The sequence below is a fragment of the Bufo bufo genome, chromosome 5 (assembly GCF_905171765.1).
Source record: "Bufo bufo chromosome 5, aBufBuf1.1, whole genome shotgun sequence".
In the NCBI taxonomy this organism is placed as follows: domain Eukaryota; kingdom Metazoa; phylum Chordata; class Amphibia; order Anura; family Bufonidae; genus Bufo; species Bufo bufo.
The window spans coordinates 219,729,712-219,801,800 of NC_053393.1; positions in this window are offsets into that span (position 1 = coordinate 219,729,712).

Below are 72,089 nucleotides of genomic sequence, written 5' to 3' on the forward strand. Positions count from 1 at the left end.
AAGTCACCCACCAATGGAGAAGGTCACTTACTATTATTTTGACCACAGCACCCAGACAAAGGAGAGAGGTCCCACAGCAGAGAACCAGGCATCATATCACCCACCACAGGAGTAGGCCACCATTTAGTTACTTTGACCCCTACACCCAGACGGAGGAGAGAGGTTACACAGCAGAGAATCAGGCATTTAGATCACCCACCACAGGAGTAGGCCACCATTGAATCAGACCCCGGCAACCATGTCAGATGGCACAAGCATAAGCTTTATATCAATCAGCACAGGAGAAGGCGACTTTGACAGACTTTGACCCCTACACCCGGACGGAGGAGAGAGGTTTCAAAGCAGAGAATCAGGCATTTAGATCACCCACCACAGGAGTAGGCCCCAATTTAATGGGACCCCGGCAACCATGTCAGATGGCACAACCATCAGCTTCATATCAATCAGCACAGGAGAAGGCGACTTTGAAAGACTTTGACCCCTACACCCAGACGGAGGAGAGAGGTTTCACAGCAGAGAATCAGGCATTTAGATCACCCACCACAGGAGTAGGCCCCCATTGAATCAGACCCTGGCAACCATGTCAGATGGCACAACCATCAGCTTTATATCAATCAGCACAGGAGAAGGCGACTTTGAAAGACTTTGACCCCTACACCCAGATGGAGGAGAGAGGTTTCACAGCAGAGAATCAGGCATCATATCAACCACCACAGGAGAAGCCACCATTTAGTTACTTTGACCCCTGCACCCAGGAAGAGGAGAGAGGCACCATAGCACATATTCTGGCATCATATCAGCCACCACAGGAGAAGCCACCATTGAGTTACTTTGACCCCCGCACCCAGGAAGAGGAGAGAGGCACCACAGCACATATTCTGGCATCATATCAGCCACCACAGGAGAAGCCACCATTGAGTTACTTTGACCCCCGCACCCAGGAAGAGGAGAGAGGCACCACAGCACATATTCTGGCATCATATCAGCCACCACAGGAGAAGCCACCATTGAGTTACTTTGACCCCCGCACCCAGGAAGAGGAGAGAGGCACCACAGCACATATTCAGGCATCATATCACACACCACAGGAGAAGGCCTCTTTCAGTGATTTAGGCCTTTCGACCCAGACAGAGGAGAGAGGCACCACAGCACATATTCTGGCATCATATCAGCCACCACAGGAGAAGCCACCATTGAGTTACTTTGACCCCTGCACCCAGGAAGAGGAGAGAGGCCCCACAGCACATATTCTGGCATCATATCAGCCACCACAGGAGAAGCCACCATTTAGTTACTTTGACCCCTGCACCCAGGAAGAGGAGAGAGGCACCAGAGCACATATTCTGGCATCATATCAGCCACCACAGGAGAAGCCACCATTGAGTTACTTTGACCCCCGCACCCAGGAAGAGGAGAGAGGCACCACAGCACATATTCTGGCATCATATCAGCCACCACAGGAGAAGCCACGATTGAGTTACTTTGACCCCTGCACCCAGGAAGAGGAGAGAGGCCCCACAGCACATATTCAGGCATCATATCACACACCACAGGAGAAGGCCTCTTTCAGTGATTTAGGCCTTTGGACCCAGACAGAGGAGAGAGGCACCACAGCACATATTCTGGCATCATATCAGCCACCACAGGAGAAGCCACCATTGAGTTACTTTGACCCCTGCACCCAGGAAGAGGAGAGAGGCCCCACAGCACATATTCTGGCATCATATCAGCCACCACAGGAGAAGCCACCATTTAGTTACTTTGACCCCTGCACCCAGGAAGAGGAGAGAGGCACCACAGCACATATTCTGGCATCATATCAGCCACCACAGGAGTAGGCCACAATTTAGTTTATTTGACCCCTGCACCCAGGAAGAGGAGAGAGGCCCCACAGCACATATTCTGGCATCATATCACACACCACAGGAGAAGGCCTCTTTCAGTGATTTAGGCCTTTGGACCCAGACAGAGGAGAGAGGTCAGAGATTAGCTTCATATCCCCCAGCACAGCAGAAGACCGCTTTATTTGACTTAGGCCTCAGCACCCAGACAGAAGACAGAGGTAGCATGGCAGAGGTTATGGCTTCATGTCACCCGTTAGTTTAACCGGCCACTTTCATCTGGTTAGGCCCCGGCGCCCAGACAGAGAAGAGTTTCATTCAACTGTGGGTTTCATAAAATTTGTATCAAATGATAGAAAACAGAGGGTGGCTCAGTGATAGAAAACAGAGGGTGGTTATTAACAGTACATACTCAGATTGGGTCACTGTCACTAGTGGAGTACCTCAGGGGTCAGTATTGGGCCCTATTCTCTTCAATATATTTATTAATGATCTTGTAGAAGGCTTGCATAGTAAAATATCAATTTTCGCAGATGACACTAAACTGTGTAAAGTAATTAACACTGAAGAGGACAGTATACTACTACAGAGGGATCTGGATAGATTGGAGGCTTGGGCAGATAAGTGGCAGATGAGGTTTAACACTGAGAAATGTAAAGTTATGCACATGGGAAGGAATAATGCAAGTCACCCGTACATACTAAATGGTAAAACACTCGGTAACACTGACATGGAAAAGGATCTAGGAATTTTAATAAACAGCAAACTAAGCTGCAAAAAACAGTGTCAGGCAGCGGCTGCCAAGGCCAATAAGATAATGGGTTGCATCAAAAGGGGCATAGATGCCCGTGATGAGAACATATTCCTACTACTTTACAAATCACTGGTCAGACCACACATGGAGTACTGTGTACAGTTCTGGGCTCCTGTAAACAAGGCAGACATAGCAGAGCTGGAGAGGGTCCAGAGGAGGGCAACTAAAGTAATAACTGGAATGGGGCAACTACAGTACCCTGAAAGATTATCAAAATTAGGGTTATTCACGTTAGAAAAAAGACGACTGAGGGGAGATCTAATTACTATGTATAAATATATCAGGGGGCAGTACAGAGATCTATCCCATCATCTATTTATCCCCAGGACTGTGACTGTGACGAGGGGACATCCTCTGCGTTTGGAGGAAAGAAGGTTTGTACACAAACATAGAAAAGGGTTCTTTACGGTAAGAGCAGTGAGACTATGGAACTCTCTGCCTGAGGAGGTGGTGATGGTGAGTACAATAAAGGAATTCAAGAGGGGCCTGGATGTATTTCTGGAGTGTAATAATATTACAGGCTATAGCTACTAGAGAGGGGTCGTTGATCCAGGGAGTTATTCTGATTGCCTGATTGGAGTCGGGAAGGAATTTTTTATTCCCCTAAAGTGAGGAAAATTGGCTTCTACCTCACAGGGTTTTTTTGCCTTCCTCTGGATCAACTTGTAGGATGACAGGCCGAACTGGATGGACAAATGTCTTTTTTCGGCCTTATGTACTATGTTACTATGTACTATGTAAATAAAGAAGTGGCCCGTAGCACAACAAGACATGTTTTAGGCAGTTAATAAGGACTACTCTGCACAAGGGAGGGACAGGTCCTGTGGGATCCATGCCTGGTTCATCTTTATGAAGGTCAGCTTGTCCACGTTGGCTGTGGACAGGCGGCTGCGCTTGTCAGTAATGACGCCCCCTGCCGTGCTGAATACGCGTTCAGATAAAACGCTGGCCGCCGGGCAGGAAAGCACCTCCAAGGCATAACATGCTAACTCTGGCCACGTGGACAATTTCGAAACCCAGTAGTTGAATGGGGCCGAACCATCCGTCAGGATGTGGAGGGGTGTGCAGACATACTGTTCAACCATGTTAGTGAAATGCTGCCTCCTGCTAACACGTTCCGTATCAGGTGTCGGTGCAGATAGCTGTGGCGTGGAGACAAAACTTTTCCACATTTCTGCCATGCTAACCCTGCCCTCAGATGAGCTGGCCGTGACACAGCTGCGTTGGCGACCTCTTGCCACTCCTCTGCCTTCACCTTCCACCTGTTCCCCTGTGACATGTGGGAATGCTCTCAAGAGCGCCTCTATCAGCGTGCGCTTGTACTTGCGCATCTTACGGTCGCGCTCCAGTTCAGGAATTAAAGTGGGCACATTGTCTTTATACCGGGGATCCAGCAGGGTGGCCACCCAGTAGTCTGCACACGTTAAAACGTGGGCAACTCTGCTGTCGTTGCGCAGGCATTGGAGCATATATTCGCTCATGTGGGCCAGGCTACCCATGGGTAAGGACAAGCTGTCCTCTGTGGGAGGCGTATCGTCATCGTCCACCGTATCCCCCCAGCCACGCACCAGTGATGGGCCTGGGCTGCCACCCCGCTGTGAACTTGCGTCATCCTCGTCCCCCTCCACCTCCTCCTCCTCATCCTCCTCGTCCTCCAGTACAGTGCCTTGGCTGGCGACTTGTGAACCTGTCCTCTGCTGCTTAAACAAACCTCCCTCTGAGCCACTTCGAACAGACTGGCCCGAAAGTGTTAGAAACGAGCCCTCATCCTCCTCCACCTGGGCCACCTCCTCTAACATCATTGCCCTAAGTGTTTTCTCAAGGAGACATAGAAGTGGTATTGTAACGCTGATAACAGTGTCATCGCCACTGGCCATGTTGGTGGAGTACTCGAAACAGCGCAGCAGGGCACACAGGTCTCGCATGGAGGCCCAATCATTGGTGGTGAAGTGGTGCTGTTCGGCAGTACGACTGACGCGAGCGTGCTGCAGCTGAAACTCCACTATGGCCTGCTGCTGCTCGCACAGTCTCTCCAGCATGTGCAAGGTGGAGTTCCACCGGGTGGGCACGTCGCATATGAGGCGGTGAGCGGGAAGGCCGAAGTTCCGCTGTAGCGCAGACAGGCGAGCAGCGGCAGGATGTGAACGGCGGAAGCGCGCACAGACGGCCCGCACTTTATGCAGCAGCTCTGACATGTTGGGGTAGTGGTGAATGAACCTCTGCACCACCAAGTTCAGCACATGCGCCAGGCAAGGGATGTGCGTCAAACCGGCTAGTCCCAGAGCTGCCACGAGATTTCGCCCATTATCGCATACCACCAGGCCTGGCTTGAGGCCCACCGGCAGAAACCACTCGTCGGTCTGTTGTTCAATACCCCGCCACAACTCCTGTGCGGTGTGGGGCCTGTCCCCCAAACATATGAGTTTCAGAATGGCCTGCTGACGTTTACCCCGGGCTGTGCTGAAGTTGGTGGTGAAGGTGTGTGGCTGACCGGATGAGCTGGTGGAAGCAGTGGAGGAGGAAGCCGAGTAGGAGGAGGAGGCTACAGGAGGCAGAGAATGATGCCCTGCGGTCCTAGGGGGCGGAAGGACGTGCGCCAAGGAACTGTCCGCCGGGGGCCCAGCCGCCACTACATTCATCCAGTGTGCAGTTAGTGAGATATAGCGTCCCTGGCCGTGCTTACTGGTCCACGTATCTGTGGTTAGGTGGACCTTGCCACAAATGGCGTTGCGCAGTGCACACTTGATTTTATCGGACACTTGCATGTGCAGGGAAGGCACGGCTGTCTTGGAGAAGTAGTGGCGGCTGGGAACCACATACTGCGGGACAGCCATGGCCATCAGCTTTTTGAAGCTGTCTGTGTCCACCAGCCGGAATGACAGCATTTCAAAGGCCAGCAGTTTAGAAATGCTGGCGTTCAGGCCAAGGGCTCGAGGGTGACTCGGGGGGAATTTGCGCTTCCTCTCTAAGGTTTGAGATATTGAGAGCTGAACGCTGCTGTGTGATATAGTGGAGACGCTAGTTGACGGTGGCGGTGGTGGTGGTGTCGGTGGCACATCCTCTGTTTGCTGCTCGGCAGGTGGCAACATTCCTCTCGAGGCGGAAGCCGAGGCAGCAGCGGTAGAGGGAGCAGGGGGAGCCTCAGCGAGTGCCTGGTTTTTAAGGTGTGTACCCCACTGCAGTTCATGCTTTGCATGTAGATGCCTGGTCATGCAGGTTGTGCTGAGGTTCAGAACGTTAATGCCTCGCCTCCGGCTCTGATGGCAGAGCGTGCAAGTCACTCGGGTCTTGTCGGTAGGACATTGTTTAAAGAAGTGCCATGCCAGGGAACTCTTTGAAGCTGCCTTTGTGGGGCTGGGTCCCTGTTGGCGATGTCCAGTAGCAGGCGAACTCTGGGGGCGGCGGCTCGTCTGCTTTGGCCCCCTGCTCCCTCTTTGGCTTCGCTGTTGTCTCGGTCTCACCACTACCTCTTCCTCTGAACTGTGAAAGTCATCGCCACGACCTTCAGTCCATGTGGGGTCTAAGACCTCATCGTCCTCTGCATCGTCTTCCACCCAGTCTCCCTCCCTGACCTCCTCCTGTTCAGTCTGCACACTGCAAAAAGACGCGGCAGTGGGCACCTGTGTTTCGTCATCATCAGAGAGTCGGTGACTCTGCTGTGGTGGTATTCCCATGTCCTCTTCATCTGGAGACATAAGTGGTTGTGCGTCAGTGCATGGTATGTCTTCCTCCACTGGGGAAGGGCTAGGTGGACGCCCCTGGGAAACCCTGGAAGCAGAGTCTTCAAACAGAAGAAGAGACTGCTGCATAACTTGTGGCTCAGACCGTTTCCCTGATATGCTTGGGGGTGATGTGACAGACTGATGGGCTTGGTTTTCAGGTGCCACCTGTGCGCTTTCCGCAGAAGACTGGGTGGAAGACCATGTGGTGAACGTGCTGGAAGCACTGTCGGCCACCCAATCGATTAATGCCTGTACCTGCTCAGGCCTTACCATCCTAAGAGCGGCATTGTGCCCCACGAGATATTGCGGTACATTCTGCCGGCTAGTTGAGGGAGTTCGTTCCCTACTGTGTGCGCCTGGGGCCGAACGGCCACGTCCTCTACCAGCAACAGAGGCTCCACGGACACCACCACGACCGCGTCCTCGTCCCTTAATAGTATTTTTCTTCATTGTTGCGATTCAACTCGCACCACAATGAAATATATTATTTTTTATAAGCAAAATCCCCTCACTGGAATACTTTCAGTTTTTTGACTGTATGGATTACAGATGGAATGACTGTTATATGTGAGTACCGCTTTCTTTGACAGATTCTAGTATGGGTACATATATGTTTTCCCAACCCCAGCACATTAGTTTGCTAATTCCAGATGTATGAAACGCAGGCCTAACTGTATCTAGTATATTGAACGCCAGATAAACTAACTTGGCCTTTTTTAAATAAAAAAAATTCCCTCACTGGAATACTTTCAGTCTTTTTACTGTATGGATTACAGATGGAATGACTGTTATATGTGAGTACCGCTTTCTTTGACAGATTCTAGTATGGGTACATATATGTTTTCCCAACCCCAGCAAATTAGTTTGCTAATTCCAGATGTATGAAACGCAGGCCTAACTGTATCTAGTATATTGAACGCCAGATAAACTAACTTGGCCTTTTTTAAATAAAAAAAATTCCCTCACTGGAATACTTTCAGTCTTTTGACTGTATGGATTACAGATGGAATGACTGTTATATGTGAGTACCGCTTTCTTTGACAGATTCTAGTATGGGTACATATATGTTTTCCCAACCCCAGCAAATTAGTTTGCTAATTCCAGATGTATGAAACGCAGGCCTAACTGTATCTAGTATATTGAACGCCAGATAAACTAACTTGGCCTTTTTTAAATAAAAAAAATTCCCTCACTGGAATACTTTCAGTCTTTTGACTGTATGGATTACAGATGGAATGACTGTTATATGTGAGTACCGCTTTCTTTGACAGATTCTAGTATGGGTACATATATGTTTTCCCAACCCCAGCAAATTAGTTTGCTAATTCCAGATGTATGAAACGCAGGCCTAACTGTATCTAGTATATTGAACGCCAGATAAACTAACTTGGCCTTTTTTAAATAAAAAAAATTCCCTCACTGGAATACTTTCAGTCTTTTGACTGTATGGATTACAGATGGAATGACTGTTATATGTGAGTACCGCTTTCTTTGACAGATTCTAGTATGGGTACATATATGTTTTCCCAACCCCAGCACATTAGTTTGCTAATTCCAGATGTATGAAACGCAGGCCTAACTGTATCTAGTATATTGAACGCCAGATAAACTAACTTGGCCTTTTTTAAATAAAAAAAATTCCCTCACTGGAATACTTTCAGTCTTTTGACTGTATGGATTACAGATGGAATGACTGTTATATGTGAGTACCGCTTTCTTTGACAGATTCTAGTATGGGTACATATATGTTTTCCCAACCCCAGCACATTAGTTTGCTAATTCCAGATGTATGAAACGCAGGCCTAACTGTATCTAGTATATTGAACGCCAGATAAACTAACTTGGCCTTTTTTAAATAAAAAAAATTCCCTCACTGGAATACTTTCAGTCTTTTGACTGTATGGATTACAGATGGAATGACTGTTATATGTGAGTACCGCTTTCTTTGACAGATTCTAGTATGGGTACATATATGTTTTCCCAACCCCAGCACATTAGTTTGCTAATTCCAGATGTATGAAACGCAGGCCTAACTGTATCTAGTATATTGAACGCCAGATAAACTAACTTGGCCTTTTTTAAATAAAAAAAATTCCCTCACTGGAATACTTTCAGTCTTTTGACTGTATGGATTACAGATGGAATGACTGTTATATGTGAGTACCGCTTTCTTTGACAGATTCTAGTATGGGTACATATATGTTTTCCCAACCCCAGCACATTAGTTTGCTAATTCCAGATGTATGAAACGCAGGCCTAACTGTATCTAGTATATTGAACGCCAGATAAACTAACTTGGCCTTTTTTAAATAAAAAAAATTCCCTCACTGGAATACTTTCAGTCTTTTGACTGTATGGATTACAGATGGAATGACTGTTATATGTGAGTACCGCTTTCTTTGACAGATTCTAGTATGGGTACATATATGTTTTCCCAACCCCAGCACATTAGATTGCTAATTCCAGATGTATGAAACGCAGGCCTAACTGTATCTAGTATATTGAACGCCAGATAAACTAACTTGGCCTTTTTTAAATAAAAAAAATTCCCTCACTGGAATACTTTCAGTCTTTTGACTGTATGGATTACAGATGGAATGACTGTTATATGTGAGTACCGCTTTCTTTGACAGATTCTAGTATGGGTACATATATGTTTTCCCAACCCCAGCACATTAGTTTGCTAATTCCAGATGTATGAAACGCAGGCCTAACTGTATCTAGTATATTGAACGCCAGATAAACTAACTTGGCCTTTTTTAAATAAAAAAAAAATTCCCTCACTGGAATACTTTATGGCTTTTCACTGTATGGATTACAGGTGGACTGGTATTAGTAGGGGTGACACAAGCACACCCAAGTCCCTGATGTAGGATTTCTATGGCACAGACCACTATTACAAGTGATTAATGGACGTTGGGAGAGATTGTGCTGCAGCACTAGTCCCAAGATAGCCGCCGCCTATCAGCCCAGTAACATGTGCCACAAAATGGTCTGCACAACCTTTAAAAAAAATAGCCTTGGACTGTGCTGCTAAATCGCTATTGGTCTGAATCCCAGGTGTAGATGTCTGACTTGTTTGGAGCTTTGGAATGCACACTGTGGCAGCTTCTGCTGCAGCACTACAAGTCGCAAAATGGCGGCCGGCGGTCAGCCCGGGTACATGTGGATGGAAAAATCACTCTGGCCACTCTAAAAATAGCCAATCCCTATCAAAAAAGCAGCTCAGCTGCAGTTGTTCAGATGAATCACAGGTGGAGGAGAGAAATTTGCTTCCAGTTATTCAATTATCCCTGCCTATTCTCGCCCTAGCATCAGCTGCGTCTAACCCTGTTCTATTCACATCGGGAGTGAGCACGTCCCGACGTGCGCACAAGCTTATAAAGAGGCTGAGTCACATGCTGCACTTGGCCAATCACAGCCTTGCCAATAGTAGGCATGGCTGCGATGGCATCTTAGGGCAAGTAGTATGATGCATGTTGATTGGCTGCTTTGCAGCCTTTCAAAATGCGCCAAAATACATGCCGAACGACGAACCCGAACCCGAACCCAAACTTTTACGAAAAAGTTCGGGTTCGGGTCCGTGTCACGAACACCCCAAAATTCGGTACGGACCCGAACTATGCTCGAACTGTTCGCTCAACACTAATAATGAACCTTATTTTTTTTTTAGTATAAGATAATCAATAGGACATATGTATTGTTTTATATTGTTAAATATTATTAAGGACGTTAATATTATCTTATATATTTCTCACTAGGAACGCATGTACTCCTAAAATATGATAAGAATGTTTAGTATAGACTTTGTTAATGAGTCTCCATTCAGGGAAGGCGGTGTTATTTTAACTAACAATCAATCACCTGTTGAAGTGACAGGGGAGACATACATATCTGTGAGAGTACAAGGTCTATTATATTCTTATCAATACCATCAATTTGATAGTTTGGAAAATGTCTAAACTGGTACCTAAATGTATATGCTTTAACCGCCTCCGGACCGCCTAACACAGGATCGCGTTCCGGAGGCGGCAGCCCTGCGCACAGTCACGCATATATGCGTCATCTCACGAGACGCGAGATTTCGCTCAAAGCCGGCCCGCATTAAAGAAGTATTTCGTCACCAGCCTGCCAGCCAATGATCGTGGCTGGCAGGCTGGCGATTTTCAAAAAATCAAATTAAAAGCCAGATAACACATTATATTTGTAAATATGATGTGTTAAATGGCTTGTCTGCTCCTCTGCTGGTCCTTTTCGTCGGTTGGTTCCAGCAGAGGAGCAGACATCACAGTGAGTAGCCACAAAACACCACACTTAGCCCCACATCACCCCCCATCACCCAAATTAACCCCTTGATCACCCCTTGATCACCCCTGTCAATCACCTAGTGAAAGGAAAAAAGTGATCAGTGTAAACTGTCACTTTTTTTTTTCCACTGGTATTGACTGATAGGTTTTAGGATAGTTTAGGCCCCTTGGTTAGGTAGTTTAGCGTCAGTTAGCGCCCAGCCCACCGCACCGCAGTCACTGATTCGCTGATTAGCGTATCGCTAATCAGCATTTGTACTTTTATAGTATCTGTAAGTGATCAAAACTGATCACAGTCAGATCTATAATTGTATTAGTGTCACCTTAGCTCGCCCTCCACCCAAAACACAGTGTTTGCCCGATCAGGCCTGATCGGTCGCCCACACGTGCGTTCACCCACACCCGCCCCGCCGCAGTGACAAAAAATATATATTTTTTTGATCACTGCACAATCACTTTCCAAGCGCTGCGGCAATAAAAAAATCAGTTTTGATATTTTTTATCAATCGCAGCGGCCTTTGGTACTTCGCTAGCCTCCCCTTTGTAAGACAGGCTTGCTTTTTTTCTTGGGTAGTCTCAGGGAATACCCCTAAATTTAGTAGTCCAAATGTCAAACAGGGGGTATTCTTCTGAAGATTCCTACAGGATTCTGACCCAGTCGGATGAGGAATGGGAACCCTCATCTGACGAATCTAGCGGGTCAGAATATGAACCTGTAGAAAGCAGTGGCAGTCTGACACAAAGTTCGGACGAGGAGGTCGAGGTCCCTGATAGAACCAGGCGTACCCGGCCCCGTGTCGCTAGACCACAGGTTGCGCAGGATCCGCTTCAAGAGCAGCAGAGTGGGGCTGGCGCTGTCGGATCACGTGGTGAGGCATACACCAGCAGCGCAGCCCTCCCTGGACCTAGTACCAGCACTGCCGTACAACATGGTGAAGTGGCGAGCACCAGAAGGGCAGTTGAAGCTGGTACGGTGGCACGTGTAGTAGTTACCCTGTCGCAGCCACCGCACAGACAGGCCCGTAGACCCCCTAGAGTCCCTGAGGTGCTGGCAAATCCTGATTGGCAGTCACCAACTTCAGCCGCACCATTAGTTCCCCCTTTCACCGCCCAGTCTGGAGTTCGGGTTGAGACAGCTCAGATCGGTTCGGCCCTGGGATTTTTTGAGCTGTTCTTGACTGCGGAGCTCTTGGACTTAGTCGTGGCAGAAACAAATCGGTATGCCACTGAATTTATATCTGCCAACCCGGGAAGCTTTTATGCCCAGCCTTTCCGGTGGAAACCAGTCCAAGTTTCCGAAATGAAAATTTTTCTGGGCCTTCTCCTCAACATGGGTCTAACCAAAAAGCATGAATTGCGGTCATATTGGTCCACGAACCCGATTCATCACATGCCCATGTTCTCTGCTGCTATGTCCAGGGCACGATTTGAGGCCATCCTGCGTTTCCTGCACTTTAGCGACAACACCACCTCCCGTCCCAGAGGCCACCCAGCTTTTGACCGGCTCCACAAAATTCGGCCCCTCATAGACCACTTCAACCAGAAATTTGCAGATTTGTATACCCCAGAGCAAAACATCTGCGTAGACGAGTCCCTAATACATTTTACCGGGCGCCTTGGCTTCGAACAATACATCCCAAGCAAGCGCGCCCGGTATGGGGTCAAATTGTATAAGCTCTGTGAAAGGGCCACAGGCTATACCCACAAATTTCGGATCTATGAGGGAAAAGATCAGACCCTGGAGCCGGTCGGTTGCCCTGACTATCTGGGGAACAGTGGGAAGACAGTCTGGGACTTGGTGTCATCCTTATTTGGCAAGGGGTACCATCTTTATGTGGACAATTTCTACACAAGTGTGCCCCTCTTCAGGCATTTGTTCCTAGAACAGATTGGCTGCTGTGGCACCGCGCGAACTAGTCGCGTGGGCTTCCCCCAACGGCTCGTTACCACTCGTCTTGCAAGGGGGGAGAGGGCTGCCTTGTGTAACGAAGAACTGCTTGCGGTGAAATGGAGAGACAAGCGTGACGTTTACATGCTCTCCTCCATTCACGCAGACACGACAATACAAATTGAGCGAGCAACCCGTGTCATTGAAAAGCCCCTCTCAGTCCACGACTATAACCTTCACATGGGAGGGGTGGACTTCAATGACCAGATGTTGTCTCCGTATTTAGTTTCCCGACGCACCAGACGCTGGTATAAGAAGGTGTCTGTATATTTAATTCAATTGGCTGCATATAATAGTTTTGTTCTCTACAGTACGGCTGGGAGAACACGATCCTTCCTCAAATTTCAGGAAGAGATCATCGAGAACCTCCTGTATCCAGAAGGTTCCGTGGCCCCATCCACCAGTGTAGTTAGCCGTCTACACGAGCGACATTTCCCCAGTGTCGTTCCTGGTACCTCAACCCAACCGTCACCCCGAAAAAGATGTTGTGTCTGTAGCAGGAGTGGAATAAGGCGTGACACCCGCTATTTCTGTCCTGACTGTCCTGACCACCCTGCCCTCTGCTTTGGAGAGTGTTTCCGGAAGTACCAAACACAGGTACACTTAGCATAGGGATTGCATCTCACAGGACAGGCACACAGGGCTATTAGGGCCCTTTTACTCACAGCTGCTGCAAACCTCTCCTTTCACCTGGGATAAAGTGCATAATGTACTTCGCCACATTTTAAAAGGTAAAAAAAAAAAAAAAACACCAGTAAGCAAAAAAGTTAACTTTCAGTTCAAAAAGTTAAAAAAAAGTTTATATGTTCTGTTCAAAAGTTATTATAAAGTTAATAAAATTTATTGCGTTGCGGCCTTGTTTTTTCTTTTTTGTTTTGTTTTTTTTACCTTCCAGGTGGACCAACCGATCGACTAGCTGCAGCACTGATGTGCATTCTGACAGAAGCATTGCGCTGCTGTCAGATTACACACAAGTCGGTGTATGCGGCGCTGCAAGACGAGATATCTTCTGTGCAGTAAAAGATACGTTTGCCGAGGCATATGAGCTGAGGAGGCGGCGGTGTTCATATGCTTTGGCAAACACTTTGTATATACAGTTGCAAGAAAAAGTATGTGAACCCTTTGTAATGATATGGATTTCTGCACAAATTGGTCATAAAATGTGATCTGATCTTCATCTAAGTCACAACAATAGACAATCACAGTCTGCTTAAACTAATAACACACAAATAATTAAATGGCACCATGTTTTTATTGAACACACCATGTAATCATTCACAGTGCAGATGTAAAAAGTATGTGAACCCCTAGAATAATGACATCTCCAAGAGGTAATTGGAGTGAGGTGTCAGCCAACTGGAGTTCAATCAATGAGATGAGATTGGAGGTGTTGGTTACAGCTGCCCTGCCCTATAAAAAAACACACACACCAGTTCTGGGTTTGCTTTTCACAAGAAGCATTGCCTGATATGAATGATGCCTAGCACAAAAGAGCTCTCAGAAGACCTACGATTAAGAATTGTTGACTTACATAAAGCTGGAAGGGGTTATAAAAGTATCTCCAAAAGCCTTGCTGTTCATCAGTCCACGGTAAGACAAATTATCTATAAATGGAGAAAGTTCAGCTCTGCTGCTACTCTCCCTAGGAGTGGCCGTCCTGTAAAGATGACTGCAAGAGCACAGCGCAGACTGCTCAATGAGGTGAAGAAGAATCATAGAGTGTCAGCTAAAGACTTACAAAAGTCTCTGGCATATGCTAACATCCCTGTTAGCGAATCTACGATACGTAAAAAACTAAACAAAAATGGATTTCATGGGAGGATACCACAGAGGAAGCCACTGCTGTCCAAAAAAAAACATTGCTGCACGTTTACAGTTTGCACAAGAGCACCTGGATTCCACAGCAGTACTGGCAAAATATTCTGTGGACAGATGAAACCAAAGTTGAGTTGTTTGGAAGAAACACACAACACTATTTGTGGAAAAAAGAGGCACAGCACACCAAGATCAAAACCTCATCCCAACTGTGAAGTATGGTGGTGGGGGCATCATGGTTTGGGGCTGCTTTGCTGCGTCAGGGCCTGGATGGATTGCTATTATCGAAGGAAAAATGAATTCCCAAGTTTATCAAGACATTTTGCAGGAGAACTTAAGGCCATCTGTCCACCAGCTGAAGCTCAACAGAAGATGGGTGTTGCAACAGGACAACGACCCAAAGCATAGAAGTAAATCAACAACAGAATGGCTTAAATAGAAGAAAATACGCCTTCTGGAGTGGCCCAGTCAGAGTCCTGACCTCAACCCGATTGAGATGCTGTGGCATGACCACAAGAAAGCGATTCACACCTGACATCCCAAGAATATTGCTGAACGGAAACAGTTCTGTAAAGAGGAATGGTCAAGAATTACTCCTGACCGTTGTGCACGTCTGATCTGCAACTACAGGAAACGTTTGGTTGAAGTTATTGCTGCCAAAGGAGGTTCAACCAGTTATTAAATCCAAGGGTTCACATACTTTTTCAACCTGCACTGTGAATGTTTACATGGTGTATTCAATAAAAACATGGTAACATTTAATTATTTGTGTGTTATTAGTTTAAGCAGACTGTGATTGTCTATTGTTTTGACTTAGATGAAGATCAGATCACATTTTATGACCAATTTGTGCAGAAATCCATATCATTCCAAAGGGTTCACATACTTTTTCTTGCAACTGTATATATAAAAAAAAATAAAAAATCCCGGCAATGATTTATTCATCCACATCGATTGATGTGAATGGATAAATCTGGTTTGCCAGGGCATACGGGCTAAGTGGGTATGGATGTTGGGCGGAGCTCCTATGTCCTGGCAGACGCCTTCCCCCTCCTTTTTTTTTTTTGGCAGAGATTTTTTCATCCACATTGATCGATGCGAATGAAGAAATCTGTGCCATTCATTTCTTCTTTCAGCCCAGAGGCTGAACGGAAAAAAAAAATCTCATTACCCGTATGCTCAATATAAGGAGAATAGCAGAAACTCCTAATGCTGGCCATACATGTAATGATTGCGGAGACCCTCAAATGCCAGGGCAGTACAAACACCCCACAAATAACACCATTTTGGAAAGAAGACATAGAAACATAGAAACATAGAATGTGTCGGCAGATAAGAACCATTTGGCCCATCTAGTCTGCCCAATATATCTGAATCCTATTAATAGTCCCTGGCCCTATCTTATATGAAGGATAGCCTTATGCCTATCCCATGCATGCTTAAACTCCTTCACTGTATTTGCAGCTACCACTTCTGCAGGAAGGCTATTCCATGCATCCACTACTCTCTCAGTAAAGTAATACTTCCTTATATTACTTTTAAACCTATGCCCCTCTAATTTAAAACTGTGTCCTCTTGTGGTAGTTTTTCTTCTTTTAAATATGCTCTCCTCCTTTACCGAGTTGATTCCCTTTATGTATTTAAAAGTTTCTATCATATCCCCTCTGTCTCTTCTTTCTTCCAAGCTATACATATTAAGGTCCTTTAACCTTTCCTGGTAAGTTTTATCCTGCAATCCATGTACTAGTTTAGTAGCTCTTCTCTGAACTCTCTCTAGAGTATCTATATCCTTCTGGAGATATGGCCTCCAGTACTGCGCACAATACTCCAAGTGAGGTCTCACCAGTGTTCTGTACAGCGGCATAAGCACTTCACTCTTTTTACTGCTTATACCTCTCCCTATACATCCAAGCATTCTGCTGGCATTTCGTGCTGCCCTATTACATTGTCTTCCCACCTTTAAGTCTTCTGAAATAATTACTCCTAAATCCCTTTCCTCAGATACTGAGGTCAGGACTGTGTCAAATATTCTATATTCTGCCCTTGGGTTTTTACGCCCCAGGTGCATTATCTTGCACTTATCCACATTAAATTTCAGTTGCCAGAGTTCTGACCATTCTTCTAGTTTTCCTAAATCCTTTTCCATTTGGCGTTTCCCTCCAGGAACATCAACCCTGTTACATATCTTTGTCATCAGCAAAAGACACCCCAAGGTATTCGCTGAGGGGCATATTGAGTCCATGAAAGATTGAAATTTTTGTCTCAAGTTAGCGGAAAGGGAGACTTTGTGAGAAAAAAAACCAAAAAATCAATTTCTGCTAACTTGTGCCCAAAATTTTTTTTTCTAGGAACTCGCCATGCCCCTCATTGAATACCTTGGGGTGTCTTCTTTCCAAAATGGGGTCACATGTGGGGTATTTATACTGCCCTGACTTTTTAGGGGCCCTAAAGCGTGAGAAGAAGTCTGGGATCCAAATGTCTAAAAATGCCCTCCTAAAAGGAATTTGGGCACCTTTGCGCATCTAGGCTGCAAAAAAGTGTCACACATGTGGTATCGCCGTACTCAGGAGAAGTTAGGGAATGTGTTTTGGGGTGTCATTTTACATATACCCATGCTGGGTGAGAGAAATATCTTGGTCAAATGCCAACTTTGTATAAAAAAATGGGAAAAGTTTTCTTTTGCCGAGATATTTCTCTCACCCAGCATGGGTATATGTAAAATGACACCCCAAAACACATTGCCCAACTTCTCCTGAGTACGGAGATACCACATGTGTTACACTTTTTTGCAGCCTAGGTGGGCCACATTCCAAAGAGCACCTTAGGATTTCACCGGCCATTTTTTACAGATTCTGATTTCAAACTACTTACCACGCATTAGGGCCCCTAGAATGCCAGGGCAGTATAACTACCCCACAAGTGACCCCATTTTGGAAAGAAGAAACCCCAAGGTATTCCGTGAGGGGCATGGCGAGTTCCTAGAATTTTTTATTTTTTGTCACAAGTTAGCGGAAAATGATGATTTTTTTTTTTCTTACAAAGTCTCATATTCCACTAACTTGTGACAAAAAATAAAAACTTCCATGAACTCACTATGCCCATCAGCGAATACCTTGGGGTGTCTTCTTTCCAAAATGGGGTCACTTGTGGGGTAGTTATACTGCCCTGACATTCTAGGGGCCCTAATGTGTGGTAAGTAGTTTGAAATCAAAATCTGTAAAAAATGGCCGGTGAAATCCGAAAGGTGCTCTTTGGAATGTGGGCCCCTTTGCCCACCTAGGCTGCAAAAAAGTGTCACACATGTGGTATCTCCGTACTCAGGAGAAGTTGGGCAATGTGTTTTGGGGTGTCATTTTACATATACCCATGCTGGGTGAGATAAATATCTTGGTCAAATGCCAACTTTGTATAAAAAAATGGGAAAAGTTGTCTTTTGCCAAGATATTTCTCTCACCCAGCATGGGTATATGTAAAATGACACCCCAAAACACTTTGCCCAACTTCTCCTGAGTACGGCGATACCACATGTGTGACACTTTTTTGCAGCCTAGGTGGGCAAAGGGGCCCACATTCCAAAGAGCACCTTTCGGATTTCACCGGCCATTTTTTACAGATTTTGATTTCAAACTACTTACCACACATTAGAGCCCCTAGAATGTCAGGGCAGTATAACTACCCGACAAGTGACCCCATTTTGGAAAGAAGACACCCCAAGGTATTCGCTGATGGGCATAGTGAGTTCATAGAAGTTTTTATTTTTTGTCACAAGTTAGTGGAATATGAGACTTTGTAAGAATAAAAAAATCATAATTTTCCGCTAACTTGTGACAAAAAATAAAAAGTTCTATGAACTCACTATGCCCATCAGCGAATACCTTAGGGTGTCTACTTTCCGAAATGGGATCATTTGTGGGGTGTTTGTACTGTCTGGCCATTGTAGAACCTCAGGAAACATGACAGGTGCTCAGAAAGTCAGAGCTGCTTCAAAAAGCGGAAATTCACATTTTTGTACCATAGTTTGTAAAAGCTATAACTTTTACCCAAACCATTTTTTTTACCCAAACATTTTTTTTTTTATCAAAGACATGTAGAACAATAAATTTTGAGAAAAATTTATATATGGATGTATTTTTTTTTGCAAAATTTTACAACTTAAAGTGAAAAATTTCATTTTTTTGCAAAAAAAATCGTTAAATTTCGATTAATAACAAAAAAAGTAAAAATGTCAGCAGCAATGAAATACCACAAAATGAAAGCTCTATTAGTGTGAAGAAAAGGAGGTAAAATTCATTTGGGTGGTAAGTTGCATGACCGAGCAATAAACGGTGAAAGTATTGTAGGTCAGAAGTGTAAAAAGTGGCCTGGTCATTAAGGGTGTTTAAGCTAGGGGGGCTGAGGTGGTTAATTGGTACATGTGTCAAAGTTAATTCCTGTAGCTCTAATTTAGAATTCCATATGTTATGTGTATGGAATGTAAGATAAAGTAAGATCTGGAATTTAACTCTTACTGGTAATGCTAATAGCTTATGCAATAGTGCCACCTAGGTATAAATAAGTAACATTACACCAACAGCAGAAATGCATTCTGGGTGATACAGTGACATCACAGTCATTATCATATGTACACGTCTAACCGACAATGATTGGAAAACTCCAAGTTGGGAAGGTGTGTCTAACTGATAAGTTTTTGATAATAAACCACACACAAGAAAGAGAAGGAAGAAGAAAGAAAGGAGAGACCCCATGAGAAAAATCCCAATGATCAGAACGGACTTTAGAGCTGACTTCCTTTAGACTCTGCATGTCATCTGCATCCTCGGGTAATGTATAGCTTTATTATGTGTAGTATTGATTGAATGAATTTGTTTGATATTTAGTAACTCCCCGCTTTAGTGAGGATGTATAATGTTAAAAGTGCTACATCAATATTATCACTATTTAGTAAAGATGCATATTACTGAATAAAAGATCTAATATTGATATCGGAAAAACTCTCTGATTGGAATATTCACATTCCATAGTCAATATCAAGCCCGATAATTTAAAAGTTGTATCTCAATACTACCCAAAATCCGAGATTGGTCATAGTTTGAGCAGAGCAAGGGTTCGTATGTACCCTAATCACTATTGAGTTTACTGTGTCAACTGATAGTATATCTCAAAATTGTGGTCGAGACGGTTGTGTTACATTTTACGTTTGAGAGGTAATAAGGAACAATGGTATTTGTGTTAGAAACATCTAGTGGCAAATTTAGGGTACTACATATTACTGCGTGTTATTGCATATTATTGAATTTTATATTGAATAAGCTTTGATTGTTTTCTAAGTTATTGTATAATAAATCATTTATATTTTTGCATAGATGCTTGTACCATGTTTTACTGATTGCACAATATAATTAAATTAACGACAAACTCTTTTCGAGGTATTTTATATGTCCACCTCTAGGATTAATTCCCTTTGAAATTTTTCATTTGATCCTTTCTTTTATATAAAGCATTTGCTTTATATCCCTGACAAAGTACGTTTTCCTTTACACCAGTTTTGATAAATGTCCCCCAATGTGCTTTAGGTGCTCACTACCCTCAATCTGTTTGGACTGTGAACAATTGCCCCTCTTTAGTAATCTTATTGCACAAGATGCTATTTCTTTTCATAACAGCCGTGCCAATAATGCCCCAGTGCAATTCAGAATCTCAATATATCAATCATAACCATAATACCCAAAGTGACCCCATTGCCAGTCACAAGACAATTATAGTGTCTCAGGTCCCAGTGTTAGTTACAGTGTCTAAATTCCCAGCCACAGTGCGCCAAAAATTTTCTCAGCCTGCCTCTCATCTCTCTGCATGAACTATTCTGTTTTACACAGCAGACACCCGGATAAAGTCTGTGACAGACGATAACGCTGATCATGGACTTTTAACCCACGTTCCTGGGGCCCAAATGGCTCCTCATGCTGAGTTTGGCGAGACCGTTCATTTGCTGTGGCAGTCTAGGGCCATCTGCAGGATCCAATGCTTGTCACAGCGATGTTCCAATGGAGCCCTGCCATAGGAACATAGTAAATCTCCCATAGACTGCATGGTAATTTATCGCCATCTATGGAAGCAATCTGACGATCACATGTTCAAGTCCCCTTGAAAAAATTTAAGTTTTAAAAATATAAAATAATATAAATGAGCAACTTTTCCCCATAATAAAAATAAACTGTTAAATAAAACTGAAAATAACGATCATAGGCATTGCTATGTCCCAAAACACCATACTAATAAATATACACTCACCTAAAGAATTATTAGGAACACTATAATAATACAGTGTTGGACCCCCTTTTGCCTTCAGAACTGCCTTAATTCTACGTGGCATTGATTCAACAAGGTGCTGATAGAATTCTTTAGAAATATTGGCCCATATTGATAGGATAGCATCTTGCAGTTGATGGAGATTTGAGGGATGCACATCCAGGGCACGAAGCTCCCGTTCCACCACATCCCAAAGATGCTCTATTGGGTTGAGATCTGGTGACTGTGGGGGCCATTTTAGTGCAGTGAACTCATTGTCATGTTCAAGAAACCAATTTGAAATGATTCGAGCTTTGTGACATGGTGCATTATCCTGCTGGAAGTAGCCATCAGAGGATGGGTACATGGTGGTCATGGAGGGATGGACATGGTCAGAAACAATGCTCAGGTAGCCCGTGGCATTTAAACGATGCCCAATTGGCACTAAGGGGCCTAAAGTGTGCCCAGAAAACATCCCCCATACCATTACACCACCACCACCAGCCTGCACAGTGGTAACAAGGCATGATGGATACATGTTCTCATTCTGTTTACGCCAAATTCGGACTCTACCATTTGAATGTCTCAACAGAAATCGAGACTCATCAGACCAGGCAACATTTTTCCAGTCTTCAACAGTCCAATTTTTGGTGAGCTCGAGCAAATTGTAGCCTCTTTTTCCTATTTGTAGTGGAGATAAGTGGTACCCGGTGGGGTCTTCTGCTGTTGTAGCCCATCTGCCTCAAGGTTGTGCGTGTTGTGGCTTCACAAATGCTTTGCTGGATACCTCGGTTGTAACGAGTGGTTATTTCAGTCAACGTTGCTCTTCTATCAGCTTGAATCAGTCGGCCCATTCTCCTCTGACCACTAGCATCAACAAGGCATTTTCGCCCACAGGGCTGCCGCATACTGGATATTTTTCCCTTTTCACACCATTCTTTGTAAACCCTAGAAATGGTTGTGCGTGAAAATCCCAGTAACTGAGCAGATTGTGAAATACTCAGACCAGCCCGTCTGGCACCAACAACCATGCCACGCTCAAAATTGCTTAAAGGGCTTCTGTCAGCCCACTAAACCGTTTTTTTTTTTGTTTACTAATAATCCCTACACTGCGAGCTCTGCATACATAAGTTAAATAATTATTTTTGTTCAGTAGAATTTGATAAAAAGCGATTTTTAAAATATGCAAATTACCTTGCTACCAGCAAGTAGGGCGGCTACTTGCTGGTAGCAGCCGCATCCTCCGACCCTAATGACGCCCCCTCCGCATTGTGATTGACAGGGCCAGGGAACGGAATCGTTCTCTGCTGGCCCTGCCTGTTAGCATTCAAAATCTGGCGCCTGCGCTGCGGCCGTACGTATCTTCAATCTGCGCAGGCGCACTGAGAGGCGGCTGCTCTCTCCTCAATGCGCCTGCACCGGGTGTAGATGTGACGTCATCGGCGCAGGCGCATTGAGGATGGAGCGGCCGAGCGAGTGGCCGTCTCTCAGTGCGCCTGCGCAGATTGAAGATAGGTACGGCCGCGGCGCAGGCGCCAGATTTTGAATGCTAACAGGCAGGGCCAGCAGAGAACGATTCCGTTCCCTGGCCCTGTCAATCACAATGCGGAGGGGGCGTCATTAGGGTCGGAGGATGCGGCTGCTACCAGCAAGTAGCCGCCCTACTTGCTGGTAGCAAGGTAATTTGCATATTTTAAAAATCGCTTTTTATCAAATTCTACTGAACAAAAAAGATTATTTAACTTATGTATGCAGAGCTCGCAGTGTAGGGATTATTAGTAAACAAAAAAAAAAAAAACCGGTTTAGTGGGCTGACAGAAGCCCTTTAAATCACCTTTCCTTCCCATTCTGACATTCAGTTTGGAGTTCAGGAGATTGTCTTGACCAGGACCACACCCCTAAATGCATTGAAGCAACTTCCATGTGATTGGTTGACTAGATAATTGCATTAATGAGAAATAGAACAGGTGTTCCTAATAATTCTTTAGGTGAGTGTGTGTGTGTATATATATATATATATATATATATATATTTTATATATATATATTTTTTTTTATTTTTTTTTCCTCTGGATGGATTTTATGATCTGTGCATCTTATAGTCCAGAAAATACAAAATTTAACTCTGTACAGTGAATGCTGTAATGGGAAAATATCAAAATGCCAGATTCGCATCATTTCACCTGCCCAAAAAAAGTAATAGAAAGTGATAAAAAAAAGTCATATACACCCCAAATTAGTATAAAAATAAAGTACAGATTAAAGTACAGATAGAAAAATGAGCCCTAACATAGCTTCATAACCATAGCTGGAAGGATTATCATCCTGCAAATGTTTCTTCATTTTGAATTTTAAAGGCTATGTACACCTTCAGAGGTCATTTTTGTTTATGATTGCATAAATATTGATACTGTTTTGACACAAAAGGTTAACTGTTTTTCTAACTGTGTGACTTGTACTAAGAGGTCATAAACACTTATTTAAGCCACATGCTTATCAGTAAGAGAATAACTGAGCTATGAGTGTTCATAATGTCAGAGAGCAGAGATAAGGAGCTCGTCAGCTCCCCAACTGACGGAAAAGAGAAAAAATCCACAGACTGCTACTAGAGCATCTCAGCTCTGTACAGAAAAAAGGACTCCATATTTTTAATAAGGACTAATTGAAAAAAAGATTTTTAGCTCAAAATGAGTACAATGCAATAATAAAAACAATTGCCTCCAAAGGTGTACATAGCCTTTAATGTTTCCTTAAAAATGAAAGAAATGACAAATGAGTTTTCTAGAGCCCATTGTATTTTTTGCACAAAGGTCATACAGGGGTCAGGGGTGACACAAAGGGGAATATGGAGAAATAAGGGATATTGATGGCATACAGGGACCGTAGTGGTGACACACATGGGACAGTGACGGCATACAAGGAACAGTGATGGCATACCCAGGGAACAGAGTGGTAACATCCAGGTCGCAGAGTGATGGCATATTAGGGGGTAGAGTTTTCTAGAGCCCATTGTAATTTTTGCACAATGGGCCCACAGGGGTCAGAGTGTTGACACATAGAAGACAGTGATGGGATACAGGGGACAGAATGGTAACATACCCAGGGTACAGTGATGGCATAGCCAAGGGGCACAGTGGTGACTGGCTTTTGCTAGTGCATATATTCTGTGGTGCTCTACTTCATATGTTTCTTAAAAACACTGAATACAACTATGATGCTTGACTAAGAATGTACGTTACAATGTTGTTGTTATCAAGCAAGTACACGTTCCGCAGCCCAGAACAGGGTCACTGCAAATGGTTGATTGATGTAATGCTATATTGTTAAGTTGTGTACTTAATAAGCATTGTATGGACAATTAAGGGTTAACACCTTGGCTCATCCAGTTAGGTTGCCAGAAGATTGACCTGTCTAAATCTAGCTGTGATTCAGTGAAGACCTACATGTGCAAGCTCTTCAGCACAAACTCTGGAACTAGGGGTGGGGCCTGCCAACTCCCTAAGCTCCAGAGAGGACTAGGCTAGGATGGTTAACTCTGGCCATGTCGGTCCGCAACCTTATAACAGATACCCTCTTGCACTGGGGTACTGCATAAACAAAAACAAGTAAATTTTCATTACCAAGCAAAACACATTTTATTCAAGCATCTGTCTGAAGTAGAAGCTTAAATATTATCCTCCATCTGCATCCATCTGCAGAAAAGAAAATTCAGATATATCATTCTCAGTATCTCTATGTGATGTTAGTGCTTTTAGATGACTAGATCTATCATCGCTTACTTCTTTCTTGGAGTACAATTACCGTAGGTGGTGCATTTTATTTTAATGCCATATTAATAATTATCAAAAATCTTTATAATGTTACTCAGTCATGATACCATTTATATTTAGCTTTTTATATCATTCCTGCACTTGTACTCTAATAACCTCATTACTGTACAGCCTGAAACTTTGGCTTTACTTCTTTCAACATGATACTTCTTTTCACAATACCCTGGAGGTAATTCCACCCTACGAAAATACAGACAAAGGTGGGCAGACACAGACAGAGGAACAGATAAGAGAGAGATTGTTAGCAGACAGGGAGAAACTAAAACGCTTACTCACAGTAAGGGTCCATTCAGACGTCCATAGTGTTTGCGGTCTGCAAATTGCGGACCGCAAAACACTGACGCCGCACATCGGCAACACTTAATAGATAATTCCTATTCTTGTCCGCAGCTGTGGACAATAATAGGACATGCTCTATTTTTTCCCAAGCTGAGGATATGAAGTTTGGGGCCGCGGACCGGAAATGTGGATGTGGACAGCACACTGTGTACTGTCTGCATCTTTTCCGGCCCCATTGAAAATAAATGAGTCCGCACCCATTCCGCATAATTGCCGGACCCATTCAACGGACCTCTGAATGGACCTTAAATAGGACCTTGTGATGAGCACTGTAGGACATTGCTCACATTCTCGCTTGGTTTATTACTGATAAGTCAGTACAGCTCTGACAAGTCCTTACAAAAATGTAATGTTTACTAGTGATAAGTGGCAGGGGCAATATTCGATTTCACAATATTTCGTGAATATATGGACGACTATTTGTCATATATTCGCTAATTCGAGAATTCGCTTTCTACGTACACTAAAATTCACATAATGCACATGCGCAAGGGGCTTGGCCTAATTCCGGAACTGTTTTCAAACTACCCGAAGTTTGAGAAGATTGAAAAAGATGGTGGGAAGCAATTTTAGCGACAGTTAGGAAGAACTAATGATCACTGTAAGTAATTTGACATTACAGCAGTGTATTTGATTATTTTTCACATGCATGTCAGACCAATCGCTTTATATGCAGATAGAGTGTTACAAAATATTCGTGATTGCGAAAATTGCCATTTATGATCAGAATTTTTATTTTTTTTGCGATACATATAACTTCACTTTTTATCAGGTCTAAGTAGATATTACTGTTTGGTGCACTAAGTATTGTTGTGACATCACAGCACTATGTCAGTAGCATGTATGTATGGACAGCAGAGAAATATCTCTCACATGCACATTGCACATCTATTTTCCTGCCGCACACTATATACCCCACACACACACAAACACAGTCTATAGATTAGAGTTTGTGTCCTGTTGGTCAGGACTCAGGAGAAGCTTTTTTTTCTTACCGCCAGTATTTGCTGATTCATTTAGAGTTACCCAGGGTGCGCCACGTGGAAGCGAACCAGCTTTACACTTCATACCATACCATCACTTCACTGGACAGGTACATCTCTGCTCAGCTGGCCAATATCCAATTGCTCAGACCCCACACACATACAATCGCAATACAATCCGATCTTATAGCGGTAACATTAAATCGAAAAATTCTCCCGTTCAAAGACTTAAATACTTTTTGATGTTTTGTTGAGGACATTATTTTCAATACTTGTATAAAAAAAATTGTGATTATATGCTTGCATCTTTATCCTGCAGCGCCTGTTGGAGCGGGGCTACGAACGCATCCGGGTCCACGCAGAGAAGCAGGCCATTGTGAGTGAGATCTTTTCTGAGCTCAAGAGGACGTTCAAGGGTAAGCACCCTAGGATGGCCATATAAAAAAAATGGTCGGATTTGAAGAGGAGGAATTTGCAGCGGATCAGAGAGATCCGTGATAGAAAATTCCCAGGTACAATGCTTACATTGTGTAAGAAATTCGTGGATAGCTCACCACCCTCCTCAGTCAGGTAAAGGTGCTCTAGTCGAGGGGCTGCTCACTCAAACAGTCCAATAGTGCAAGGTAAAATAGGTGAATAAACGACTGGCACTCACTATGTGGTACACATCAAACAACTATTTATTAATTACCCGTCCACTCACGGTGGAGTGGTAGCAGGAAAGCATATAATTTAAAACAACATTACATTCAATATAGTTTAAAAAAACCCTAAAAAAATAAAATGCAATATCATAAAATACAATATAATGCTCTGGTTATATAAGTAGAATTAAATGGAAACGCATATATCTGGACAGAGTTTCCTGAAAAACTCTATGTAGTGCAGCACTATCGATTTGCAGTAGATGTCCTAACAATTCATAAAGAGGGTGCTGTCTCTTTAGATCGAATAGCACTTAAGTCCACTCACATCAAGCTCAGTGTCCACAGTATAATAGTTCAGTTGATCCCGATCCAAAAGAAACTACAGTCAACAATGACTTGTGAGGGTAATATTAGGGAATGTAGTATCCTTATATTTAGAATAATTTTCAGCAGTCTTTTCACCGATTTATAATACGGCCTTCAGTAGTTAAATAAGTAATCTATTTCAGGGAGATATCGCTTACCCCTATAGAAACGTCTTCAGCCGTCGGGTTTGACCGCTCACTGCACCGCTCGCTGCTCGGCGTCCTCGCACTCTGGTTTGAACACGTGATAACCCAGAGGTATCGCGGGACTTGAAGACTTACTTCCGCTATTCCTGCAAGAGGGTGCTTGTGATGAGATGAACAAATGGAGCGCTCCACTTATGAAAAATAATCTGAATCCTTTAGATGATATCCAGAATGATGCTGTAGACAGGGATATAACGCTAAACGCGTTTCGAAGACTTCCGTCCTCTTCCTCAGTAGCTATACCCCTGTAGAGACGTCATCCCCTTTTATATCGTCACCAGTGGGACACAAAATCTGGATTGGAATCTCGAATTTGCATGATGCGGTTTTCGTGCGTTTCTGATGCGGTTTTAAAACCCGCATGTGCGTTTTTTGCTGTATTCAAACCGCAACCTCTTAATATATCCCTATAACCCCAAAGCACAATGATAGTACAGTCTAAAATCTATAAATAGTCTATAAATCTATAAAAATATGTTAAAATGATATAGGAAGTGTACATTTGATAGACGAATAACGGCAAGATGGTAATTCATAAAAAGACTACAACGTATATGTGGGTGTCTTCCCATGTATATTCAATATCTTCAATAGCATTTGAAGTAGTGCAAAGGGAGGTGGGCCCATCATCAAGAAGGGATCACACCGCCGATAAACGGCAGAAATGCGATCCCCAATTGAGTGAGGGGCACACCTCCCAGTCTATAAGAAACCAAAAATTTCCAGTTATGCATTTAGCCCAGCTGGCATCAAACTTCCAAAATTGTAGATTTGTTTGGATTCCGCCCTTGACATCCGCTCAATGTGGTTTCCACCCCTCCAGTGTTTGTCTATTTTTTCCAAAGCCACAAAAGACAAGCCTGTAGGGTCTTGTCCATGTGCTTCTTTAAAGTGTCTTGAAAGTGAGTGTTTCTCGTATCCTTTCTTAATGTTAGAAATGTGTTCGGATATCCTCACTTTCAAGGCCCTCTTAGTCCGTCCAATGTACTGTCTTGAACACGGACATTGGGCTAAATAGATCACACTCACAGAATTGCACGTAAGGAAGTGCTCTATCTCCCACTCAAAAGTGTTTTGTGTGGAAGATAACTTCTTAGTGTTTCTTGTAATTTTGGTGGTTTTGCAGCAAATACACTGACCACATTTGTAAAAACCTTTCAGATCGATCAATCTACCAGCATTTGAAATTGTAGTTTTTTTGTTCTTAATCGAAGGGGCTACTTTTATACCTAAATTGGCCGCCCTAGTATATATTATTTGTGGTCTTAGAGGTATTAGTCTTCCTATCGTTTTATCTTGCAGAAGGTGGTGCCAATGCCGTTTAATAATTTCTTCCACCTTCTTCCTTTGTGTCATATAGGGAAGGATAATCCTAAATTGTGAATCTAACTCTTTCTGTTCTACTGCTTTTACAGTTAGTAGTGAGCTCCTTTGTTGTTTTCTAACTTTTTCCAATGACCCTTCTAATATATTACTTGGATATTGTTTGGCCAGGAATTTGTCTTCTTGATGATGGGCCCACCTCCCTTTGCACTACTTCAAATGCTATTGAAGATATTGAATATACATGGGAAGACACCCACATATACGTTGTAGTCTTTTTATGAATTACCATCTTGCCGTTATTCGTCTATCAAATGTACACTTCCTATATCATTTTAACATATTTTTATAGATTTATAGACTATTTATAGATTTTAGACTGTACTATCATTGTGCTTTGGGGTTATAGGGATATATTAAGAGGTTGCGGTTTGAATACAGCAAAAAACGCACATGCGGTTTTAAAACCGCATCAGAAACGCACGAAAACCGCATCATGCAAATTCGAGATTCCAATCCAGATTTTGTGTCCCACTGGTGACGATATAAAAGGGGATGACGTCTCTACAGGGGTATAGCTACTGAGGAAGAGGACGGAAGTCTTCGAAACGCGTTTAGCGTTATATCCCTGTCTACAGCATCATTCTGGATATCATCTAAAGGATTCAGATTATTTTTCATAAGTGGAGCGCTCCATTTGTTCATCTCATCACAGGCACCCTCTTGCAGGAATAGCGGAAGTAAGTCTTCAAGTCCCGCGATACCTCTGGGTTATCACGTGTTCAAACCAGAGTGCGAGGACGCCGAGCAGCGAGCGGTGCAGTGAGCGGTCAAACCCGACGGCTGAAGACGTTTCTATAGGGGTAAGCGATATCTCCCTGAAATAGATTACTTATTTAACTACTGAAGGCCGTATTATAAATCGGTGAAAAGACTGCTGAAAATTATTCTAAATATAAGGATACTACATTCCCTAATATTACCCTCACAAGTCATTGTTGACTGTAGTTTCTTTTGGATCGGGATCAACTGAACTATTATACTGTGGACACTGAGCTTGATGTGAGTGGACTTAAGTGCTATTCGATCTAAAGAGACAGCACCCTCTTTATGAATTGTTAGGACATCTACTGCAAATCGATAGTGCTGCACTACATAGAGTTTTTCAGGAAACTCTGTCCAGATATATGCGTTTCCATTTAATTCTACTTTTATAACCAGAGCATTATATTGTATTTTATGATATTGCATTTTATTTTTTTAGGGGTTTTTTAAACTATATTGAATGTAATGTTGTTTTAAATTATATGCTTTCCTGCTACCACTCCACCGTGAGCGGACGGGTAATTAATAAATAGTTGTTTGATGTGTACCACATAGTGAGTGCCAGTCGTTTATTCACCTATTTTACAATGCTTACATTACTTTTGTATATCTCTCACCAACACTCTGTAATGTATATATACAGTTATGAAAATAGGTATTTCATCCCTTTACAAATGATCACTTATTAACTGGTGTGACATGCAGCAAATCAGCCGGTTACATCATACATACATCTCTATCTCGCCATGAGTATATATATATATTTATACACACAGAGCGGTACAAATGTATGATGTAACCAGCTGATTTCGTGCATTTTACACACAGAAATATATGTGTGTGTATATATACATAAACTGCAATTATTCTGTATTCCAGTAAAAGGCCCCGTACATCATTACATTAGATACATCACACACTTAACTCCTTAAAGCCCGATGATGTACATGTACGTCAGATCTGGACGTGACTTAAATCCCAGTGACGTAAATGTACTGCATGGTGATCGGGCGGGTGCAGGTGCTGCGCCCGCACGATCAGGGGAGGGGTTCGGCAGTCACAGATAGCCGGACCACTGCTGTATGCGCTGGCATCGGTGAAATCACAGATGCCGATGCAATAACCCCTGCACGGCCGCGGTCAGCGCTGACCAGGGCACGTGCGAGCTTCAAACATGTGGGGGGTGTCCATCGGGTCCCCGCGCTGCTGTGACAGGGACCCGATGGCAGGGAAGGTAGTGAATTGGACGATACCCGCATCCCATATGTGAACAAATGCGCATAATTTCTTCTGTTTCTTCCTGGAAGCACTTCCAGCTGTAACGGAAAACCCCGTCCGCGGACCGGCCGAACAGGATCGTCATTTCACACGTGGGACGCCGAAGGACTGACGTATTGCTCACGTGTCTGTCCTGCTGCGAGACCAGAGAAGGGGAGCCTGAACTGCAGGAGTGGCCACACGCCGTGCAGCCACAAAGACATCAGACAGGTAACGGCAGTTGTGGTTGCTATCGGTGGCCACGTGGGAACCCATGGTTGGCCCGAAACCCACTGCCTGAAAGAGACATATACTTACCTAACATGTGTGAGAGTACCATCACCAAGATATACTACTAATATTTCCTATATCAATGGAACTTTGTAACCATTACTAACCTCCTAAGCAATACCATTGGGAGACTGTGCAACATAACCCTCTAGTAACCCAGCGATATATTGCTGGTATCATTAACAACCATAGAAGGACCTCACTTTGTTTATTATCAACTAAAGGAATAAAGACTGCAGAAGTACCATAGAAAAGACGCTTTATGTTCACCTAAATAATCGACACAAGTGTATACATTCTCAAAATCTGTCCACCAAACAGATTGGACACTACTTTTTATATATTTTTATATATTTGTATTTTTTCGTATCTTATATATTTTTTATATTTATCATTTACCTATATATTTTTTAAACATAATAATTATTGCACTTATTTGTGCTTTTTTGCACCATCGTTTGTACTATTCTGTACCTTATGCTGAATTGGGGGAAGATTTATGTGCCCCTGGTTATATGGGAAATATAATCATCAATTGAATATCCAAAGATAACGCCATTTGATCACGTGATCTATCTATTTATATGTAATTTATATATGTGTACCTATATTTCTACTATTTTTAGTATAAAAATATATTTTTATAACCCTTTTTAACTAAATAAATACTGTGCTCTATACAGTTATACTACATTTAGGAGCCAGTTCTATGTTTGTAGGATGAATATGTTCCCATGAATGGGCCCCCGCCAGACGGGGGCAACCCGAAAAATAAACTTATACACCTCTGACAGCAGCATGTTCTTTGTTGGCAGCATGAATGTGTTCCCATAAATACAAATTTCAATATATTCCCTTGCCAATTTTTATTTTAAAGCATTTTTCAGATTTTAAAGCCCAAAATAATTTTTTTTAAAATTAAATAAAATATATACAAAAATGTGCGTTTATTAAACCAAAAGCGACGTTGCAGTCCACACAATGGGACCTTTCTCAAGCAGTGATAAAAGTGAATGGTGGCAAGTACAAATACAAACTCAGGTGATTATTTAATGCAAACTATTAATAATAGAATTAGATTTAATGTGTTTCGTATTGTGTCTAAAATTAAAAATTTATGTTAAAAAATGCATTAATGTACTAGTATCCATACTGTGGAGAGATTACCGTAATAACTTCCATTAACGTACGTGAATTCTTATTATCTGCTTAATTCATAAAATTTCAATTTAAAAAAAATATATCAAAAATAAATTGTCACAAAAATATCAGGTGTATTGAATAAAAACATAATGGAGGGGGCCAAAAACCAACCAGCATGGATCCAATATAGCGTCCCCTTAGGTTAACTGCGCATGTTGGCGCATAGCTTCTGCATTACATAAAGAAAAATGTGATGCAATAATGTGATCGCATCGAAGGAGGAACACACACAGGGCACGAGTGTCCATAGACAGGGCGTTCAAATGATAACAGATCACATGTTCGCACCAGAAAGTGAACACAAGCTGAGCCACAAACACATCCAGTCTATGCGGTCACAGGATAGCAAACCTTGGAAATTATAAGAATAACTCCCAAAATGTTGACATGGCTGGAAGAATATTATATATACACATTTTATATTGTAAAGTGAAAAGCTTTGATTCTATAAAAATCACATGTGCACATTATCATTACATAGTTGTCAAGAAGTAACATCAAATAAAAAATTTATATATAGATATATACATGTGGCAATAATGCTCCATTCCCAAAACAGGATTACCACAAGGATGAGTATAACGCCAGTAACACCCAACCTTGTGGAGAGGTCAACATGGAAGTTAGGCATCCTGGTCAGGACATATATTCCACTGGACTGTCATGTATCCCCACAAGGCTGATAAGCACTTATCGGGTACCAGGTCCGTGCTGTGACACACAAACATCCAATGTGAACCAAAGAGGTGTATAGTATAAAGTATACACACCCCAGTGGGAAATTACATAATATACTGCAATTGCCTCAAGAAAAATTCATGGATGTTAGTTGCCATGGACATAGGCTGTGGATCGCACTATCAGCAACATAGATATACAGTACAGACCAAAAGTTTGGACACACCTTCTCATTCAAAGAGTTTTCTTTATTTTCATGACTATGAAGGCATCAAAACTATGAATTAACACATGTGGAATTATATACATAACAAACAAGTGTGAAACAACTGAAAATATGTCATATTCTAGGTTCTTCAAAGTAGCCACCTTTTGCTTTAATTACTGCTTTGCACACTCTTGGCATTCTCTTGATGAGCTTCAAGAGGTAATCCCCTGAAATGGTCTTCCAACAGTCTTGAAGGAGTTCCCAGAGATGCTTAGCACTTGTTGGCCCTTTTGCCTTCACTCTGCGGTCCAGCTCACCCCAAACCATCTCGATTGGGTTCAGGTCGGTGACTGTGGAGGCCAGGTCATCTGGCGCAGCACCCCATCACTCTCCTTCATGGTCAAATAGCCCTTACTTTCAAAGTTTTCCCAATTTTTCGGCTGACTGACTGACGTTCATTTCTTAAAGTAATGATGGCCACTTGTTTTTCTTTACTTAGCTGCTTTTTTCTTGCCATAATACAAATTCTAACAGTCTATTCAGTAGGACTATCAGCTGTGTATCCACCTGACTTCTCCTAAACGCCACTGATGGTCCCAACCCCATTTATAAGGCAAGAAATCCCACTTATTAAACCTGACAGGGCACACCTGTGAAGTGAAAACCATTTCAGGGGACTACCTCTTGAAGCTCATCAAGAGAATGCCAAGAGTGTGCAAAGCAGTAATCAAAGCAAAAGGTGGCTACTTTGAAGAACCTAGAATATGACATATTTTCAGTTGTTTCACACTTGTTTGTTATGTATATAATTCCACATGTGTTAATTCATAGTTTTGATGCCTTCAGTGTGAATCTACAATTTTCATAGTGATGAAAATAAAGAAAACTCTTTGAATGAGAAGGTGTGTCCAAACTTTTGGTCTGTACTGTATATAATGCCTGGTACCAAAATATCCACAGCCTAATCTACACACAGCACACAATAGTATGTCTGTATAGCCTAATCAATAACATAGGCCTAATATGGAAGCTGTATATGGCAGTGTCTATAATGGTGTCTCAATAGACACTTAAGTCCTGGGACGTACCTGAAGACATGACCAAGCCCAGATGGATGTGATGACCCTAAGCGCAAGACCTCCAGATGGATGTAATGACCCTAAGCGCAAGACCTCGACGCACGTTTCACCTCAGCGACCTCGACGCTGCTAAACCACGCCAGTCTTGCTGCCCTCTGGCTTGGAGGAATCAGCATATGTTGCAGCAGGCTGAGTTACCACAGTGTTCTTCTCCAGACTCGATGTGCCCGATATGGAAGCTGAGAGCAGACCGGTGCAGGCAGCGTGTGGAGCACTGTGTGCCAATTGGTATCTGAGAGGTCTCTTTTCCAATATGGTTTATGTATGGAGGGCAGTGTCTAGAGATCACACAGAGGAATAAGGGTTACACTATGCTAGGGCTGAAACAATTAATCAATTAAATCGAGTTATTAAAAACAAAAAGCCAAAGTGGTAAAGTTCCTTTGACATTTAAGATATAATGTTGCCACTAATGTTTATGCACTACTGTTCTAGCGTCCATTATTCAAACAGGCTTAATGTTTATTTTATATATATATATATATATATATATATAAATATTTCAACAATTAGTTAAATTAATGAATAAATAAATTATATATATAATCATTTCAACAATAGAGAGAAATATATAAATAAAGTTATCAATAAATAAATACATAAATAAATTCATCAATAAATACATAAATAAATTCATCAATACAGAACTATGTAAATAAAGTTATCAATGAATAAATAAATAAATATATTAACCCTTTCATGACCAAAGATCATTGATGCCCCAGTGTCCAGGTCAAAATTTACGAATCTGACATGCGTCACTTTATGTGGTAATAGCTTTGGAACGCTTTTACTTATCCAAGCCATTCTGAGAATGTTTTCTCATGACACATTGTACTTCATGACAGTCATAAATTTGAGTCAATATATTTCACCTTTATTTATGAACAAATCCCAAATTTACCAAAAATTTTGAAAAATTAGATTTCAATATTTCGATTTCTCTGCTTCTAAAACAGAAAGTGATACCTCATAAAATATTTATTACTTAACATTCCCCATATGTATACTTTATGTTGGCATCATTTTGGATATGTCATTTTATTTTTTTAGGATGTTACAAGGCTTAGAAGTTTAGAAGCAATTCTCAAAATGTTTAAGAAAATTTCCAAAACCCAGTTTTTAAGGACCAGTTCAGGTCTGAAGTCACTTTGTGGGGCTTACATAGGGTATACCCCCCATAAATGACCCCATTGTAGAAACTACACCCCTCAAGTTACTCAAAACTGATTTTACAAACTTTGTTAACCCTTTAAGTGTTCCACAAGAATTAAAGGAAAATGGAGATGAAATTTCTAAATTTCACTTTTTTGGCAGATTTTCCATTTTATTACATTTTTTTCTTTAACACATTGAGGGTTAACAGCAAAACAATACTCAATATTTATTACCCTGATTCTGCGGTTTACAGAAACACCCCACATGTGGTCGTAAACTGATGTAAGGGCACACGGCAGGGCGCAGAAGGAAAAGAACTCCACATGGTTTTTGGAAGGCAGATTTTGCTGGACTGGTTTTAGATGCCATGTCCCATTTAAAGCCCCCCTGATGCACCCCTACAGTAGAAACTCCCAAAAAGTGACCCTATTTTGGAAACTAGGGGATAAGGTGACAGTTTTATTGGTACTATTTTGGGGTACATATGATTTTTAATTGCTCAATTTAAAGTTTTTTGTGAGGCAAGGTAACAAAAAATTTTATGTTTTGGCACCGTTTTGTCATCTTAAATTTTTTACGAGATTCATCCGACCTGGTAGATAATGTGCTATTTTTATAGAGCAGGTTATTACGGACGCAGTAATATCAAATATGTCTACTTTTATACATAATAAGGCGTTTTTGAAAAAGAAATTATGTTTTTGTGTGTCTATTTTCTGAACGCCGTATGTTTTTTATTTTTCTACCGATCGTCTTGTGCAGGGGCTTGTTTTTTGCAGAGAGAGTTGAGGTTTTTATTGGTACCATTTTTGGGTACATATGATTTTTTGATCATTCATTATTAAACTTTATTGGGCATGGTGACCAAAAAATTGGCTGTTTTGGAACAGTTTTTTTTTTTTTACAGCGTTCATCTGAGGGGTTAGGTCATGTGACAGTTTTATAGAGCAGATCGTTACGGACGTGGCAATACCCAATATGTATACTTTTTCTTATTTATTTAAGTTTTACACAATAATAGCATTTCTGAAACCAAAATAATTATGTTTTAGTGTCTCCATAGTCTGAGAGCCATAGCTTTTTAATTTTTTTGGCGATTGTCTTAAATAGGGGCTCGTTTTTTGCGGGATGAGGTAACGGTTTGATTGGTACTATTTTGGGGTGTATACGCCTTTTTGATCGCTTGGTGTTGCACTTTTTGTGATGTAAGGTGACAAAATTTTTATTTTTTTACAGTTTTTATTTTTTATTTTTTATGGTGTTTATTGGACGGGGTTGATCATGTGATATGTGATATTTATAGAGATGGTCGTTATGGATGCGGTCTTATCTACCAGTGTGGTTTTTGTTTTGTTTTTTTAATTTTTTTATAGGAAAAGGCAATTTATTTTTTTAATTTTCATTTTTTTTATTTTTTTATTTTTACTTTTATTATTTTCACATTTTTTCTATCAGTTCCCTCTTGGATCTTGAAGATCCAGTGGGGCTGATGGTTTTACTATACTTTGCAACGCTCTTGCATTGCAAAGTATAATACTACCAGATTTCCTGTAGGTGGCAACACCGGAAGCCTTTGCAAAGCGTGGCAACCATCGGGCACTACAATCGCAGCGCAGCAGCCCTGATGGTTGAGAGAGGCCACGGCATCTATGGAGTTACAGCAGAGCTGATGGCAGTGGCTCAGGAACAGAGCCACGGCCATCACACACAGGGGGACCGCATCGGGGGCAGGGGGCAGCGCTGGAAAAAGGAGGGGGGATACGGCCAGCATTGAGAAAGAACATATCGGGGCAGGATGAAGGTAGGGGAGGGGATGGAACAAATCAGGGGCATGCTACATGGATGGGGGGCCGATGGCAGAGGCAGGGCTCACAGTGGTGGTCGGGGGTTGGAGGCGCACAGGAAGGGGGCACAGATCGGGGACACCAGGACACATTACCTGATTTCAGGCTCTGATCTGCAGAGTGAAGATCAGAGCCTGAAACCGGCATTTTAACACTGCCACGATCCGATTGGTTAGTCTGTACAGACTAACCAATCGGATTGATTGCCGGCAAGGGACCACTCTGATTGGTCCCTTGCCGGCATTACTAGACTGTATGCTGTCCGTGACAGCACCAGGACAGGGGCAGAAACTTTAATCCAAGTGCGTTGCAGCGCTTGGATTAAAGAACTGCCATGACGTCTATACATGTGGTAGCTGCACGGGGTATGTGCAGCTATCACGTATATAGACGGATTGCTGTTGTTAAGGGGTTAAAAAAGTCATCCATAAATAAATAATTACATAAATAAAATCATCAATAAATACATAAATAAATGAATCAATACATAAATATATAAATAAAGTTATCAATAAATATATTAAAAATGTAATCTATTAAATAAATAAATAATTAAAATCATCAAGAAATATATACAGAAGTTAAAAAACAAAAAAGCTTGGGAGGGAGAGCCAAGGAGAGGGACTGACAAGGGACCCTTCAGCGCCTGGAACCGACGGCAGCGCCAAGAAATCGCTGCCGATCCAGGACTCGTTCATTTTGATAAATGTCAGTCTGTCCACTGAGTCAGTGGACAGACGGGTCCTTTTGTCAGTGACCACCTCACCTGCCGTGCTGAATGTCTGCTCAGACAATACACTGGAGGGGGGGCAAGACAGTACTTCCAGCGCATACTAGAAGTACCGCGGGCTCACGGCAGGTGTCCAGCCTGGCAACCCAGTACTCAATGGGGTCATCGGTGCACATGCTGTCGGAAGCACCGACGGACCCCATGTAGTCTGCTACCATGCGGGCCAGCCACTGGTGGTGACTGCTGCTGCTGCTACTGGATCGCGCACACTGGCCTCATCTCACCCATAAGATCACCTGCTTGGCTGGAGGTGCTTGGGCCAGCCACCTGCTGGGTGAGATGGGCAGGGAGAACTGGAGTGTGAGGCGGAGGGTTTGCCTGCTCCAGCCTGAGGAGCAGACAGGCCCACAGGTTTTGCATACGGGCCTCCCTCCGGCTGACTGGGATGAACTGCTCCAGTTTCCCCTTGCAGCGAGGGTCTAAAAGGGTGGACAACCAAAACTCATCCCTCTCCTTAATTTTCCTGATCCGGGGGTCCCTCCTGAGGCATCGCAGCATGTGGGCAGCCATGGGGACAGCCCGCTGTGACTCTTCTTGGCTGCCCGGGACCATGACATCTTGGTCCTCCTGCTGCGGCTCCCTGTGGGAGCCACCCACCCCCGGACTAACTGTGCCCCCCGCATCGGCTCTCCCTCCTGACCAGGCCCAGACTCCTGGACGTCGGCAAACGCCTCAACAAATTCTTCCTCCTCCTCCTCGTCCTGGGCCTGGTCTTGGTGGAGCATTGTTGCCTCTTCTTGCTCCACCAAGGCACTCTCCCCAGCCTCAAGCAGGTGATCTAGTGTCCTGTCTAGCAGGAACACTATGGGGAGCACGTCATTGAGGCCGACATGCTGACCATCTTGGTTGCCTGCTCGAATGGGGCCAACACGTGGCAAACCTGGTGTATTTTCCCCCACTCCGCATTGGTGATGTAGGGGAGTGGGTGTGATGGCCCGGAAGTGCCTTGGTCTAGCAGGTATTCTTTCACCGCCCGTCGCTGCTCCCACAACCTCTCCAGTATCTGGAGGGTGGAGTTCCACCGCGTCACGCTGTCCAAAATCAGCCTGTGAGTTGGCAGACTGTTGTCCTGCTGCAGTTTGGACAGGGACGCAGTGGCGGTTGGGGAGCGTGAGAAGAAGCTGGCAATCCTACGTACCCTTGGCATGATGTCACTCAACCTTGGGTATGTGCGTAGGAACTTCTGTACCACAAGGTTGAGGACATGTGCCATGCAGGGCACGTGTGTGAGACTGCCAGCATGGAGGGCAGCGAGGAGGTTGCTGCCATTGTCACAGACAACCATACCTGCCTGGAGCCTTCAGGGTGTCAGCCACTTGTCGACCTGAGCCTGGAGGGCGGCCAGAACATCAGGTCCACTGTGTCTCCGTTTCTCGAAGCTCACAAGCTGGAGCATGGCCTGGCAGCAGACGTGCCCCACACTTGCATAGCTACGGGGACACTTGCTCGGCGGCTTAGCAGCGGTGGAGACAATGGCTTAAGGGAGAGCAGCAGTTCTCCCCTGGACACCCCGGGGCGGCACCACAAACTGAGTTGCCGCCACATCTAATGATACCTCCGCCTCGGTGGGACACCCAATGGGCAGTAAAGCTTATGTACCGTCCCTGCCCATGTCCGTTGGTCCAGGCATCCATTGTCAGATGTACCCTGTCGCTGACAGCGTGACCAAGCGACATGGATACATTCTGCACAATGCGCTGGTGTAGGGCAGGGACACCGGTCCTGGCAAAGAAATGGCGGCTCAGGACACGCCATCTGGGTTGGGCCTGCTCCAACATCTGCTGGAATGGATTGCAGTCCACAATATTGAAGGGCAGCAGATGTTGGGCGATAACCCTTGCCAAGGAGCCTATTGAGTAAACGCACGAGTCAGCCCCCGGGAGCATAGGGCGCGGTGCGTTCAAATGCGTCAGCAACCGACAGATGGCGCCTGACGGCAGTGGAGGCGATAGAGGAGGGTGCAGAGGAGGCAGAGGTCTGGCTGCCAGTACCTCTAGGAGAGGGAGTGGAGGAGTGGGAATGCATTGTTGGAAGGGGTTGGGGTGGCTGCAGGACAGTGGCAGGAGCTTCTATCCCCTGCGCACTGTTGCTGGCGTTGCTACGACCACCCTGCATCTGTTCCCACTCCCGCCAATGGTTGACTCTCAGGTGCTGAGAAAGGGCAGTGGTACCCAGCCGAGCAACAGACCTCTCTCTCCTCACCCTGGCATGGCATAGCTGACAGATAGCAATTGTCACATCGTCTGCTGCCAGGTTGAAGCAAGCCCAAACAGGCGACTTACGCACTGACCTCTTGTCAGATGGGGTGGTGCTGGCTTACACCTGTTCGGGCTTGGTGCGCACAGGTGGAGCCGGCACCTGCTGCTGCTGCCGCCTCCTGCTGCCATTATCAGTGGAGCCCCTGCCACTGGGCTCCCTGGTGACCTGGTGCACCATTTGCCTCGGGTGCCTACCTTCCTTATCAGTGCTGATGTCACCTGACAAGGGAGGTGGCGCCCATTCAAAATAACCCTCCTCTTCATCGCTTGTAATGTCAGACCCAAGGTCGACCAGTGGTTGACTGAGGGGAACAGCAGATGTGTAGCCCCTGACCTGGCTCCGCTGTCCCCTTGCTGATGCCTGGGTCTGACTAGGTGCGGGGGTTCTGTGGCTGAAACCACCCGCACTAGTTGGAAGGGACGTCACTGGGGTACTGATGGGCAGTACCCCGTCCTCCTCTTCATCCATCCCTACCAAAAGGTCCTGACTAGGAATGAACGAACCCGAACTGTATTTTGGGGTGTCCGTGACACGGACCCGAACCCGAACATTTTCGTAAAAGTCTGGGTTCGGTGTTCGGCGCTTTCTTGGCGCTTTTTGAAAGGCTGCAAAGCAGCCAATCAACAAGCGTCATACTACTTGCCCCAAGAGGCCATCACAGCCTTGCCTACTATTGGCATGGCTGTGATTGGCCAGTGCAGCATCTGACCCAGCCTCTATATAAGTTTGGGTCACGTAGCGCTGCACGTCACTCTGCTGATTCAAGCATAGGGAGAGGTTGCTGCTGCGACGTTAGGGCGAGATTAGGCAGATTAACTCCTCCAAAAGACTTAATTCAGTGATCGATCTCCAGCTGTGGATCATTGAAGTGCTAATATTGAATTGCTCACTTTTTTTAGGCTGCCCAGAGCGTTTTTATATCACTTTTTTCTGGGGTGATCGGCGGCCATTTTGTGGCTTGTGGTGCGCCAGCACAAGCTACCACCAAGTGCTTTTAACCATCAATAGTGTGGTTATTTTTTGCTATATCCTACATCAGCTGCAGGCTGAGCCTGTGTCACCCAAGTGCATTTAACCATCAACAGTGTGGTTATTTTTTGGCCATATACTACATCAGGGGCAAGTTGAGCCTGTCACCCAGCGCCAAAAAAATAGACCTGACATTTCTATTCAACCAAATCTGTACTGTTTTAGCTGGTCAAGTTATTTGTAGTGACCGTAAAAGCACACTTTTTGTTCTGGGTTGAAAAACTATTCCCAAATTTGCCATTCTCAAAATAACTAGTTTCTGGTATATGAGACCTACTTGAAATCTATCCCAAAAAGGATATCTTACATTGAAGGTACTGATAGTGTCATTCAGAAAAACCTAAGACACACGCTACCGTGCAGATAGAAGTCTGATTCTGAGATTAAACCTTAACCTGTCACACAGTGCAAAAGAAAACAAGTCTCACATTTCTATTCAAGCAAATCTGTATTGTTTTAGCTGGTCAAGTTATTTGTAGCGACCGTAAAAGCCCTTTTTTTTTTCTGGGTTGAAAAACTATTCCCAAATTTGCCATTCTCAAAATAACTAGTTTCTGGTATTTGAGGCCTACTTGAAATCTATCCCAAAAAGGATATCTTACATTGAAGGTACTGATAGTGTCTTTCAGAAAAACCTAAGACACACGCTACCGTGCAGATAGAAGTCTGATTCTGAGATTAAACCTTAACCTGTCACACAGTGCAAAAAAAACAGGTCTCACATTTCTATTCAAGCAAATCTGTACTGTTTTAGCTGGTCAAGTTATTTGTAGTGACCGTAAAAGCACATTTTTTTCTGGGTTGAAAAACTATTCCCAAATTTGCCATTCTCCAAATAACTAGTTTCTGGTATTTGAGGCCTACTTGAAATCTATCCCAAAAAGGATATCTTACATTGAAGGTACTGATAGTGTCATTCAGAAAAACCTAAGACACACGCTACCGTGCAGATAGAAGTCTGATTCTGAGATTAAACCTTAACCTGTCACACAGTGCAAAAAAAAACAGGTCTCACATTTCTATTCAAGCAAATCTGTACTGTTTTAGCTGGTCAAGTTATTTTTAGTGACCGTAAAAGCCCTTTTTTTTTCTGGGTTGAAAAACTATTCCCAAATTTGCCATTCTCAAAATAACTAGTTTCTGGTATTTGAGGCCTACTTGAAATCTATCCCAAAAAGGATATCTTACATTGAAGGTACTGATAGTGTCATTCAGAAAAACCTAAGACACACGCTACCGTGCAGATAGAAGTCTGATTCTGAGATTAAACCTTAACCTGTCACACAGTGCAAAAAAAAACAGGTCTCACATTTCTATTCAAGCAAATCTGTACTGTTTTAGCTGGTCAAGTTATTTGTAGTGACCGTAAAAGCACACTTTTTTTTCTGGGTTGAAAAACTATTCCCAAATTTGCCATTCTCAAAATAACTAGTTTCTGGTATTTGAGGCCTACTTGAAATCTATTCCAAAAAGGATATCTTACATTGAAGGTACTGATTGTGTCATTCAGAAAAACCTAAGACACACGCTACCGTGCAGATAGAAGTCTGATTCTGAGATTAAACCTTAACCTGTCACACAGTGCAAAAAAAAACAGGTCTCACATTTCTATTCAAGCAAATCTGTACTGTTTTAGCTGGTCAAGTTATTTGTAGCGACCGTAAAAGCCCTTTTTTTTTTCTGGGTTGAAAAACTATTCCCAAATTTGCCATTCTCAAAATTGTGGGGAACGGGAACAATGAGGAAAACATCTAATAAGGGACGCGGACGTGGACATGGTCGTGGTGGTGTTAGTGGACCCTCTGGTGCTGGGAGAGGACGTGGCTGTTCTGCCACAGCCACACGTCCTAGTGTACCAACTACCTCAGGTCCCAGTAGCTGCCAGAATTTACAGGGATATTTGGTGGGGCCCAATGCCGTTCTAAGGATGGTAAGGCCTGAGCAGGTACAGGCATTAGTCAATTGGGTGGCCGACAGTGCATCCAGCACGTTCACATTATCTCCCACCCAGTCTTCTGCAGAAAGCGCACAGATGGCGCATGAAAACCAAGCCCATCAGTCTGTCACATCACCCCCATGCATATCAGGGAAACTGTCTGAGCCTCAAGTTATGCAGCAGTCTCTTATGCTGTTTGAAGACTTTGCTGCCAGGGTTTCCCAAGGGCATCCACCTAGCTCTTCACCAGGGGTGGAAGAGATAGAATGCCCTAACGCACAACCACTTATGTTTCCTGATGATGAGGACATGGGAATACCACCTCAGCATGTCTCTGATGATGACGAAACACAGGTGCCAACTGCTGCGTCTTTCTGCAGTGTGCAGACTGAACAGGAGGTCAGGGATCAAGACTGGGTGGAAGACGATGCAGGGGACGATGAGGTCCTAGACCCCACATGGAATGAAGGTCGTGCCACTGACTTTCACAGTTCGGAGGAAGAGGCAGTGGTGAGACCGAGCCAACAGCGTAGCAAAAGAGGGAGCAGTGGGCAAAATCAGAACACCCGCCGCCAAGAGACTCCGCCTGCTACTGACCGCCACCATCTGGGACTGAGCACCCCAAAGGCAGCTTCAAGGAGTTCCCTGGCATGGCACTTCATCAAACAATGTGCTGACGACAAGACCCGAGGGGTTTGCACGCTGTGCCATCAGAGCCTGAAGCGAGGCATTAACGTTCTGAACCTTAGCACAACCTGCATGACCAGGCACCTGCATGCAAAGCATGAATTGCAGTGGAGTAAACACCTTAAAAACAAGGAAGTCACTCAGGCTCCCCCTGCTGCCTCTTCTGTTGCCGCCGCCTCGGCCTCTTCTGCTGCTGCTGCCGCCGCCTCGGCCTCTTCTGCTGCTGCTGCCGCCGCATCAGCCTCTTCCTCTGCCTCTGGAGGAACGTTGGCACCTGCCGCCCAGCAAACATGGGATGTACCACCAACACCACCACCTGCGTCACCAAGCATCTCAACCATGTCACACGGCAGCGTTCAGCTCTCCATCTCACAAACATTTGAGAGAAAGCGTAAATTCCCACCTAGCCACCCTCGATCCCTGGCCCTGAATGCCAGCATTTCTAAACTACTGGCCTATGAAATGCTGTCATTTAGGCTGGTGGACACACACAGCTTCAAACAGCTCATGTCGCTTGCTGTCCCACAGTATGTTGTTCCCAGCCGCCACTACTTCTCCAAGAGAGCCGTGCCTTCCCCGCACAAACAAGTGTCCGATAAAATCAAGTGTGCACTGCGCAACGCCATCTGTGGCAAGGTCCACCTAACCACAGATACGTGGACCAGTAAGCACGGCCAGGGACGCTATATCTCCCTAACTGCACACTGGGTAAATGTAGTGGCGGCTGGGCCCCAGGCGGAGAGCTGTTTGGCGCACGTCCTTCCGCCGCCAAGGATCGCAGGGCAACATTCTTTGCCTCCTGTCTCCTCCTCCTCCTACTCAGCTTCCTCCTCCTCTTCTTCCACCTGCTCATCCAGTCAGCCACACACCTTCACCACCAACTTCAGCACAGCCCGGGGTAAACGTCAGCAGGCCATTCTGAAACTCATATGTTTGGGGGACAGGCCCCACACCGCACAGGAGTTGTGGCGGGGTATAGAACAACAGACCGACGAGTGGTTGCTGCCGGTGAGCCTCAAGCCCGGCCTGGTGGTGTGCCATAATGGGCGAAATCTCGTTGCAGCTCTGGGACTAGCCGGTTTGACGCACATCCCTTGCCTGGCGCATGTGCTGAATTTGGTGGTGCAGAAGTTCATTCGCAACTACCCCGACATGTCAGAGCTGCTGCATAAAGTGCGGGCCGTCTGTTCGCGCTTCCGGCGTTCACACCCTGCCGCTGCTCGCCTGTCTGCGCTACAGCGTAACTTCGGCCTTCCCGCTCACCGCCTCATATGCGACGTACCCATCAGGTGGAACTCCACCTTGCATTTGCTGGACAGACTGTGCGAGCAGCAGCAGGCCATAGTGGAGTTTCAGCTGCAGCACGCACGGGTCAGTCGCACTGTGGATCAGACACACTTCACCACCAATGACTGGGCCTCCATGCGAGACCTGTGGGCCCTGTTGCGCTGTTTCGAGTACTCCACCAACATGGCCAGTGGCGATGAACCCGTTATCAGCGTTACAATACCACTTCTATGTCTCCTTGAGAAAACACTTAGGGCGATGATGGAAGAGGAGGTGGCCCAGGAGGAAGAGGAGGAAGAGGGGTCATTTTTAGCACTTTCAGGCCAGTCTCTTCGAAGTGACTCAGAGGGAGGTTTTTTGCAACAGCAGAGGCAAGGTACAAATGTGGCCAGACAGGGCCCACTACTGGAGGACGAGGAGGACGAGGATGAGGAGGAGGTGGAGGAGGATGAGGATGAAGCATGTTCACAGCGGGGTGGCACCCAAAGCAGCTCGGGCCCATCACTGGTGCGTGGCTGGGGGGAAACACAGGACGATGACGATACGCCTCCCACAGAGGACAGCTTGTCCTTACCTCTGGGCAGCCTGGCACACATGAGCGACTACATGCTGCAGTGCCTGCGCAACGACAGCAGAGTTGCCCACATTTTAACGTGTGCGGACTACTGGGTTACCACCCTGCTGGATCCCCGGTACAAAGACAATGTGCCCACCTTACTTCCTACACTGGAGCGTGATAGGAAGATGCGCGAGTACAAGCGCACGTTGGTAGACGCGCTACTGAGAGCATTCCAAAATGTCACAGGGGAACCAGTGGAAGCCCAAGGCGAAGGCAGAGGAGGAGCAAGAGGTCGCCAACGCAGCTGTGTCACGGCCAGCTCCTCTGAGGGCAGGGTTAGCATGGCAGAGATGTGAAAAAGTTTTGTCACCACGCCACAGCTAACTGCACCACCACCTGATACGGAACGTGTTAGCAGGAGGCAACATTTCACTAACATGGTGGAACAGTACCTGTGCACACCCCTCCACGTACTGACTGATGGTTCGGCCCCATTCAACTTCTGGGTCTCCAAATTGTCCACGTGGCCAGAGCTAGCCTTTTATGCCTTGGAGGTGCTGGCCTGCTCGGCGGCCAGCGTTTTGTCTGAACGTGTATTCAGCACGGCAGGGGGCGTCATTACAGACAAACGCAGCCGCCTGTCTACAGCCAATGTGGACAAGCTGACGTTCATAAAAATGAACCAGGCATGGATCCCACAGGACCTGTCCATCCCTTGTGCAGATTAGATATTAACTACCTCCCCTTAACAATATATTATTGTACTCCAGGGCACTTCCTCATTCAATACTACACTGCGTGCAGAATTATTAGGCAAATGAGTATTTTGACCACATCATCCTCTTTATGCATGTTGTCTTACTCCAAGCTGTATAGGCTCGAAAGCCTACTACCAATTAAGCATATTAGGTGATGTGCATCTCTGTAATGAGAAGGGGTGTGGTCTAATGACATCAACACCCTATATTAGGTGTGCATAATTATTAGGCAACTTCCTTTCCTTTGGCAAAATGGGTCAAAAGAAGGACTTGACAGGCTCAGAAAAGTAAAAAATAGTGAGATATCTTGCAGAGGGATGCAGCACTCTTAAAATTGCAAAGCTTCTGAAGCGTGATCATTGAACAATCAAGCGTTTCATTCAAAATAGTCAACAGGGTCGCAAGAAGCGTGTGGAAAAACCAAGGCGCAAAATAACTGCCCATGAACTGAGAAAAGTCAAGCGTGCAGCTGCCAAGATGCCACTTGCCACCAGTTTGGCCATATTTCAGAGCTGCAACATCACTGGAGTGCCCAAAAGCACAAGGTGTGCAATACTCAGAGACATGGCCAAGGTAAGAAAGGCTGAAAGACGACCACCACTGAACAAGACACACAAGCTGAAACGTCAAGACTGGGCCAAGAAATATCTCAAGACTGATTTTTCTAAGGTTTTATGGACTGATGAAATGAGAGTGAGTCTTGATGGGCCAGATGGATGGGCCCGTGGCTGGATTGGTAAAGGGCAGAGAGCTCCAGTCCGACTCAGACGCCAGCAAGGTGGAGGTGGAGTACTGGTTTGGGCTGGTATCATCAAAGATGAGCTTGTGGGGCATTTTCGGGTTGAGGATGGAGTCAAGCTCAACTCCCAGTCCTACTGCCAGTTTCTGGAAGACACCTTCTTCAAGCAGTGGTACAGGAAGAAGTCTGCATCCTTCAAGAAAAACATGATTTTCATGCAGGACAATGCTCCATCACATGCGTCCAAGTACTCCACAGCGTGGCTGGCAAGAAAGGGTGTAAAAGAAGAAAATCTAATGACATTGCCTCCTTGTTCACCTGATCTGAACCCCATTGAGAACCTGTGGTCCATCATCAAATGTGAGATTTACAAGGAGGGAAAACAGTACACCTCTCTGAACAGTGTCTGGGAGGCTGTGGTTGCTGCTGCACGCAATGTTGATGGTGAACAGATCAAAACACTGACAGAATCCATGGATGGCAGGCTTTTGAGTGTCCTTGCAAAGAAAGGTGGCTATATTGGTCACTGATTTGTTTTTGTTTTGTTTTTGAATGTCAGAAATGTATATTTGTGAATGTTGAGATGTTATATTGGTTTCACTGGTAAAAATAAATAATTGAAATGGGTATATATTTGTTTTTTGTTAAGTTGCCTAATAATTATGCACAGTAATAGTCACCTGCACACACAGATATCCCCCTAAAATAGCTAAAACTAAAAACAAACTAAAAACTACTTCCAAAAATATTCAGCTTTGATATTAATGAGTTTTTTGGGTTCATTGAGAACATGGTTGTTGTTCAATAATAAAATTAATCCTCAAAAATACAACTTGCCTAATAATTCTGCACTCCCTGTATTTTTAATTTAATTTTACCATTATATTGCGGGGCAACCCAAAGTTGAATGAACCTCTCCCCTGTCTGGCTGCCGGGGCCTAAATGTGTGACAGTGGCCTGTTACAGTGGTGGGTGACGTGAAGCCTGATTCTCTGCTATGACATGAAGACTTATTCTGTGCTGACATGAAGCCAGATTCTCTGTTACGCGACCTCTCTCCTCTGCCTGGGTGCCTGGGCCTAAATATGTGACAGTGGCCTGTTCCAGTGGTAGGTGACGTGAAGCCTGATTCTCTGCTATGACATGAAGACAGATTCTGCGCTGACATAAGGCCAGATTCTCTGTTACGGGACCGCTCTCCTCTGTCTGGGTGCCGGGGCCTAAATGTGTGACAGTGGCCTGTTTCAGTGGTGGGTGACGTGAAGCCTGATTCTCTGCTATGACATGAAGACAGATTCTACGCTGACATAAGGCCAGATTCTCTGTTACGGGACCGCTCTCCTCTGTCTGGGTGCCGGGGCCTAAATGTGTGACAGTGGCCTGTTCCAGTGGTGGGTGACGTGAAGCCTGATTCTCTGCTATGACATGAAGACAGATTCTACGCTGACATTAGGCCAGATTTTCTGTTACGGGACCGCTCTCCTCTGTCTGGGTGCCGCGGCCTAAATGTGTGACAGTAGCCTGTTTCAGTGGTGGGTGACGTGAAGCCTGATTCTCTGCTATGACATGAAGACAGATTCTGTGCTGACATAAGGCCAGATTCTCTGTTACGGGACCGCTCTCCTCTGTCTGGGTGCCGGGGCCTAAATGTGTGACAGTGGCCTGTTCCAGTGGTGGATGACGTGAAGCCTGATTCTCTGCTATGACATGAAGACTGATTCTGTGCTGACATGAAGCCAGATTCTCTGCTATGGCATGAAGAGACTGATTCTCTGCTGACATGAAGCCAGATTCTTTGCTATGGCATGAAGAGACTGATTCTCTGCTGACGTGAAGCCAGATTCTCTGCTATGGGACCTCTGTCCAATTGATATTGGTTCATTTTTATTTTTTTTATTTTTATTTTAATTCATTTCCCTATCCACATTTGTTTGCAGGGGATTTACCTACATGTTGCTGCCTTTTGCAGCCCTCTAGCTCTTTCCTGGGCTGTTTTACAGCCTTTTTAGTGCCCAAAAGTTCGGGTCCCCGTTGACTTCAATGGGGTTCGGGTTCGGGACGAAGTTCGGTTCGGGTTTGGACCCCGAGCCCGAACATTTCCAAGAAGTTCGGCCGAACTTCTCGAACCCGAACATCCAGGTGTTCGCTCAACTCTAGTTCTGAACGTTAGCACAACCTGCATGACCAGGCACCTGCATGCAAAGCATGAACTGCAGTGGAGTAAACACCTTAAAAACAAAGAAGTCACTCAGGCTCCCCCTGCTACCTCTTCTGCTGCTGCCACCTCGGCCTCTTCTGCGGCTGCCGCCGCCTCCGCCTCTTCCTCCGCCTCTGGAGGAACGTTGGCACCTGCCGCCCAGCAAACATGGGATGTACCACCAACACCACCACCTGCGTCACCAAGCATCTCAACCATGTCACACGGCAGCGTTCAGCTCTCCATCTCACAAACATTTGAGAGAAAGCGTAAATTCCCACCTAGCCACCCTCGATCCCTGGCCCTGAATGCCAGCATTTCTAAACTACTGGCCTATGAAATGCTGTCATTTAGGCTGGTGGACACACACAGCTTCAAACAGCTCATGTCGCTTGCTGTCCCACAGTATGTTGTTCCCAGCCGCCACTACTTCTCCAAGAGAGCCGTGCCTTCCCTGCACAACCAAGTGTCCGATAAAATCAAGTGTGCACTGCGCAACGCCATCTGTGGCAAGGTCCACCTAACCACAGATACGTGGACCAGTAAGCACGGCCAGGGACGCTATATCTCCCTAACTGCACACTGGGTAAATGTAGTGGCGGCTGGGCCCCAGGCGGAGAGCTGTTTGGCGCACGTCCTTCCGCCGCCAAGGATCGCAGGGCAACATTCTTTGCCTCCTGTCTCCTCCTCCTCCTCCTACTCAGCTTCCTCCTCCTCTTCTTCAACCTGCTAATCCAGTCAGCCACACACCTTCACCACCAACTTCAGCACAGCCCGGGGTAAACGTCAGCAGGCCGTTCTGAAACTCATATGTTTGGGGGACAGGCCCCACACCACACAGGAGTTGTGGCGGGGTATAGAACAACTGACCGACGAGTGGTTGCTGCCGGTGAGCCTCAAGCCCGGCCTGGTGGTGTGCCATAATGGGCGAAATCTCGTTGCAGCTCTGGGACTAGCCGGTTTGACGCACATCCCTTGCCTGGCGCATGTGCTGAATTTGGTGGTGCAGAAGTTCATTCGCAACTACCCCGACATGTCAGAGCTGCTGCATAAAGTGCGGGCCGTCTGTTCGCGCTTCCGGCGTTCACACCCTGCTGCTGCACGCCTGTCTGCGCTACAGCGTAACTTCGGCCTTCCCGCTCACCGCCTCATATGCGATGTGCCCACCAGGTGGAACTCCACCTTGCACATGCTGGACAGACTGTGCGAGCAGCAGCCCGCCATAGTGGAGTTTCAGCTGTAGCACGCACGGGTCAGTCGCACTGCGGAACAGCACCACTTCACCACCAATGACTGGGCCTCCATGCGAGACCTGTGTGCCCTGTTGCGCTGTTTCGAGTACTCCACCAACATGGCCAGTGGCGATGACGCCGTTATCAGCGTTAGAATACCACTTCTATGTCTCTTTGAGAAAACACTTAGAGCGATGATGGAAGAGGAGGTGGCCCAGGAGGAAGAGGGGTCATTTTTAGCACTTTCAGGCCAGTCTCTTTGAAGTGACTCAGAGGGAGTTTTTTTGCAACAGCAGAGGCCAGGTACAAATGTGGCCAGACAGGGCCCACTACTGGAGGACGAGGAGGACGAGGATGAGGAGGAGGTGGAGGAGGATGAGGATGAAGCATGTTCACAGCGGGGTGGCACCCAAAGCAGCTCGGGCCCATCACTGGTGCGTGGCTGGGGGGAAACACAGGACGATGACGATACGCCTCCCACAGAGGACAGCTTGTCCTTACCTCTGGGCAGCCTGGCACACATGAGCGACTACATGCTGCAGTGCCTGCGCAACGACAGCAGAGTTGCCCACATTTTAACGTGTGCGGACTACTGGGTTGCCACCCTGCTGGATCCCCGGTACAAAGACAATGTGCCCACCTTACTTCCTACACTGGAGCGTGATAGGAAGATGCGCGAGTACAAGCGCACGTTGGTAGACACGCTACTGAGAGCATTCCCAAATGTCACAGGGGAACCAGTGGAAGCCCAAGGCGAAGGCAGAGGAGGAGCAAGAGGTCGCCAACGCAGCTGTGTCACGGCCAGCTCCTCTGAGGGCAGGGTTAGCATGGCAGAGATGTGGAAAAGATTTGTCACCACGCCACAGCTAACTGCACCACCACCTGATACGGAACGTGTTAGAAGGAGGCAACATTTCACTAACATGGTGGAACAGTACCTGTGCACACCCCTCCACGTACTGACTGATGGTTCGGCCCCATTCAACTTCTGGGTCTCCAAATTGTCCACGTGGCCAGAGCTAGCCTTTTATGCCTTGGAGGTGCTGGCCTGCCCGGCGGCCAGCGTTTTGTCTGAACGTGTATTCAGCACGGCAGGGGGCGTCATTACAGACAAACGCAGCCGCCTGTCTACAGCCAATGTGGACAAGCTGACGTTCATAAAAATGAACCAGGCATGGATCCCACAGGACCTGTCCATCCCTTGTGCAGATTAGATATTAACTACCTCCCCTTAACAATATATTATTCTACTCCAGGGCACTTCCTCATTCAATACTACACTGCGTGCAGAATTATTAGGCAAATGAGTATTTTGACCACATCATCCTCTTTATGCATGTTGTCTTACTCCAAGCTGTATAGGCTCGAAAGCCTACTACCAATTAAGCATATTAGGTGATGTGCATCTCTGTAATGAGAAGGGGTGTGGTCTAATGACATCAACACCCTATATTAGGTGTGCATAATTATTAGGCAACTTCCTTTCCTTTGGCAAAATGGGTCAAAAGAAGGACTTGACAGGCTCAGAAAAGTAAAAAATAGTGAGATATCTTGCAGAGGGATGCAGCACTCTTAAAATTGCAAAGCTTCTGAAGCGTGATCATTGAACAATCAAGCGTTTCATTCAAAATAGTCAACAGGGTCGCAAGAAGCGTGTGGAAAAACCAAGGCGCAAAATAACTGCCCATGAACTGAGAAAAGTCAAGCGTGCAGCTGCCAAGATGCCACTTGCCACCAGTTTGGCCATATTTCAGAGCTGCAACATCACTGGAGTGCCCAAAAGCACAAGGTGTGCAATACTCAGAGACATGGCCAAGGTAAGAAAGGCTGAAAGACGACCACCACTGAACAAGACACACAAGCTGAAACGTCAAGACTGGGCCAAGAAATATCTCAAGACTGATTTTTCTAGGGTTTTATGGACTGATGAAATGAGAGTGAGTCCTGATGGGCCAGATGGATGGGCCCGTGGCTGGATTGGTAAAGGGCAGAGAGCTCCAGTCCGACTCAGACGCCAGCAAGGTGGAGGTGGAGTACTGGTTTGGGCTGGTATCATCAAAGATGAGCTTGTGGGGCATTTTCGGGTTGAGGATGGAGTCAAGCTCAACTCCCAGTCCTACTGCCAGTTTCTGGAAGACACCTTCTTCAAGCAGTGGTACAGGAAGAAGTCTGCATCCTTCAAGAAAAACATGATTTTCATGCAGGACAATGCTCCATCACATGCGTCCAAGTACTCCACAGCGTGGCTGGCAAGAAAGGGTGTAAAAGAAGAAAATCTAATGACATTGCCTCCTTGTTCACCTGATCTGAACCCCATTGAGAACCTGTGGTCCATCATCAAATGTGAGATTTACAAGGAGGGAAAACAGTACACCTCTCTGAACAGTGTCTGGGAGGCTGTGGTTGCTGCTGCACGCAATGTTGATGGTGAACAGATCAAAACACTGACAGAATCCATGGATGGCAGGCTTTTGAGTGTCCTTGCAAAGAAAGGTGGCTATATTGGTCACTGATTTGTTTTTGTTTTGTTTTTGAATGTCAGAAATGTATATTTGTGAATGTTGAGATGTTATATTGGTTTCACTGGTAAAAATAAATAATTGAAATGGGTATATATTTGTTTTTTGTTAAGTTGCCTAATAATTATGCACAGTAATAGTCACCTGCACACACAGATATTCCCCTAAAATAGTTAAAACTAAAAACAAACTAAAAACTACTTCCAAAAATATTCAGCTTTGATATTAATGAGTTTTTTGGGTTCATTGAGAACATGGTTGTTGTTCAATAATAAAATGAATCCTCAAAAATACAACTTGCCTAATAATTCTGCACTCCCTGTATTTTTAATTTCATTTTACCATTATATTGCGGGGCAACCCAAAGTTGAATGAACCTCTCCTCTGTCTGGCTGCCGGGGCCTAAATGTGTGACAGTGGCCTGTTCCAGTGGTGGGTGACGTGAAGCCTGATTCTCTGCTATGACTTGAAGACTGATTCTCTGCTATGACATGAAGACTAATTCTCTGCTGACATGAAGCCTGAATCTCTGTTATGTGACCTCTCTCCTCTGTCTGGGTGCCGGGGCCTAAATATGTGACAGTGGCCTGTTCCAGTGGTGGGTGACGTGAAGCCTGATTCTCTGCTATGACATGAAGACTGATTCTCTGCTGACATGAAGCCTGAATCTCTGTTACGGGACCTCTCTCCTCTGCCTGGGTGCCTGGGGCTAAATATGTGACAGTGGCCTGTTCCAGTGGTGGGTGACGTGAAGCCTGATTCTCTGCTATGACATGAAGACTGATTCTCTGCTGACATGAAGCCTGAATCTCTGTTACGGAACCTCTCTCCTCTGTCTGGGTGCCGGGGCCTAAATATGTGACAGTGACCTGTTCCAGTGGTGGGTGACGTGAAGCCTGATTCTCTGCTATGACATGAAGACTGATTCTCTGCTGACATGAAGCCTGAATCTCTGTTATAGGACCTCTCTCCTCTGCCTGGGTGCCTGGGCCTAAATATGTGACAGTGGCCTGTTCCAGTGGTGGGTGACGTGAAGCCTGATTCTCTGCTATGACATGAAGACTGATTCTCTGCTGACATGAAGCCTAAATCTCTGTTACGGGACCTCTCTCCTCTGCCTGGGTGCCTGGGCCTAAATATGTGACAGTGGCCTGTTCCAGTGGTGGGTGACGTGAAGCCTGATTCTCTGCTATGACATGAAGACTGATTCTGTGCTGACATGAAGCCAGATTCTCTGTTACGGGACCTCTCTCCTCTGTCTGGGTGCCGGGGCCTAAATATGTGACAGTGGCCTGTTCCAGTGGTGGGTGACGTGAAGCCTGATTCTCTGCTATGACTTGAAGACTGATTCTCTGCTATGACATGAAGACTAATTCTCTGCTGACATGAAGCCTGAATCTCTGTTATGTGACCTCTCTCCTCTGTCTGGGTGCCGGGGCCTAAATATGTGACAGTGGCCTGTTCCAGTGGTGGGTGACGTGAAGCCTGATTCTCTGCTATGACATGAAGACTGATTCTCTGCTGACATGAAGCCTGAATCTCTGTTACGGGACCTCTCTCCTCTGCCTGGGTGCCTGGGGCTAAATATGTGACAGTGGCCTGTTCCAGTGGTGGGTGACGTGAAGCCTGATTCTCTGCTATGACATGAAGACTGATTCTCTGCTGACATGAAGCCTGAATCTCTGTTACGGGACCTCTCTCCTCTGTCTGGGTGCCGGGGCCTAAATATGTGACAGTGACCTGTTCCAGTGGTGGGTGACGTGAAGCCTGATTCTCTGCTATGACATGAAGACTGATTCTCTGCTGACATGAAGCCTGAATCTCTGTTATGGGACCTCTCTCCTCTGCCTGGGTGCCTGGGCCTAAATATGTGACAGTGGCCTGTTCCAGTGGTGGGTGACGTGAAGCCTGATTCTCTGCTATGACATGAAGACTGATTCTCTGCTGACATGAAGCCTAAATCTCTGTTACGGGACCTCTCTCCTCTGCCTGGGTGCCTGGGCCTAAATATGTGACAGTGGCCTGTTCCAGTGGTGGGTGACGTGAAGCCTGATTCTCTGCTATGACATGAAGACTGATTCTCTGCTATGACATGAAGACTGATTCTCTGCTGAAATGAAGCCCGAATCTCTGTTATGGGACCTCTCTCCTCTGTCTGGGTGCCGGGGCCTAAATATGTGACAGTGGCCTGTTCCAGTGGTGGGTGACGTGAAGCCTGATTCTCTGCTATGACATGAAGACTGATTCTCTGCTGACATGAAGCCTGAATCTCTGTTACGGGACCTCTCTCCTCTGCCTGGGTGCCTGTTCCAGTGGTGGGTGACGTGAAGCCTGATTCTCTGCTATGACATGAAGACTGATTCTCTGCTGACATGAAGCCTGAATCTCTGTTACGGGACCTCTCTCCTCTGCCTGGGTGCCTGGGCCTAAATATGTGACAGTGGCCTGTTCCAGTGGTGGGTGACGTGAAGCCTGATTCTCTGCTATGACATGAAGCCTGATTCTCTGCTATGACATGAAGACTGATTCTCTGCTGACATGAAGCCTGAATCTCTGTTATGGGACCTCTCTCCTCTGTCTGGGTGCCGGGGCCTAAATATGTGACAGTGGCCTGTTCCAGTGGTGGGTGACGTAAAGCCTGATTCTCTGCTATGACATGAAGACTGATTCTCTGCTGACATGAAGCCTGAATCTCTGTTACGGGACCTCTCTCCTCTGTCTGGGTGCCTGGGCCTAAATATGTGACAGTGGCCTGTTCCAGTGGTGGGTGACATGAAGCCTGATTCTCTGCTATGACATGAAGACTGATTCTCTGCTGACATGAAGCCTGAATCTCTGTTATGGGACCTCTCTCCTCTGCCTGGGTGCCTGGGCCTAAATATGTGACAGTGGCCTGTTCCAGTGGTGGGTAACGTGAAGCCTGATTCTCTGCTATGACATGAAAACTGATTCTCTGCTGACATGAAGCCTGAATCTCTGTTACGGGACCTCTCTCCTCTGCCTGGGTGCCTGGGCCTAAATATGTGACAGTGGCCTGTTCCAGTGGTGGGTGACGTGAAGCCTGATTCTCTGCTATGACATGAAGACTGATTCTCTGCTGACATGAAGCCTGAATCTCTGTTACGGGACCTCTCTCCTCTGTCTGGGTGCCTGGGCCTAAATATGTGACAGTGACCTGTTCCAGTTGTGGGTGACGTGATGCCTGATTCTCTGCTATGACATGAAGACTGATTCTCTGCTGACATGAAGCCTGAATCTCTATTACGGGACCTCTCTCCTCTGCCTGGTTGCCTGGGCCTAAATGTGTGACAGTGGCCTCTTCCAGTGGTGGGTGACGTGAAGCCTTATTCTCTGCTATGACATGAAGACTGATTCTGTGCTGACATGAAGCCAGATTCTCTGTTACGGGACCTCTCTCCTCTGTCTGGGTGCCAAGGCCTAAATATGTGACAGTGGCCTGTTCCAGTTGCTGGTGACGTGAAGCCTGATTCTCTGCTATGACATGAAGACTGATTCTCTGCTGACATGAAGCCAGATTCTCTGCTATGGCATGAAGAGACTGATTCTCTGCTGACATGAAGCCAGATTCTCTGCTATGGCATGAAGAGACTGATTCTCTGCTGACGTGAAGCCCGATTCTCTGCTATGGGACCTCTGTCCAATTGATATTGGTTAATTTTTTTTAATTTTTTGTTTATTTTAATTCATTTCCCTATCCACATTTGTTTGCAGGGGATTTACCTACATGTTGCTGCCTTTTGAAGCCCTCTAGCTCTTTCCTGGGCTGTTTTACAGCCTTTTTAGTGCCGAAAAGTTCGGGTCCCCATTGACTTCAATGGGGTTCGGGTTCGGGATGAAGTTCGGGTCGGGTTCGGATCTCGAACCCGAACATTTCCGGGAAGTTCGGCCGAACTTCTCGAACCTGAACATCCAGGTGTTCGCTCAACTCTAGTCCTGACCATCCGGACCAAGCTCTAGCTCACTCTCCTGCATTACCTCCCCCAAGACGTCCCTCTCACTGTCGCTGTCAAACAGCTTTAGGGTCACTTCTTGGGGGCTGGGGGCTGGTCCTGCAGGAGGTGGAGAGCTGCTACTGCTCAGAGCCGGGGCAGAGGACTCCGTGTCACGAATGACACCACTGCCCCAGCGTCCTGAGATAAAATGGGGCTGCTGCCATGACCCAAAGAAATCACGGATCAGGCGGACACCTCTGCCACCTGCGCCCGCCCCTACTTGGGTAGATGAGCGGCTTCGTGCTGGCAGCGGTCCAGCACTGGAACCAACTCCCCTACCACAACCACGGCTGCCGGCACGACCACATCCACTCATTATTTCACCAAATGAGTAAATAACCACAACAGAAAAAAAATGTAGAAAGAAAATAATAAGGGAGTGGGCAAACTTTATTGGGTTGGGGACAATGGAGCAAAAAAGAAAAAATATAGACACGAAACCCTAAAACAATAACACTAATACAGAGGCAAAGACTTCATTTTTTCTTTTTTTTTTCACAGACAAAAGACACAGACAATAATCCCTCCCTAGCAAACGAAACCCTAAAACAGTAACATTAAAACACAGGCAAAGACTTTTTTCTTTTTGTTTTCTTCACAGACAAAAGACACAGATAATAATCCCTCCCTAACAAACGAAACCCTAAAACTGTTACACTAAAACACAGGAAAATACTTTTTTTTTTTTTTCACAGACAAAAGATGCAGACAATCCTAGCACACAAAAACCTAAAACACAGACTAAGGGTCAATTCCCACGTCCGTAGTGTATTGCGGATCCGCAGTACACCCGGCCGGCACCCCCATAGAACTGCCTATTCTTGTCCGCAATTAGCACACTTCTTTCTCTCTCTCTCACAACTGTATGAAACAGCACAAAATGGCTGCTGGAAATTTTCTTATATAGTAAGGGGTAGGCAACTTTCCTATTAGTTGCTAGGGATGTTGCTAAGCTATGACAGAGATATTGCAGCCTTCTCATTGGCCCTCAAGCTAGAAGCAGGGAGGGATCATGTGTACTGTGGGGGAAAAAAATCTAGAATATTCAAAATTATGAATATATATCACTATATTTTAAATATTCGCGAATTCTTGAAGTGCCGATATTCACGATTAATATTCGCGATTCGAATATTCGTGCTCAACACTAATTTTTACATTGCATTCCGCTATTTGACAGGTGCTTTCTTTTACATGAGAAACTGCAATGAATACAGCTACATGTTTGGGATAAAAAGACTATTGAGCACGTCTGCTTTTGACCTTGAGGGTTCGGTGTGCAAGTGGGACCAATTTACACTTTCTAAAAACTGCATATGCATGTTTAACTACATAAGAATTCCTTTTGTGCGCTTAGATTTCAGAATGTATTTAAAATTACTATAAAAGATGTTTAGGTGAATTATTTTCATTTTCAGGAGAATGGCAGCCTGTTCTGATTGTGAATAATGAGAACATTTACACTCAAAAAAGTTTATTATAACTCCAGTTAAAGTAATGGAAGGGGTTGGTCCATATAGGACATTGATGGTATATCGCTAGAATATGCCATTAATGCCAGTTAGATGCAGGTCTGGAACTCACTATCTCCAGAATGGGACCCCCGCCCTAAGTGAAGGAAGTGAAGGAAGTCCTGGAAAATCAGAGGTGTGCTGATGTCATCAGTCATGTGATGCTGGACAGGTCGAATGACCAGGAACTGCTGTCTTTTTAAACAGGCAGCTGATGGCCACAGGTTGCCTGTGATTAGTTTCATTCGATTGCCACACTAGCATTCCTGTTAAAGGAAACCTGTCACCTGGATTTTGGGTATAGAGTTGAGGACATGGGTTGCTAAATGGCCGCTAGAACATCCGCAATACCCAGTCCCCATAGCTCTGTGTGCTTTTATTGTCCGGGACAGGACTCATCTCAGGTTAATTTGCATATATATCAAATCATTTTTTTTTTTAAATGTCCTCAGCAACCCATGTCCTCAGCTCTGTACACAAAATCCTGGTGACAGGTTCCCTTTAAGTTGCTATTGGATTCCTGACCCTGGCTTGTACCCTGACACTGACTTGTGTTTGACCTCTTTGATTTGATGTAATCTTCTGTGATGTGATTTTGTTTGGTTAGAGAGAGAGAGAGAGAGAGAGAGGAAGGGACTGCCGTCCAGTTGCAGTTTGCTGGTTAGGGCAGATTGTGCAAGTAGGTAGACATAGTGCTAGGCATGCGTTCAGGGCTCACTGTTCTGAGGGTATATCCCTGCAAGAAATGGTGAATAGTCCTCAATATCATTCATAAGAGATTTTAAAAAATACTCTAAAATATCAGCGATTTACTAAACCTTCTGGGGGGTTTTCAAGAAAAGGGTAAAATCATATAAAAGTGGACAGATGTCTCACAGACAATGGGTTACAGTAGGTCTCCTGGCTGTATTAAGCTGGTGACACACATTACATTAGACAGAACTTAAAGGGGGTTGCCTAGGATTAGGAAAAAGCATCTTGGTTATTCTCTGAAACAGGTCCACATCTATGCATCAACAGTGTCTGGTAGAGCAGTTTTTTCCCGATTAATTTGAATAGGGATGATCTGCAATAATCCTTGACAACTTTAAGTATAAAAAGGCACATTTATTAAGATGCCGGTCTTAATAAGGCCCTGTGCTGGCGGTGGATCTGCCGGAGTTATGTAGAGGTGCCGGCCTCTACATAACTTCGGCAGATTTACCGCCACTTCAAAATGTAAGACAGCTTGCTAAAACAGGGGTAGAAAATGGTAAATGAGTGGGGCCTTCTGGCCCGCCAATGCCACACCCACTTTTTTAAATCTGAAGTGAGCGGGGAAAAGTTGCAGATTGCAGAGCAGATGACCTTTGTGTCGCAATCTGCAAAATAAATACGCCAAATATATGTGTATTTCTGTTTAATAAATGACTCCCAAAATGTATTTGAAAAATTATTTAAAACTCCGGATTTTCTCTTCCTTTTTATGATCCTATTTTGTCTCATGTTGCAAGGAAAAATTAAAAAATATACACAGTCAAGTCACATTATTATGACCACTTTCTACTTTAGACAGCTTTGGACATGTTTCCAAATGGCACCATTGTGAATGAAAAAAAAATATTGAAGGAACAGCACCACCAATCCCAATCTGGGAGTAAGTGTGCCAATTGTTGAAAGGTGCACGCGGGTAGAGATTCAGGCTAGGGGTCCCATTAAAAATCACACTGCTTGAGAAAGACTAACCCCAGTCGAAATGTCGCTGTGACTACGCTGCTTGAATAAATGAACAGAATTTTTCTTCACCTTATTGGTGAGTGCTGCAGATTTTTTGACCATTGTGAATGAGCAATGTGGAAACTGCGGAGCACCACGTGCTGTGAACTGATGGTTGCTAGGATTTGTAGTTTGTAATTCTTCAGTTTTTTCTCATGCGAGTGAAAAACGCATCAAAAACTAATTGCACCTCCAAGGAAAAAAACTGAAACACTGAACGCAATCATAGACAAAACTGACTGAACTTGCGTGCAAAACCATCAGTTTTTTCCTGAACAGTTCCTGACACAATCCGTATCACTCGTGTCAAAGATTTGGTTGACTTCTATACAATGTGTGAGGGCAACTGTAATTGTCATTTTGGTGTAAAGAGTCTTCCTTGCAAAGCTCTAACTGAGCATAGCCAAGGAAAGTCTTTCTTCAGTCTTCAGTGTTTTACTGAGAGCCTGTGTGTAACAAGTCAGATAGGCAGGGTGGTGGGCAGTGATAGTTAGGGCACATACACAGATGTAGTAGAGTTAACATACATGCTTAACTAGAAGCATTGGCTAAAATAGTTGTGTTAAAGGGGTTATCCAATTTCACAAACAGCCCCCCCCCCCCCCATGTTCCGGGCCCCTCACAGGTAATATACTTACCCTGCTCACTGCGCCGTTCCTGGTCCCCGCACCGCCACTGCTGCTTCTCCCTGTACATGGATGAAAATATCCGGTGTCAGGGGGGAAACAGCCAATGGCAGGCGGGGACGGGGACGAGCCTCCCTAGCATTGTGGGTGACGCTAGGGAGGCTTGTCCCCGTCCCCGCCTGCCATTGGCTGCTCCCCCAGTGTACAGGAAGAAGCAACATCGGCGGTGCAGGGAGGAACGGCGCGGGGAGTGGGGTAAGTATATTACCTGTGAGACGCCTGGCACATGGGGGGGTTGTTTGTGAAATTGGGCGACCCCTTTAAGCCCACAACTTTAATTGATTTTCAGTGGCTTTTGTTACAGGATTTCACAATGAGTTAAGAAATTTGAGTTAAGAGTTTGTGTGTTAACTCTACTACGTCTGTACATTGTCAGAGACCGGGGTAGAGACAAGAGGCGGCTGGAAGCCTCTATATGTTGCACACAGGTATCTTTAGCGCTCAGTAAAACACTGAAGACTGAATACAGTAGATTCTCCTTAACAATGCTGTTAAAGCTTTGCTAAGAAAACTCTTTGCACAGTTTTGTAGAACAAAAAAAATCTTTCCCAAATGAAGTATATTACAAAAATCTTTAACATCCTTGTCTCTACACTGTATTAAACATAAAATGAAATGACAGTTACACTTTAAGGGGCATCGTTAAATGCTTCATTACCAGGGTGTTTAGCCCCCCCCCCTCCCCCCTCCTTACCAGGCTAATTTTTCAATCTTAGCAATGGGACTAACTGCAAATAATTATTTAATTTCTGAGCTACATGCATTTGATATTATTTTTCACAGGACACATTAGAGCTTTTGTGTCATTAGATGACATATATATTTAAAAAATAATATTGAAGAAAAACTGAAAATTATGAAAAGAAATAAGATTTTTCCTTTATTACCAATTTTTCTTCTAAGTGGTACAAAAGATTTCAAGATAAAACATTTCTAAAACCATTACCGTATGTTTGTACTGTGAAAATGGATGCTACTTGTGTAATTTATCTGGACTGGAGCGCATTTTGGGTTTTGGCAGCCTATTCTTCTATTGCTTGTTCTATGACACCAAACAGCCAGAACAGATGTTGTACAGTGCCAAAATATTAAGAAAAGCCTTCAAAGTGACTATATTTTTTTAAGACATTCATTTTTTTTTATAAGTGAATAAATGTGTGTGCTTTTTTATATTGTAACCACAAAAAATTATAAAACTATACTAAATATAGCTAAAACAAATTCCTATTTTGTTATATTTTTGTAAAGAATAGAATTGGGGGAAAATGTGCATACATTTGTATATTTTACACACAAAGTCTGCTATACTAGTTCTTTTTTATTTCATTTTTAATTTATTTTTTCCTTTTTTTTTTTTTATGGAACAAAAGTGAATTAAAGAGGACCTTTCATCACACCAGACATGCCTGTTTTAATTGCTACATGCATTCCCCATATAATAACAATTCTGGAACATTTATTCTTATGGCTCTATGTTGTGCCATTCCTTTATTATTTCTACTAGAGATTATGAATGAATTGCTAGCAGTCTGCAGTAAGGGTACAGAGCAGTGGTAACCAGTTTGGGCTGTGTACCTACCAGACTAACTGTATCGAATCAGTGCTGCAATTTTCAGACTGTGCAGGTACACCCCCCCAACTTGTTACCACCGCTTTGTACCCTTACTGCAGACTGCTAGCAATTCATTCAAAACTTCTAGTAGAAATAATACATGAATTGCATAACATAGAGCCATAAGAATAGATGTTCTAGAATTGTTATTACATGGGGAATGCATGAAGCTATTAAAACAGCATGTCAGGAGTGGTGAAAAGTCCTCTTTAACCCCTTCCTGCCATAGTCAATGCACAGACAGCAGGATCACAGTAAACTTTACAACCAGCAGGGTTTGTGCTGTCATCAATGATCTTAGCTAAGTGCTCCCTTCTTTCCTGTAACAGCCTGTCACAGAGATTAGATGCCCAGAGACCACTTTGGCTGGTCTGCAGGATCTTCACTGTGAATGCAGCTGTCTAACAACAGTGTGGTCACAGTGATCTGCAGCACTACAGGGTGCCAGCAGATCATGTTACTTGCTGCTTTTGAAATAAACAGAAAGAAATACCGCATACAAGGCTGCACCTCTTATTATAAAAATATATATAATTTATTTGAAAACACAAAACTCAAAAGATAAAAACATTGTATACATTTAGAGCACTGTGTGTGGACTGAACAAGTGTCCAACACTCTACCCTACAACCATCAGTTTCTAAATGGAAACATATAAACACCGCCAGAGTAAAGCATAATACATGAATCAAAAATTGCGGATACTTATCATGATATACAAATCAGCGGGCATGGTGTGTAGGAAAAAATGCCCCACGTGTATCGCCAGGTCAGACTGGCTTCCTCAGGGGTCCATAGACTAGAGTAAGTGTGCACAATATATATACATACATACATAATTAATTGATGATAGACTTCACCTGTATAAGAGCAAATACACAGAAGACGAGGGGGAGGATCGTTGTAACACCCGATGCAGAACCCATGTCTTAACATCATGGCGCCGCCTAGTATGTCCCGGCGTCTCAGACAATCAATCCGAGCATGGGCAAGATGGCGCACGACAGGAAGTAAGTTGGCGATACGTTCCAAAGACCAGAAGCGCATCGCAAGAATCGATGTATACATACGCCGGAAGCAAACTGTGCATGTTATCATGTGTTCCAAGCACAAGTAGCGGAAACGACATAGAATTGTATTTTATATAGAATCAATAAATACACATCCAAAAGTGCCAAGATGGAAACAAACAAAGAAAAAGAGAAAAAACTAGACAATACAAGTGTGTCCTAAGAAAATCCTTATAGACATAAAAGGATAATTTTATAACATAGTCCAAATAACCACACCAATATATATGCGCATATATATAAATATATATATGGTTATGAAGAATTACAAATAAAATTAAAAAATATATAAATAATAATTCATAACTCAAATAACATCACCAAACATCACATATGGTTATATAAAAGTGAAAGTAAATAAAAATGTGAATACAATATAAAAGTTAATATACAATTGATTGAATAATATAAAAATGTGAATGAATAGATTAATTCATAATTCAAAAATATATAAAAAAATTCATAATCAGTGGTGCCCAATACAAAAAACATTTATAAATTATGAAAATGAAGCATATAAATATAAAAATATATACATATATATAATTCATTAAGCAATATTATCACCAACAAGACCCATATAATTGTTCAATAATAAGTAAAAATCACAGAAATATAATTATTCCCCTTAAAACTTTACTTTTATTGATTCTATAAAAAATCCCACAAATTCAAATATCAAAAAGACAAAAAGATAAATAACCTTGGGACTTATTAGACATGAAATTACAGATATTTATTTGTTGCCACTAAGTGGCTACTCACGATGCAGTTGACCATGAATCAGTTGACAATTGGTCTTAGAAGGTGGGACCAAAGCGATATCATGATCTCTCCTTGGTGATAAATCAATGAGGAATTCTGTTGCCTTAAATCCAGAAGGACCCAGAGATTCCGCTTTTGGGCAGTTGGGGAGCTGTCCCTAACCATCTACGCTCACCCTGCCTAAAAGCGGAGTTATCATCCCGAAAGGGGGCGGCCCCACTTATCGGTCGCTGTATCCTAATCTGTAATTCGTCCCAATGTATATAATGATTAGATATTCCAATAAAACATACTGATAAAGTGAATCCCAATAATCACAATAAATATGTCATGATTCCAAAAAAATATTATAATAATAAATAAGACATTAAGCAGAAAAAGACATGTGGATCTGCACTGGGGAACAAAGAGAAAAAGGGAAAGGACTTGCCGCTTTTAGAGTTACAGTTAACAGCTTACCACTAGAGTTGAGCGAACCCGAACTGTAAAGTTTGGGTTCGTACCAAACTTTAGGTTTTTCGGCACCCGGACTCGAACCCGAACATTTACGTAAAAGTTTGGGTTAGGTGTTCTGCGCTTTCTTGGCGCTTTGTGAAAGGCTGCACAGCAGCCAATCAACAAGCGTCATACTACTTGCCCCAAAAGGCCATCACAGCCATGCCTACTATTGGCATGGCTGTAATTGGCCAACTGCTGCATGTGACCCAGCCTCTATTTAAGCTTTAGTCATGTAGCGCCGCCCGTCACTCTGCTTGGATTAGTGTAGGGATAGGCTGCAGCTGCTGTGAGGGAGAGATCAGGGAGAAATCTTATGAAGAACTGCTTTTTTACTCAGCGATCTACAGCAAATGTGTTTTGTGGGTGTAGTGCCCTGAGCCAACTACTGCTGAAAACGAACTTTTTTTACTTCAGTTTGTCAATATCAATACATAATCGGAAGCCATTTTATGCAACGATAGTGCACCAGCACAGGATATCTGCACGTCTGCAAGTCCAGAAATACAGCTTTTTGCTTACTGGGGTTAAAAAAAACATCTGTTTCATATAGTGCACATCTAGGATTAGACGTGCATAAGTGAGTTTCACATTTAGGCCAGAAATACAGCTTTTTGCTTACTGGGGTGAAAAAAAACATCTGTTTCATATAGTGCACATCTAGGATTAGACGTGCATAAGTAAGTGTCAAATTTAGGCCAGAAATACAGCTTTTTGCTTACTAGGGTGAAAAAACCCTCTGATATACTGCACATCTGGGATTAAACATGCATAAGTGACTGTGAAATTTAGGCCACAAATACAGTTTTCTCATATTGGGGCATACTGGGGTGAAAAAAAAACATCTGTTTCATATAGTGCATATCTAGGATTAGACGTGCATAAGTGAGTGTCACATTTCGGCCACAAATACGGCTTTGTGCTTACTGGGGTGAAAAACCCTCTAATATACTGCACATCTGGGATTAGACATGCATAAGTGACTGTCACATTTAGGCCAGAAATACGGCTTTGTGCTTACTGGGGTGAAAAACCCCTCTGATATACTGCACATCTGGGATTAGACGTGCATAAGTGACTGAAATTTAGGCCACAAATATGGCTTTCTCATACTGGGGTGAAAAAACCCATCTGTTTTATATAGTGCACATCTAGGATTAGACGTGCATAAGTGAGTGTCACATTTAGGCCAGAAATGCAGCTTTTTGCTTACTGGGGTGAAAAAACCCTCTGATATACTGTACATCTGGGATTAGAGGTGCATAAGTGACTGTGAAATTTAGGCCACAAATACGGTTTTCTCATACTGGGGTGAAAAAAACCATCTGTTTCATATAGTGCACATCTAGGATTGGACGTGAATAAGTGAGTGTTAAATTTAGGCCAGAAATACAGCCTTTTGCTTACTGTGGTGAAAAAAAAACATCTGTTTTATATAGTGCACATCTAGTTTTAGACGTGCATAAGTGAGTGTCACATTTAGGCCAAAATACAGCTTTTTGCTTACTGGGTTGAAAAAACCCTGTGATATACTGCACATCTAGGATTAGACATGCATAAGTGACTGAAATTTTGGCCACAAATACGGCTTTCTCATACTGTGGCATACTGGGGTGAAAAAAAAACATCTGTTTCATATAGTGCACATCTAGGATTAGACATGCATAAGTGAGTGTCACATTTAGGCCAGAAATTAGGCTTTGTGCTTACTGGGGGGAAAAAACCCTCTAATATACTGCACATCTGGGATTAGACGTGCATAAGTGACTGTCACATTTAGGCCAGAAATACAGCTTTGTGCTTACTGGGGTGGAAAAACCCTCTAATATACTGCACGTCTGGGATTAGACGTGCATAAGGGAGTGTCACATTTAGGCCACAAATACGGCTTTGTGCTTACTGGGGAGAAAAACCCCTCTGATACACTGCACATCTGGGATTAGACGTGCATAAGTTACTGTGAAATGTAGGCCACAAATACCGCTGTCATATAGAGTTAAAAAAAAAAAAATTGTGCAATACCCTACATCAGGGTTTTTATTGGCGGTTAATTATTTTTAACAGACTTAACCACTTTTTGCTTTGCTTTGTGAACGCTAACTATGAGGCAAACATCTAATATGGGACGCAGTCGTGGTGGTGGTGTTGGTGGAGCCTCTGGTGCAGGGAGAGGACGTGGCCGTTCTGCCACAGCTACACGTCCTACTGAACCTACTACCTCAGGTCCCAGTAGCCGCCAGAATCTACAGCGATATTTGGTCGGGCCTAATGCCGTTCTAAGGATGGTAAGGCCTGAGCAAGTACAGGCGCTAGTTAATTGGGTGGCCGACAGTGGATCCAGCACGTTCACATTATCTCCCACCCAGTCTTCTGCAGAAACCGCACAGGTGGCGCCTGAAACCCATGCCCATCAGTCTGTCACATCACCCCCGTGCATATCCGGGAACCTGTCTGAGCCTCAAGTCATGCAGCAGTCTCTTATGCTGTTTGAAGACTCTGCTGGCAGGGTTTCCCAAGGGCATCCACCTAGCCCTTCCCCAGGGGTGGAAGACATAGAATGCACTGACGCACAACCACTTATGTTTCCTGATGAGGACATGAGAATACCACCTCAGCACGTCTCTGATGATGACGAAACACAGGTGCCAACTGCTGCGTCTTTCTGCAGTGTGCAAACCGAAAAGGAGGTCAGGGAGGAAGACTGGGTGGAAGATGATGCAGGGGACGATGAGGTCCTAGACACCACATGGAATGAAGGTCGTGCCACTGACTTTCACAGTTCGGAGGAAGAGGCAGTGGTGAGACCGAGCCAACAGCGTAGCAAAAGCGGGAGCAGGGTGCAAAAGCAGAGCAGCCGTCGCCAAAACAGTTCGCCTGCTACTGGCCACCGTCACCAGGGACCGAGCACACCAAAGGCAGCTTCAAGGAGTTCCCTGGCATGGCACTTCTTCACACAATGTGCTGACGACAAGACCTGAGTGGTTTGCACGCTGTGCCATCAGAGGCTGAAGTGAGGCATTAACGTTCTGAACCTTTGCACAACCTGCATGACCAGGCATCTACATGCGACACACAGGCTGCAGTGGAGTAAGCACCTTCAAAACCAAGAAAAGGCTCAGGCCCCTCCTGCTCCCTCTTTTGATGCTGCCTCGGCCTCTTCCTCCGCCTCTGGAGGAACGTTGGCACCTGCCGCCCAGCAAACAGAGGATGTGCCACCAACAACATCGGCTCTGTCACCAAGCATCTCTACCATGTCACACGGAAGCGTTCAGCTCTCCAGCTCACAAACCTTTGATAGAAAGCGTAAAATCCCACCTAGCCACCCTCGATCCCTGGCCCTGAATGCCAGCATTTCTAAACTACTGGCCTTTGAAATGCTGTCTTTCAGGCTGGTGGAGACAGACAGCTTCAAACAGCTCATGTCGCTTGCTGTCCCACAGTACAATGTGCCGTCCTTAATTCCCTCACTGGAGCGTGATCGGAAGATGCGCGACTACAGGCGCACGCTGGTAGACGCGCTTCTGAGAGCATTCCCGACTGATGCTGGGGGACAAGTGGAAGCACAAGGCGAAGGCAGGGGAGGAGGAAGAGGTCGCCAACGCAGCTGTGTCAGCGCCAGCACCTCAGAAGGCAGGGTTAGCATGGCTGACATTGGAAAAGCTTTGTCACGTCGCCGCAACAACCGGCCCCAACTGCTGATATGGAGTGTGTTAGCAGGAGGCAGCATTTGAACAACATGGTGGAACAGTACCTGTGCACACGCCTACACGTACTGACTGATGGTTCTGGCCCCTTTCAACTGCTGGGTATCCAAATTGTCCACATGGCCAGAACTTGCCCTGTATGCCTTAGAGGTGCTGGCCTGCCCTGCAGCCAGTGTACTCTCTGAGCGTGTATTTAGCACGGCAGGAGGCGTCATTACAGACAGACGCAGCCGCCTGTCCACAGCCAACGTAGACAAGCTCATGTTCATTAAAATGAACTAGGCTTGGATCCCTCAGGACTTGTCTGTACCTTGTGCAGAATAGACAGTTCTAACAGCCTCAACCATCCATCCTTGTACTCAAGTGCACTTATTCTTTTTTTTCTTTTTATATACACTCACCTAAAGAATTATTAGGAACACCTGTTCTATTTCTCATTAATGCAATTATCTAGTCAACCAATCACATGGCAGTTGCTTCAATGCATTTAGGGGTGTGGTCCTGGTCAAGACAATCTCCTGAACTCCAAACCGAATGTCAGGATGGGAAAGAAAGGTGATTTAAGCCATTTTGAGCGTGGCATGGTTGTTGGTGCCAGACGGGCCGGTCTGAGTATTTCACAATCTGCTCAGTTACTGGGATTTTCACCCACAACCATTTCTAGGGTTTACAAAGAATAGTGTGAAAAGGGAAAAACATCCAGTATGCGGCAGTCCTGTGGGCGAAAATGCCTTGTTGATGCTAGAGGTCAGAGGAGAATGGGCCGACTGATTCAAGCTGATAGAAGAGCAACGTTGACTGAAATAACCACTCGTTACAACCGAGGTATGCAGCAAAGCATTTGTGAAGCCACAACACGCACAACCTTGAGGCGGATGGGCTACAACAGCAGAAGACCCCACCGGGTACTAGTGTTGAGCGCGAATATTCGAATTGCAAATTTTTATCGCGAATATCGCAACTTCGAGAATTCGCGAAGAATAAGAATATTTGCCTCTATATTCGTTAAAACGAAATTTCGTTTCCTTTTAAGCTAATAAAATAATAGAAATATAATTTATTAGGCACAATGCATTTAGAACAACTCACATATTATAAATCGCACACAAGCTGTAAGCAAAAGCAGCTAACAGTAGTTTGGATGAGCCAGCTAACGATTACACGAACAGAATTTTTTTACGAATTTAATGGTAGCGAATTTTCGCATACAATATAAGAAAGAGTCAAAATTATATGAGTAACTGAACGCTTTTTACATGTCAAGTGAATTCTCGGCACGGTTGCTTGTCATGGAACATAACCTAGCCTTTGCGAAAAAAAAAACGTCTTTACAACATGCGATCCGCACACAAGCTTTAAGCATTAGCAATAAGCATAGTAATACTTGACTGATGAAATGACTCGAAATTTTTCGAAAATAGTGACTGTATATACAAAAATCAAGAATATAGCACTATATTCGAAAAATACGGAATGCCGTATTTTTCGAATATAGTGCTATATTCTTGATTTTCGTATATAGCACTATTTTAGAAAAATTTCGAGTCATTAAAAAAACACATCGGATATAGTGCTTTAGTATTTTCTAAATCTTTAATTTAATTTTTACTAATATTGGCTAGGCTATATTTCAATAACATTGTGTTTTATAATATTAGTCTGATTTTATATTGCAATATAGAGAATATTCGAAAACCTTTATTGTATAAATTGAACAGTGAACACTGAACACTAAAGACATTTAGAAATTCGCAAATTCGCGAATAATAAATCGCATATTATTCACATTATATTGGCAAACTTACGAATATTCGATTTTGGCGAATATAATACGAATATTCTAACGAATATTCGCGAAATATCGCGAAATCGAATATGGCACCTCAAGCTCATCCCTACCGGGTACCACTCATCTCCACTACAAATAGGTAAAAGAGGCTACAATTTGCACGAGCTCACCAAAATTGGACTGTTGAAGACTGGAAAAATGGTTTGTTGAACATGACAATGAGTTCACTGTACTAAAATGGCCCCCACAGTCACCAGATCTCAACCCAATAGAGCATCTTTGGGATGTGGGGAACGGGAGCTCCGTGCCCTGGATGTGCATCCCTCAAATCTCCATTAACTGCAAGATGCTATCCTATCAATATGGGCCAACATTTCTAAAGAATGCTATCAGCACCTTGTTGAATCAATGCCACGTAGAATTAAGGCAGTTCTGAAGGCAAAAGGGGGTCCAACACCGTATTAGTATGGTGTTCCTAATAATTCTTTAGGTGAGTGTATGTCTCAATATTTTGGGGGATACCCCTATGTAAAAATGCAAAATAACACACATCTGTGTTCGCTACCTATTCCTCCTTCACCGCCGCTTCCACCTAGACCGCCACGTGAGCCTACACGGTCACATCCACCCATTCACCGCCTGCTCAACCTCTTCCTCCTACATCATTCCTAATTTTTTTTTTTTTAAGGTCTTTTATGTTTTTTTTATTCATTTCCCCATCCACATTTGTTTGCAGCGCATTTGCCATGCTCTTAAGCACATTTTGCTGCCTTTTGCAGCCCTCTAGCTCTTTCCATGACATTTTTACAGCCATTTTAGTGCTAAAAAGTTCAGGTCCCCATTGACTTCAATTTTTTTTTTCAAGTTTGGCCGAACCTGCCGAACCCGAACATCTACGTGTCCGCTTAACTCTGCTTACCACCCAGACATATAAGTCGTACAGTGTTAAGCAAATGGTTAAGTTGTTTTAGTCTATTTTTGTATACACTTGTTACATCTAATGAAACTTTGTGTGATTGTAAGTATGATGTATGTAAGTGATTACAATATTAGAGCAAGAAGATATGTTTATTGGTGAAAACTGTACAATTAAAAGGAGGTACTAGTACCCTGTTAATGCACACTTACAGATTTCCAAAGCTCTCATCCCAACTGGTCCCATAAATGCTTAATTGGCGAGAAATCTGGCAAAATGGAAGGTCACGGAAGTGTTGCAATCTAATTTGTGTTAATTGTGAATTATCACTATCCCAGGCAGAACTATTACCCATCACGGAATCACTATCCATCACAGAATCACGAGGTGAGAACACATATAAGGACACAATCCCACAGGGGAGAAGGAAGGTTAGAAGAGGAAGACACTGTAAAAAGAAGCAGGTACAACAAACAGAAAACGCATCGAGCATAGTGAATTTAAGTAGTACTAAACTCTCGGATGCACAGGTCACTTTATTAAACAAAGGTTTAAAATACACCCCTACTACTAAATTGGATAAATTTTCCACATACATATTTTATTAATAAAATATTTTATTAAAAACCCGATAATGGAGACCAATGGAAATCCAGGTAATAGTCAATATGTCCACACAGGGCTGAGGATGACTTCAAAAAAGTATCCGAAACAAGAAATAAGCCATCAAATGGCAACTTTTAAAAAGCGTGT